The sequence below is a fragment of the Rhinatrema bivittatum genome, chromosome 2, assembly GCF_901001135.1.
Source record: "Rhinatrema bivittatum chromosome 2, aRhiBiv1.1, whole genome shotgun sequence".
NCBI lineage: Eukaryota > Metazoa > Chordata > Amphibia > Gymnophiona > Rhinatrematidae > Rhinatrema > Rhinatrema bivittatum.
Genome location: NC_042616.1, coordinates 536074856 through 536146944, shown reverse-complemented (window position 1 = coordinate 536146944; position 72089 = coordinate 536074856).

Sequence of the window (72089 nt, the reverse complement as noted above, 5' to 3'; positions counted from 1 at the left end):
AACACGATTCGACTGCTGGAGGTCGTTCCGGACCCCCGCTGGACTTCTGGCAAGTCTTGTGGGGGTCAGGAGGCCCCCCCAAGCTGGCCAAAAGTTCCTGGGGGTCCAGCGGGGGTCCGTGAGTGATTTCCTGCCGCGAATCGTTTTCCGTACGGATAATGGCGCCGGCCATACGCGTATGGCCGGCGCCATTTTCCGTATGGAAAATGGCGCCGGCAGGAGATCGACTGCAGGAGGTCGTTCAGCGAGGGTTCCTGACCCCCGCTGAACGACCTCCTGCAGTCGATCTCCTGCCGGCGCCATTTTCCGTACGGAAAACGATTCGCAGCAGGAAATCGCTCACGGACCCCTGCTGGACCCCCAGGAACTTTTGGCCAGCTTGGGGGGGGCCTCCTGACCCCCACAAGACTTGCCAAAAGTCCAGCGGGGGTCCGGAACGACCTCCAGCAGTCGAATCGTGTTGGTCTATGGCCACCGCCATTTTGCGGCGGCCATTTTGCAAAATGGCGCCGGCTGAAGACGACGCGATTCAATAGCAGGAGGCCGTTTCGGACCGCCACTCTACCCCAGGGTAATTTAAGGCATTTGGGGGGGGGATTTAATTTAAAGGGTCGGGGGTGGGTTTTAGGGGGTTTTAGTGTGCCGGTTTTCCTGCCCTCCCCCTTCCCCCGATTTAGCTATGGACCGCCGCTGGACCCCAGGGTAATTTAAAGCATTTGGGGGGGGTTCGGGAGGGTGGGGGATTTAATTTAAAGGGTCGGGGGTGGGTTTTAGGGGGTTTTAGTGTGCCGGCTCACGATTTTAACGATTTTCACGATACTTTACACACCCAAACGGCAACAATACGATTCCCTCCCCCTCCCAGCCGAAATCAATCGTTAAGACGATCGAGGACACGATTCACATCTCTACAAAATTATAGGGTCATTTTCCAACTTGTGTTATGGTGTTTTCGCATGCGAAAAGCCCTATAATCCATGGTGTGATGCTAATCTTTAAAAGGTGAGGGATTGGGGTGGAGACAGGGGTGGGAATTTTGTAAAAGTGGGCTGGCTTTGCAAAGTGCGAAGCCATAAGGCATGATATCGCACAGTTTTAATGCCAAAAATAACTACAACTTTTTCATTAGCATTAAGCTATGCGATGTAAAGTAATATACCCATAATGCAAATTGCAATTTTTGTACAAATTCTCTTTTGGGCATTTTTAGGCTGGGGAAGGAGGGGGGGGGGAGAGAAAGAAAGAGCCTCTGGGGTTGACACTTAGTAAGCAGCTATATGTATGCTACCATAGGAGGCCCACCTTGTAACTCGTGGTGAGGTTTAGGTAGTAGTGTTGGGGTTAGGGGCCACTTTGACATGCAATGTTCTCTCAACCCAGCTTGTTGTTACCCAGGTAGAGCATCCATCAAGCTGGGTTGAGAGAACATTGTACAAATCTCATTGTTGTGTGAGTTTCCACACTCCAAAAGACATCAAATTTTCACAAGAGTGCACTGTTCTGTTCGTATATCTCACTCTGCATTTCAAAGTGGCCCTATCCCCTACGCTGCTACCTAAACCTCACCTCGAGTTACTAGGTGGATCTCCTATAGTAGCATAAATAGCTAACCACTACACAGACTTCATAGATTCATTCTCTCTCTTTCTCTTCTACTTTGAAATGGTGGAACCTTTAAGTAAGGTACATAACCCTGAGACTCTCTACTGATCATTTAATCCAACTCCCTGTTTCCTGTATTTTAACCAATTTGCAATCCTCAAAAGTACAATGCTTCCCATCCCATTACTTTTTAGTTTTATTAGAAGACTCTCATGATGGACTTTTTCAAATGCCTTCTGAAAATCCAAATACACTACATCTTCTGGCTCACCTTTATCTACATATTAATTAATCCCTTCAAAAATTGTAGCAGATTTGTGAAGCAAGATTTTCCAGTCCTTTTTCTTCTTTTCCCACCCCTTGTCCTCTCATCTTCTCCTTCTCTTCCCATCTCTGAGATCTCCTCCCTAGGCTAACATTTGAGATCTATTTTCCTCATGCAAGAAAAACAAAACAAATTCTACAGAAACAAACAAGGTTGGAAAATAATTTTTATACTACAATATAATAGATGGAAATAGTTGGCAATGTGCTTCAGAATTTAATAATTCCTACCACTGGAAACCAAGGGGTTGTGCCTTAGATAATCCTACTTACTGTTCTTGATTTTCTTGATGGGGTGATGTGGAGGGGAGGGATTAACAGCCCCAAATGTTGCGGTCTCTACCGCTTCCCTCTGCTTAGGGCTCAAACCTGCCTACCTCCGCTTCAGGAATCACCGCATTCCGCCCGCTCTGGACCCCGGGGGCTTCTCTCACTCCACGTGGCGGCCGCCATTACGTGCCTGCTTCTCGTCAGTCTCTCGCACGTGCGAGGACGCCCGTCTTGAGCGCTCAACTCCCGGAAGCATGGCCCCGCCTGTGCTGCTGACGTCACGCCCAAGCCCCGATTTAACCGGCGCTCAAACTCTCTCTCATTGCCTTGCAACGAGGTTCAGAACTCCATAGTTGTTCTTAGTTGCGTTCCTGGTGATCTCCACGTTTCCTGCTTCTGACTCCGGTTTGCTTCCGACTCCACTTCAGCCTGCTGCCTGCCTCTGACTCTGGTTTGCTTCCGACTCCGCTTCAGCCTGCTGCCTGCCTCTGACTCCGGTTTGCTTCTGACTTCCGCTTCAGCCTGCTGTCTGCCTCTGACCCCGGTTTGCCTCTGACTCCGCTTATGCCTGCTTCCTGCCTCCGACTCCAGTCTGCCTCTGACTCCGCTTCAGCCTGCAGCCAGCCTCTGACCCCAGCCTGCTTCTGCTTCAGCCTACAGCCTGCTTCAGCCTCCGGTTTACTACCGACTCCGCTTCAGCCTACAGCCTGCTTCAGCCTCCGGTTTGCTACTGACTCCACTTCAGCCTACAGCCTGCTTCAGCCTCCGGTTTGCTACAGACTCCGCTGCCGCCCACTGCCCTGCCTTCAGCTGGCCCTCGGCCCTGTACAACCGGTCCCCTGCTTCCCGGGTACCTTGGACTTCCTATCCTTCCTGTTTGCTCTGGTCCCGGTCTAAGCCTATCTCAGCCCCAGGACTTTCTGCCTCTATTCCAAGTCCCGAGGTCCCAGTGCCCTACGGGCTCCTCCCGGGGGGTTCCTGATTCCCGGGTGAACACCTCCTGCTTGTGGCTCTGCCCCCTGGCCTACCCTGCCACCCTAGGTAGGCCAGCCCAAGGGTCCACTATCTCACCAGCAGTGTCCAAATGCAACACCAAATACCTAAATCCATCACTGAAAAAAAGTATAAACAATTTATCCGAGCACCAAAGTGTCTCTGGTCAGTGTGACATTTTCACCTTAGTGTCTGAAAATGTTCTACACTTTAGATTGTATTTTCATGTGTGTTCCAATAATATGATTACTATAGATACCAGTTTATATAATCAGATAACCACCATTTTGTAGCAAAACTATATGAAACCTGGTCAGTGAGGGGCAGAAAATGCTGTTTCAATCTACTTCATGGGAAATTAGGTGAACAATCAAGTTCACCTAATTAGCTATGTGCTGTACTTTCTATCTTAGGAAACTTTGCAAGATGGAAAATCCATGCAAGATGGAAATATGGAAATGAAAGAAAAAAACTCATGATGGCAAGAGAAGAACATAAATTATAGAGAGAGACACTTTAATACATGAAGCAATGAGGAAGCGGGTTATTTGTTTGTGCCTATGGCAATTATGCTGGTTTCTAGACAGACCAATGTACAAATAAGTTTATTCTAAATGAGGGACGTGCAACCCCATTTTTTGTGCCAGTACATTTTTTCATTTTGGGGCTTTGTTTTTTTTTTCCGTTTGTTAAATGCTTTTTTTCTGTTTGTTCAATTTTTTATTTTGTGAGTTTTTGTTTTATTTTTCCATTTATTAATTTTTTTTGTTCAGTATGGTTCGTTTGCTAAACCAATAAAAACATTAAACAAAGGAAGAAATCCAAAACAAAAAAATGAACCAAAATTAAAGGGCCTCTGTGAGCCAAATATCTGGCTTGGGGCCTGCCCAGAGTCAGCCTAGCACTGTGTCCTACCCATCACTGCAGATTGTCTGGAGCTGACTTGGTGCCATCTACCCAACACCAGGCTTGCTGCAAGACAGCCCGATGCTGAGGTCTACTGGTGCTGGGGCCTGCCCAGAGTTGACGTGCCTTAAGCTGGCCTAGAGCAGGGGCCTGGGGATCACTTTTTCTTCTCCCCCCTTAAAAATGCCTGCGATGAGGAATTTGAACTCCAGCCCCCACTTACTCTCTTCCCAATCCTCCAGAAAGGGTGGGAGTGATTCCCAGTCACTCTCATCCAAGTCTTTGATACTCTGAAAATGGTGCCATCCACCAGGAAGACAACACCAAAGTGACCTCACTTTGGCAACTTCCTCCAGTATGACTGGAATGGTATTTATGAAGATTTAATTTAAAGATAAATACATGTTTTTCTGGCTGCTCAATCAAACTTGCTTTTAAGTTCCATGCTTTAGAAATAACAAGTCAGTAGTTTCATAACATAAAATAACTATGCTTTTGCATTGTAATTGCAGATATTTATTCTTGGAATTCTGGAATTTTGATATCTACATGCTTTAACATTTGAAATCTGATGTGCATCCTGAAACACATATAAAAATTATATGGCAAGCATCTTATTATCATTTCTAACACTTCAATCACCTCTATATAAATTATTGCTGAATATATATATATATATATATATATATATATATATATATATATATATATATATATATATATATAGCTTTTAATCTGATTAGAAGCTTTGAAAGGAAAGAAATGATGGAAGAGTCTGCAGTTCCCTGTATCCTGGCATCAAGGCTTTTATGAGAAAACATAAAAAGCAATGAGAAGACAGGAACTTCTAAACATTAAATTGTTTCTTTACAAGAATTATTGAGTGGGTGATTTCCTGTACACACATAACTTAAAATGTGGACAGGTCATTGAATTTGAAATGTTTTCCTAAATATACAAATGCACTAGACTGTAAAAGACAAAAATTCCAGATCTGACAATGCTGAAATATATATCAATGTCCCCTTTTCTGTCCTTGCTACCCACTCAGAACTCAACTGTAAATGTTCTGACCTTCTCATGAAAGTTAATGTTATCATCTCATACTGTCTATGACCTGTTAAGAGTATTTGAACTGCTGCCATGGCCCATGTATCTGATCTTATCTATGTGGTGAATAAACAATACTGTTTTACTTCATTTCTGAAAGGAAAAAAATACTTAAGAGACCATTCAACCCGGGACAAAGCATTAAAGAAAAGAGCCCATGAGTGTTTGGGGTAGAATTTGGAGAAGGGAAAAAGAAAATAGAAGATAATCATTAAAACTCAGTTTGAGTTTGCAAAAAGTTAGCAATGGCTTGAATTAGGGATGTCTCAGTCATATGCTTTCTTTGGTGGGGGGCCAACAAAATTATTCATTCATTTGTGTCATCCATATTCCTTTAAAATAATTGCATCTTATTTTGGTCTCTAAAAATGGATTTTCTATCAGTTTAGTAATGCTTACTGGCAATTAGCCATGTAGTCTTATTATAGTTAGAGAGACCTCATATAAAGTGGCGGGCTTTAACTGAGATAGCCCCGCTGAGCCACTGTGTTAAATGTGCGGTCATTTAGTATCTGAAGGACCGTCACTATATTGTAATCATTAGTCTCTCTAAAGGTTGCTTCACATTTTTAACGACAAACTATGTCAGTTTAAAGGCAGTGAAATTTTAAACTTATCGTAGCAAAGTTTGCAGCTGGGTATCACGCTGGCGTTGGCCCGACACGGCTCGTGTTTCTGTGAACCTTCTTCAGGGGCCGCGCTATGCCAATTGATTCCCGGGACTGCCAACAGGTTCTGCTACTGGGCTGCAGCTATTGTTGGCAGTCCCGGGAATCAATTGGCATAGCGCGGCCCCTGAAGAAGGTTCACAGAAACACGAGCCGTGTCGGGCCAACGCCAGCGTGATACCCCAGCTGCAAACTTTGCTACGATAAGTTTAAAATTTCACTGCCTTTAAACTGACATAGTTTGTCGTTAAAAATGTGAAGCAACCTTTAGAGAGACCAATAATTACAATATAGTGACGGTCCTTCAGATACTAAATGACCGCATATTTAACACAGTGGCTCAGCGGGGCTATCTCAGTTAAAGCCCGCCACTTTATATGAGGTCTCTCTAACTATAATAAGACTACATGGCAACGGCATTACTCTACATTGATATGATGGTATTTTGAAAATATAATTAAGAATTCATCATCCATATACAGTTTTTCATTATATACTGGCAATTAGCAGCATCAGAGGACAAAGCATTCCAAGATTCCAAGATGGGGTTAAGTGGCATCAAGAGAAACAGGAATAGCCTAAGGCACTAAGAGAAGGCCAAAGAAGCACCAAGAGTGGCAGGAACACCTCAAGGCACTGAGGGAGAGAGTCAAAGAAGCACAAGGAGTGACATAAAGAGCCAAGGCACTATCAGATGAGCTAAGGGCACTAACATCAGCGGCATAAATAATACCCCAAGGCACCAAAAAGGGGAAAAAGGTATTAACAGCAGTGGCATGCATACCTCCAGGCACCAGAAGACATGCAAAACAGTACTAACAGTGCAGTGGCATGAACAGCCCTAGCAACTACGAGATGGGGAAAACAGCACAAACAGTGGCATATTTGTGCTGTTTTTCTATTCTCATAGTTCCTAGAGAATTGCAGGAACTCCTCAAGGCACTGACAGAGGTTGAAAGCAGACCCCAAAGCACCATGAGCAGGGAACATAAGAACACAAGATATGCCATACTGGGTCAGACCAAGGGTCCTTCAAGCCCAGTATCCTTTTTCCAACAGTGGCAAATCCAAGTCACAAGTACCTGGCAAGAACCCAAACAATAGATAAATTACAAGCTACTATTGCTTATTAATTAATAGCAGTTTATGGATTTTTCCTCTAGGAACTTATTCAAACCTTTTTTATACCCAGTTACACTAACTGCTGTAACCACATCCTCTGGCAATGAATTCCAGAGCTTAACTATTCACTGAGTGATAAAGAATTATCTTTGTTTTAAATGAGCTACTTGCTAACTTCATGAAATACCCCATGGTCCTTCTATTATGTAAGAGAGTAAATAACCAATTTACATTAACTTATTCAAGTCTTTTCATGATTTTGTAGACTTTTATCATATTTCCCCTCAGTCATCTCTTCTTCAAACTGAACAGCCCTAACATTTTTACCCTTTTTTCATAGGGCAGCCATTACATGCCACTTATCATTTTGGTTGCCCCTCTCTGCACTTTCTCAAGTGCAACTATATCCTTTTTGAAATGCGGTGACACAGTATTCAAGGTGCAGTCTCACCATGGAGTGATACAGAGGCATTATGACATCCTCCGTTTTATTTTCCAATCCCTTCCTAATAATTCCCAACATTTTGTTTGCTTTTTTGATCGCCACAGCACACTGCTCGATGATTTCAATGTATTATCCACTATGACACCTAGATATCATTCCTGGATGGTAACTCCTAAGATAGAACTTAACATTGTGTAACTACAACAAGGGTTATTTTTTCCTATACACATCACTATGCACTTGTCCACGTTAAATTTCATCTGCCATTTGGAAGCCCAATCTTCCAGACTCGCAAGGTCCTCCTGCAATTCATCACAATCTGCTTGAGATTTAACTACTCTGCATAATTTTGTGTCATCCACAAATTTGATCACCTATATGGTCGAATCTCTTTCTAGATCATTTATAAATACATTAAAGAGCATCGTCCGATATTTTTTAAATCAGCAAAAATTGTTAAAGAGTGAGATACAATAGAAATTCCCCAGACTTATCATAAAAAAATTGTTAATTTGGATAGTGTCCACTAAAGGGAGTTATTTGGAGGGAGGGTGGGAAAACCGGCACACCAAAACAACCCCTAAACCCACCCCGACCCTTTAAAACGAATCCCTTACCTTCCCCCACCCTCCCAACCCCCCCCCCAAAACTTTTTACATGTACCTGGTGGTCCAGTGGAAGCCCCGGGACCGATCGCCCGCTCTTGGGCCGTCGGCTGCCACTCATAAAAATGGCGCCGATGGCCCGATAAAAAAAACCCCCACCCAAACCTTTAAAAGCGCCCCCTTAGCTTCCCCCACCCTCCCGATCCCCCCAAAACATTTTAAAATTACCTGGTGATCCAGTGGTGGTCCCGGGAGCGATCTCCCGTTCTCGGGCCTTCGGCTGCCACTAATAAAAATGGCACCGATAGCCCTTTGCCTTTACCATGTGACAGGGTATCCATGCCATTGGCCGGCCCCTGTCACATGGTAGGAGCACTGGAAGGCTCAAGCCAGCGAAGCGTACGCTGTGACGTCATGTGCTTCACTGGCTAGAGCGCCCAAATTGACGGGAGCTCAAGCCAGCGAAAGCACATGGACGGGCGTGTGTGACATCACGCACACCCGTCCATGTGCTTTCGCTGGCTTGAGCGCCCGTGCACTACGGGCGTGCGTTCGTCCATCTTCGCTGGCGGGGGCCGCAGGAAGCCACTTTCACCGCCGGCTGCCCCCGCTGGCTGCTCCCTCCAGAGGATGGCAGAGAAGGCTGGAAGGGCTGAAAAAGAAACAAAAAGTAAGTTGGTTACACTTATTCACATATTTTACATGTCGAGTTGCTTCGGGAGGAGGGGATTTTAGGTTTTTAGGTTTTACATATTTTACATGTCGAATCGCTTTGGGAGGAGGGGATTTTAGGTTTTACATATTTTACATGTCCAGTCGCTTCGGGAGGAGGGGATTTTAGGTATTTAGGTTTTCTTTTGGGGGAAAGTTTGCCGTCTACCCTTACCCCTGCCTCTAACGCAGGGGTAGGGGTAGGCGGTAAATTAGCAGGTTAAACGCGCGGCTAAACTGCAGGTTAAAAAGGCGATAGTCGGGGTGCGCATTACTGAATGGGGGGAATAGCTAATCCGATCGTTTACATCTCATATACATGCCACGGGCGGAAAGGGGTACCCGTTGATTTAAAGAAGCGGTAAGGATGGGGTAAAAGGGATAGTGAATCGCAGGTTGGGCTAACGCGGCCAAATTGTGAGTAGAAAGCGGGTTAGAAGCAGGGTAACCGCGGCCGCACTTTACTGTATCGGCCTGTAAGTGAGGCAATTTTCAATTCATTCCATTTGGAAGAAAATAAAAATGCCTAGAAAAGGATTGGTTTCACTGGGAGAGGAATGGTCAGAAGAAAACAGGGGAGGTTGCAATTAATTAAATTTAAGGGTTGGGGTAGGTTTGGTTTTTTTTTTTTTTTTTTTTTAAATTGCCCTTTCTCACCCCCAAAAAACGATAAGTAAACCCACAAAATTTTGTGTGGTTTTATCCTATCCCCCGAAACGCGACAAAATAGGAAATATCATCTCTATTTCCTATTTTGTCACAAACGAATGCACATCCCTAATACAGGTACACTTACAAACATAAACATGTATACATTAGAGGAAAGGCAAAAGAAAATAGATATGGAGGAGACATTTAAATACCTCAGTGGTATTAATGCACAGGAGTTGGTGTCTTTCACCAGGAAGGAGACTCTGGAATGAGCAGTCATTGGATGAGGGTGAAAGGGGGTAGGTTGAGGAGTAATCTAAGGAAGTATTTCTTTACAGAAAGGGTGGTAGATGCATGCAGCAGTCTCCCGGTGGAGCTGGTGGAGACAAGGACAGTATCTTAATGCAAGAAAGCATATGACAAGAACCGGGAATCTCTGAGGAAGTGGTAGGGATTATAGAGCTGGGCAATTGTGTGGATGGGCAGACTAGATAGACTGTATGTTTTTTTTCCTGCCATCATATTTCTTTGTTTTTTAGTTTGGATATGCGGTTTGTTTTAAACAAGTGCACATCCCTACTAATTGTATTCTTTTTATTCCTGTTCATAAACTTCATTTTTAAGAGATGAATCAGTTAGTTCAAAATCATTCATTTTTAGCTGCTCTGCATTTATATCCATCTGAACTCATTTGACTTCTTCTGCATTATCTACCTCAGAAAACTCTATTTTTCCTTGCTTTAACATAATGTTTTGGCTATAACTCATTCCAAACCATGTGCTTTTCAGTTACACAAGATCTAGATTAAAAATAGATCTCCTTGTTAATTGCTAGTGTGATGAAGCAGGGTCTTCACATATGCTGAAGCAGTCTGGAGAGACAGCACAAAGACAGTCTGGAGAGACTGCAGAAGGCATAGGGAGCTGTCATGGTAATGCACAGGGAACACTGTTTTAAGGCAGAAAGAAAGGGTAAAACAGAGATGGTTAGGAGATTGAGAATGAGATTATCAGCCACAGAAAGTTTGCTAGTAATTGAGAGGCACAGCTGAGGCCAGCATATCTTTTAAAATAGGCTAAATCAAACAAAGATAAGGAGAACCAGATAGGGAGCCAGGAGAGAAGGCTCACCTGGACCCAGAAGCAGACATACCAGTAGCCTTTCGTTAGGGCTTGTAAGTCTGCAAAAAGGTATAGTTGGTAGGACCTAATTGGTGCTGGGAAGAAGGGCTAGACTATGGCTAACCAACAATTTATCTTTCTGGGGTGATATTGGAGTCTCGAAACTGAAAACTTTCAAGTGTGAAATGAACAGTGATGTCTGGTATAAAACATGTTTTACTGAAAGTGGCTGGCTCTGACTCAGAGAAGTGTGTCCCAGAAACTGTCAGCAGGTCCTGGAGTACTTAGGCTCTGTAACATTTAGAAACCAGCAGATGGGTTCCATTCTGGATAAGGCAGAGGAGCCAACATATAGGCTCCTCCTTCTACAAAAGGTCCCCCAGTTGATAAAGATTCTAGTGCCCTCCTCCCTGCACCATTGTCTCATCAATGCCTTGAAACTCCAGAGCTCCAGAGTCTGCCTCTGGGGTTTAAGAAATGGAACTGGGTACATTTCTGAGAATGTTACATAGAGAAATCCTAACTATAAAGAAGTAAAGAAAAAGCCCAAGAGGTCTTTGATATTTCATCAGGATTTAAATTGTACAGACTAGATTTGCCTTATGATTAATATCTGACATTTTTTCAACTTTTCTTCATCAGGAGATATTAAGGAGGCAATCTAGATTAGACTAAGTAAAGGATCCCGTATAAACCACTATGATTTAGATGGTGATATGACAGATTTTTTGAAAAAATTTGTGAATTTAACATGTTAGCTTTATATCCCAGTTCCTGTGATAATACATTTTGTTAGTAAATATGAAAATAACATTCAACATGACAACAAAGTGTCCAATTCTCCATTTTGGTCCCACGCTACCATAGGAAAACATAAAGAATAAGAGCCTAAGAGCCTGAATACCATTTTCAAATGAAAAACTATAAACCTTAAAACTCCAGTTTTAACTTGAAATTGCAGAAGAATATCTTGAGAGTTAACATCATAAGAACTGTGAATGTACTATAAATAAGACCCTAAATAGCTTAATAATGTCAAATGCAAAATGTAAAATGACAAATGGTGAGCACATTTGGTTATGCAGCCCAGATTATCTGCATTATTCATAATCAGCACAGCAGCACAGAGCTCTAGTGCCATACTAATAAAAGGAATGGGTAAGGAATGATACCATAAAGCACTGCAATGTTACACCAGACTATACAGCATATACAAGAAAATCCAGTTGCATTGTGCTGTTTTTTTTCTGTAGCATTAGTTGCTACTTGCTCATTTAAATTCAGTTGAGTTATTTAAGTGTGACTTTCATCTCAAGCTTAGGCTTTGACTAGCTCTCCATTTGTATGGTAATTAATATATCATATACAGAAAGGGTATCCACATGCAAACTACTATTTTTGGCATATATTTCTAACGCTGTATGGTACAAAGTATTGTGGAAAAATGGTAGGATTATGGCAAATGTATTCATCTGAAATCATAAGAATATGTTACAGTGAGTGAAATAATCAAGTGTGATGTATCAGCTAGAAGTTATCAGTTACGAAGAAAACCTTACATTAACATTTAGATAGATACATGGGGGAAAAAGAACATCATGGTGCTACAGTTTTGCATCACTTTTTATTTAGCATTTCTCTATCTGCTACATCAGTCGGTATACCTTAACTAGTGCTGCTGTATAGGGGAGTCCAGGGAAATGTTTTGTTTTTATTTTCATTTTCATTTTGTTTTGTTTGTTGGAGGGGTGGTTCCATTTCATTTTTTTGTATTATTTTGTTTAAAAAAAGGCAGTAAGTAGTAGGCAGTCCCACTGCAAAAACCCAGATTCTAAAATGTAAAGGAAAGTCCTGCTGGGCCTTTTCCCCATTCGTCTCACCCAAGCTTACCTAAATCCTAAGCATCTTCACGGGGCTGGACCCTTCTGCCCTGCTGATCCTATAGCACCATTTTGAATAGAGCAGGAACATCTGGAGTTCACTCCTGTTCCTAGAGGATGCTTACAATTGTGAGTACAATGGTGGGTTGGGGGAGGCGGGGGGTGGAATCTGGGTGGACAGAGGAGAAATGTATTTGATTTTCTAGAATCACAATTTTTTTTTTTTTAATATTTTTTATTGAATTTTCAAGGGAAACAATATGCAGTATAACATATTCCAGGAAAAGACAAATTAGCTGATTTCAAAGAATTTATAAGGTCCGTCAAAGCATTTAGAATATACAGTATTTGGATTCTGCATAAGCATTGGTATGCATTAACAACACAATTTCATTGGTAATGGAGGGCCCCAGGGCTGATCACTACTGCCCTTATTAAAAAAAGAAAAGAAACAGAATGTTTTTTATGAAATGTCTTGTTTTTCTTTGAAATGAATGCACATCCCTAGTTTTGTACACATTGGACATGTATAGCTTATCCAGAAGACCCAGATGACAAGAGGAGAAACACAGGCAGGAGAGAATTAATGACAGAGAGAAAACACCTACAATAGATTTAAGGAATTGCAGCATGAAAGAGAAGACAACAAAGGAAGCTGCAAAAAAACACCAGGAGAGAAATACATGAAAGGAGCATCGAAAGATCTTTTGAGGAGGAAGAGAGGAATATCGTTAGGAAAAAAAGGAGATAGAGTAGAAAAAAAGAACAATGCAGGAAGTAAAGGAAGGCACTGAAATGGGAAGTAAAATGAGGAAAAGAAATGAACGACGCAAAAAAGATCTAGCAAAATAATTTGAAAATGAGAGGGAGAGAAGATAAGGAGATGCCAGTATCAAGTTTTCTTCTGTTTTGTTTTGTCATGCATTGCATAAAATTCTTTCCACTCAAGATTATAGGAATTCCTACTTTTAAAGGTTAACAGCACCCACACTAAGGGGGTTATTTTCTAACCCTTTTTGCGTGCAATAGCTAGATCGGGGTGGAGTCGGGGCGGCGTCGGCACCGGAAGAGGAGGAGTTGGGGCGGCGTCAGGGTGGACGCTGCGGAAACTTCACTGGCGGCGATAAGGCAAGACCCCCTTATTGTTGCCAGTAGCACGCCCAATAGCACTACCTTTTACAATGGCGCTATTTGGGTGCAAAAGCCGGCAGCGATAACACCGTGGTGGTGCGATCGCTGCCGGCTTTCGCAGGTCCTCCCCCCACTTCACCCCCTCACCCCCCCGTTACCGCCGAATTCAGAGAGCTCTGCGTCTTCATAAAATCCAGCCCTAAGTTAGAAGGAATGAAAAGAACATAGCACAAGAGCAGAATGAATTCCTTCTCCACTCCTATTTCAGGACTTGCACCAGCATGAAGGGTATGTGCTGCTGGGAAGCTGAGGATCACACGAAGAGAAGGCAGAAAATCACATATCTTAGCCAAATAGGAGTGTCAGAGGGCAGAACTAAATATTCATTTGCTGGGGATAAAGAGATGCCACATGAGAGTCCAGGTCTTTTACCATATAATTAAAAACCGCAACCCAAGCCAAGCTGTGAGAATGAGCAGCAGAGTAGACACAGCCCAGAACCTTTAATCCTCATCACCAGCTCCAAGCAGCACTCTGTTCTTCCACTACTCTCAACTCTAGGAGCCAATGCCTCTCCTCCCAATAAATTCATTCATTTGCTGACATGAGACAGAGAGGATGGATGTCAATCAACAAGAGCACTGGGCCGTCAATCAGGCTGGCAGACCATCCAGTAAACAGGTGGGTTCAGTGTTTTAGTGATACCTGGAGACCTTAAATGTCCATGATGAAGTGACAGCTAGAAAGAATGACAGAGGAGCCAGGAGAAAAAAAGAAGGCATTGCATCCCGTTTACATGAAAACGGAAAAATATCCACTTGCTGCAGCAGAGAGCGCACCATTCCTGTAACCCCTTCAATTTACCTTATTTAATTTCAGCTTTATAGCTAACCTATCAGGGCTGGTCAGCCACTTCAAAGCAGATTACACTAGAGGGTTCCCACAATACAGTGGACCACAGGTAAATTACAGTAAAATTAAAGGGTTAATATATCAGGTGGAGCTCAGATATAGTTCTATAAAATTAAGAGGTTTGGTTCTGGCAAACCCAGTCAGTGTAGCAAGGCTGTCCTTAAGGGTTTTCTCCACTTGGACATCAGCCAAAGGTCTACTGAAGTTGTTGAAGACAGGTTTGTTAGGCAGGTTACACATAATGCTGTGTATAACCAGAGAATACTAAAGTTATATGTTCTGGTCACTCTCCTCTCAGTTTTTTATATGGTAGAGTGATTAAAGCATGCCCTTGTATTGAATCACTAGATAGGCTATGTGAGCTACTAGCAAAGGAAGTGAAAGCAGCAAAAGAGAGACTGATGCCTGGCTGAATATGTTTTTGCCAAGTTTCAACAGTTTTTTTTTTTTTTTTTTTAAAGAGATTTTATTTAATTATATCATGATGCTATTAATTCTTCCATTTGCATCAATTCATTACTTGGACTTTTCCAGCTCTGAGAGAGGATTATGCTGATGTTTGCAGATTTCTTCATCCACTGGGATGACCAGTTCTAAAACAACCAGGCAGAGCCATAACCATGCAATTTGGCATCTGTGGCAAATTGTAAACAATCCTGTACACAACATATAACACTATGAGCTTGAAGAATTAGATAAATGTTTTTAAATTGAATACATAACACCATTATTATTTATAACATATAAGTAGACAGACATGGAAAATAGAAAGATATCATGAGCCACACATTCCCAAAGTTGACATATCGCATTCATTAAACTGAAAATAAAATGCTTGTTCTATCTTTGTTGCTAGACATTATCTAATCCAGTGGTTCTCAACCTTTTTTTGGCCGGGACACACCTGACAGATGGTTCTCACATGCGTGACACACTGAACATGTGACCATCACAGGGCTAAATGTAAACATACACTCTGCATCCACAGGAACCCCCTCAACCCCCAGCAATGAGTGCAGAGCAGATCTAGGGCATTACCCTGTACAACTCACCATACAAAAAAGATATTCTGGTTCTGATGACATCTCAGTAAAAGCAAAACAAACTCCCTTTACTACCAGGCACAATAGCCTTCCTTATGAAAAGACAGTAATTTACCACTAATGCATGTCCTATTGAGAAAATACAACAAATAAGATTGATACAAATGCCTACATGCTAGTAAAATACTTCACCTCGGTCACACACCCAGAACTGACCTTCACCAAGTACAGAAAAACAACAAATTATAAATATGGAGACAGAAACTGTAATGGAAAACCAAAAAAGCTACTCTGCATGCAGTGCGAACCTGGAGAAATGGAAAGAGAAATATAGCATCTAACAGACTCTCAGGATTTGCAATAATGCACACAAACTAACCCGCACAAAGTTACACCTGTATTATGGAACACATTCAACCAGTAACAACGCTATCTAAGAAATATAACTATTAAACCAGGCCCTAAACACTAATACATTTCCTTTTGGGAAAACTATAGAAGAGCCCCACACAGAAATAATTGTAAAGCTATACTAAAAATGTTACAAAACAGCTACTGAACAGAGTAATATTAAACAATTAAAAACTCATAAAAATTATTTAAACATGTCCAAATATCAATAAAATATTTCAAAACAGCAGACTGCATAATACCCAATAATTAAAATGGCAGTCAATCAAGAAAAATAAATTTAAAAAGCCACCTTTACTTACCCTCTCCAGCAACTCTCCTACTCCTTTTCCTTCTAGGCCAATAGCACTCACCAGAAGCAGCAAGGGCTGCTGAAGCTCTGTCCTCACAGTCCTCTTCCTTAGCACCCACAAACAGTCACTCACCCCCCCCCCCTCACATCCCTACCCCCAATTAGACCCCACGACCAGTCTTGGTCTTTCTCATCTTCCTGACCAGTCTCTCTCTCTCACACCGAAACACACACCTCCCTGACCAGTCTCTCTCGCAATCACATACAAATGATCTCTCACCCATTCATACCGGCTTTCACCCAGGCATCCATTCACACCCACAGACACTAGCTCTCACCCACACATCCATTCACAGCCACAGACACAAGCTCTCACCCAGGCATCCATGCACACACAGACACACAATGTCTCACCCATGCATCCATTCACACCCACAGACACAAGCTCTCACTCAGCAACCCATTCACACCCACAAACATAAGCTGTCACCCAGGCACCCATTCAAACTCTCAGACACAAGCTCTCACCCAGGCACCCATTCACACACAGAGACACAAGCTCTCACCAAGGCACTCATTCACACCCACACACACAAACTCTCACAAAAAACCTCTTCCTTCACTGCAGGGATGGGCTCCAGTTCTTCCGCAGCTTTACTCCGCGGGGGGTGGGGGCTTCTTTTTTCGCCGCCATAGGGATGGGCTCCTGTGGTGGCCTCAGTCGGGGTCGGGTTTCCTCTTCGCCACCACGGGGTTGAGCTCCCATGGTGGCCTTGCTTGGTCGGGGTTGGGTTTTCCTCTTCACTGCCATGGGGATGGGCTCCCGTGGCCATCTTGCTTGGTCGTGGTTCTACACTGTCATTCATCCCACCCCACCCCCGAGTTATGCAATGACTGCCTCACCAGCCAATCAAAGGCTTCCTCCCTTCTTCCTACTCCCACTGGCAGGTAGAAGGGAGGAAGCTTCTGAATGGTCTGTGCGGAGGCAGGCAGAATGAAGGAGGCTTCCCATTGGGCAGTGGGGGTAGGAAGAAATGAGGCTTCCAAATGGCCCATGGGGGCTGGAAAAAGGAAGAAGGAAAGTACAACATGGCAGTGGGACACCGGGAAATGCGACACACCTGCTGGTGTTTGGCGACACACTGGTGTGTCGCGACACACCGATTGAGAAGCGCTGGTCTAATCACTTTTGATCCTCCATCTTTTTCATGGTCTCCTGTCCATTTTCTGTTTATTCTTTCTCCTCCTGTGTACTTTATTTCCTCCCTATACCTCTGATATTGTCCTTTTCCGGTCAACTCATTTTTTTCCATTTTTTCTCTCTGCCTCACTATAAACTCATAGCTAGATTTTATCCCTCCTCCCCCTCCAGTGCTCCCTAACCCAACTCTACATATCCCCAACTCTTCCCTCTATTGCCTCTTCTCAGTCCCCCGGACCTCTCATAGGTTTTCTTCCTTTATCATCTTCATCTACATTTGTGCTCATACGTTTACATACCCCAGACAAAATTTTTAAGATGTGTAGCATTTTATGAAAACATGAATTATCAGAAAAAACACATCTGCTATTTTGGAGTTTTCAAATTAAACTAATACCATAACATATTTGAGGATAATTTGCATTCATCAGCCAGGAAGCTGCACATGGGGTGCACTTGAACTTTCCAATATGACAATGATCTGAAAGATATTGCCAAGTTGACTCTTCAGTGACTAAAGCAGGTTCTGGAGTGACCATCAACATCACTGAGTTACTTAGAGAGCACAAGCACGCAGTTCATGCTAGACATTTACAGAATCTGGATGATTTCTTCCAAGAGTAATGGCCAGATTTACCACATGAGAAAATAAAGTGCCTCATTCACAAATATCACAAAAGATTGCAAGCTGCCATTGATGCAAAAAAGGGTAATACACAATATTAAGAACTAAGGGTATGTACATTTTTGAATGGAACTATTTTATTATTTCTCTTATAGCTATGGTTTATTTAATGATTGTGCTATTCTGTGATGCATAATAGTTTAATTTGAAACTCAAAAATAATAGACATGTTTTGTCTGATCATGGCATTTACATGTGATAAACACTATTAAATAACTACATCCAGGTTTAGATGTACGTTTTGGACATGCTGATCCCCTTATTGCATCAGGAGTTATGGATACATGTCCAAAACTTGCATCCAACTATGTGTTAACCTGTGCACTAGCCTGAGTGCATGGTATTGCAGAGAAGCCTGTATGCTAGCCTGAGTGCGCGATATTGCAGAGAAACCCATATTTCAGCAGAAACTGCTTGTGGGTTTTCCTTTGCATCCCAAAAACTTTTCCTGGCAACGTCTTATTTTCAGGTAGACTGTAGCTTACTATTAAAAGAAACAATAATTTTCCATTTCTTGATCAGAGTTTGCACAGTACTGATTGGCTTTTTCAAATCTTTGGATATTTTTTATATCCTTTTCCTGATTTATAAAGTTGAACTACTTTTGCTCACAGATCCTTTGACAGTTCATTTGCTTTCCTCATGCTTTAGTAATCACCAACGAGATAGCTGTGGTGCCCCTTAGTGGATGGCGCTTATAGCCCCAGCCACAATGGTCACAGGCAGGGATGTAATGTCCATAGTGCACAGGCACCACCAACTTTAAGAATGGGTGTGCTGTGCACCACTGACTTTCCATGCTGTCACTTGCTAGATGAAGGGTAAAATGTCTAGAAATTGTCAGGATTTTAACCCTTCAGTCCAGCGCTGTTGCTTAACTGACATCTACATCTCATAACTAGTCTGAAGAAGCTGTGGTTTCTCTCTACAGCCTATGGTGGTGCTACACTATCACTGAGAAATTGCTGCGTGCTGTACCTTACCCTGCTGCCCATTGCCCTGAGTCTACTCCTTCAGCAATGGCACCTCTCCTCCTGCTGCTGTACATAAGAAAAGGCCTATTGGGGCCATCAGCCCCTCTCCTCCTGTCATGCCTGCATTACACAATAAAAGGCTACACGGTGCCACCAGTACCTCTTCTCCCATCCTGCCCATGGTAAACAAGGGCCACAGGCACCTCTCCTTCCAGCTTGCCTGAGGTAAACAAGAAAAGGTCCATCGGGGTTACCTCTCCTGCTGTCCAGCATGGTGGTACAGTAGAAAAGGCCATTGGGGCTGCCGGTACCTCTCCTGCTCATGGAGGAGAGATGCCAGAAGCCCTGATGGGCCTTTGTTGTATACCATGGGTGGGAAGGGAGGGGAGGTGCTGGTGGCACTGATGGGCTTTTTCTTGTGTACCTTGAAAAAACCTATTGATCCATTGGTATTTTCCCTCCCATCCATTACACAACATATAAAGGCCCAACAGGACCATTAACACATTTTCTTTTGTCTGCAGTGAACAATGAAAGACCCAGTAGGGGCCTTAAGACCTCACCCCCCCCCCCCCATGCCTATAGTGAGCAAGAAAAGACCTATCAGGCCATTGACACCTCCTATTCTTCTGTTTGTGGTCCATAAGGAAAGGCCCAGTGGGTTGACAGCATGCTGAAGCTGAAGCCCAAGTGTGGGAGTGTCTGTTAGTGAGAGAGAGCTTGAGTATGACTGTGTGAGAGAGGGAGAGCGCAGCAGTGAGTGGTAGACAGCTTGTGTGTGTGTGAGACAGAGGGTGTGAGTTGTGAGTGTCAATGAGTGAAAGCTTGTGTATTTGAGACTGAGAGAGCATGTATGTGTGAGAGGGTAAGGAAGAGAACACCAGTGAGTGAGAGAAAGCTTGTATGTGGAAGATGAAGGGGATAGTGCCAGTGAGTAAGAGAAAGAGAGCTTGTGTGTGTGTGTGTGAGAGACACTGAGTGCCAGGCAGTTAGTAAGAAGAGAGCTTGTATGTGTATGTGTATGAGAGAGGCAGGGAGAAAGAGCCTGTCTCTTTGAGAGTGAGGGAGAGAGAACCAGTGAGTATGAGAGAGACAATGTGTGTGAGAGGGAGTTTGCATGAGAGTGAACTGTGTGAGAGAGAACAAATTAATGTACATGTCAGGGAGTGTGTGTATATGAGAGAGAGAGAAAGAGCAAGAGAGAGAAAGAGAGAGAGAGGATAAATTATGTATCCTCTTTCTTCCCAAATAATCCAGGACAATCTCAGGATGACTGGAAATCAAAAATTTCCAGATATGGAGAGCGTTGGATATTTTTTAGCCCTATTTTAATAATTTGCTGTATGTGCTGTTTTGAAATATTTTATTGGTTTGGTAAATTTTTAAAATATTAATATGAGTTATAAATTATTGGATGTTATTGTATTCATCAACTGTTTTCAAATATTTATTCTTTTTAAGAGTATGGTTTTAATTTGATGTTGTTTTAAATTTCATGGTTTTATTGTTTATGTGAGGAATGGTGATGTTTCTGTTTTTCAATTCTTGAATGATGTACTGACTCTGACTTGTTGAGGTTTCCATCTGCTCATTTCTATTTATATATTATGATCACTCTTTCTGTATTTGGTAATCATCTACCTATGTTCTGCATTGTTACTGAAGTGAGGTATTCTTCTAGTATATAATTTCTTTGTAGAGTTCTATAGCAGCCTGACTTTCTGGAGTAATATTTGCAGTGTTGCCTTTTCTTAGGTAGGATTTTTACGGTTTGAGTGCTGTCAAGGAGTACTGCTTTGGTTTGGGAGGGTTTACTATATTATAATTTAGTTCACTCATGACTTTCTGATGGGCAAGCCCACACCCAACACATGTCACAATAGGCCTAATATTATATGGGTTTCAAGTGTCTTTTTTGCAAAGTTTTCTAGTTTGCACCACAGCAGTATGTTTAAATGGTGAAGTTGATATTCAAAATGGCACTCAGCCGGATATGTACTACTAATCCAGCTGGGTAGGACCGCTGAATATTTGGCTTCAGCGAAGTTTTTAGCCAACTAAGTCAAGGGCAGGGAATGGGCAGATTGGGGAGGAATCAAGTTAGCTGAATACGTTAACCAGCTAACTCAATGTCCAGAGTTGGCCAATTTATACATCTAACTCTGGTCAAGCCATAGGGCTGTCCTATAGTTATCCAGATATATTGATCCGGTTAACTTAAGATAACAGTTATATTCAGTGGCATGGCTACACCATTGAATATACAGCACTATAAATAAGTACATCTGGCTGATTAGCAGAGCCATGCAGCAGCTGAATATGGGCATCATAATATACGTGTTATGATACTTTTACCCCAGAAGACTGTATTTTCAATCTATTGTAACTGCATAATTTTTAATTGGGTGTGGGGAGGGGTCACGCAAGGCTGTAAGCTTTGCCTAGTGATCCTAATATCCTTGCACTGGTCCTGGGATGGCAGTAGTGAGTAAAGAGGTGTGATATCAAGTAAAAAAGACAAGACGGTGGATGGGGGAGACTGAGTTGGTATTGGGTTGCATGTTTAAAATGAAGAGTTAAATGGAAAGACATACACAAAAACTTTACTCCTTAGGGTCCAAGTGTTCACATTTTTCACAATTGAAAGTTAGCAATCTTAGTCTATCCCCCCCACCAGTCCCTGCTTCCCATTTTCTTCTGCTCTACTCCTTAGTGCATTTCTTTCCCTGCTCTTCCTCTGCCCCAAACCGGCACCTCTAAACTGGTTGGGTTGCAGCTTGAGCACCAGCGGCACTTTTCTCCTACAGCTCCACGGTGAAACATCCTGTTTTTGAACTGAGAGTCTGTTGTGAGCACTCAGTGGCCACAAGCAGTTCTAACATGTTTGACCCATGTGGGGCTCCATAGATACAGAGCCCCACGTTTCCAAAGGGGATGATTCACTGCAGGCTGCAGAGGAGAGGAGGTGCCAGTGTTTAAGTTGCAGCCAGACTGGCTTAGGGGTGCCAGTTGGGGTAGAGGGAGAGAAGGGACAGTGCAGGGGAAGAGGGGAGGAAAGGGAAGTTTGAAGAGCAGGGGAAGAGCTGTTGAATTTTTTTTTTTTTTGTATGGTAGGTTAGTGAGGGCCTGTATCTTGGAGAGTGCATCCTTTTGAGTACCTTTGTGGTGGGAGAGGCCATCTCAGCCCTCACCGCAGGTAACAGATTGCCTTGAGCTAGCTCTCACTGCCGACACCTGTTACTGATAAAGTAAAACTCCGCTACCGCTCCAGGCTGCCAGCAGTCTGAACTGACTTCCCCAGAGTAGCATCATCATTAGTGGCTGGCTTAATGTAGTGTGGATTAGCGTGTCTAAGGGTAAATTCTGCCCCCGGCATTTGTAAATAATATCAGGCTGGAGAGGCAGTTCAGAAGTTAGGTCACATAGCAACAATAAATGTTGTGGTATACCACCAGCTTCAGCAGTCACCCTACGCCCCGGGTCATAGGCTAGCTATAGCTATAGCTCTGATACCAGGAGTGAGTATAATGGAATATATCATGGCTGTTATAGTAAATGACAGTTTATAAATTACTACACAGAAAAATCAGATGCTAAGGAGAAGAGACATAATTGTATAAACTCATGCATATTTGTTCAAAAAAAAGTGTCCATGTTGAACATCATTGAATTTCTCCATGTCCGACTCTAATTTTCATAATTGTTTTGTTGGAATAAAACAATAGGAAATCTGAACCTTATTCAAGAGCATGTAACTAATATTGAAATGTATTTCACTTCATGATTACACAAGGCACAAATGAAGAAGACACATCAAGATTTTATTGACACAAGTATTTTTTTTATATGTAGTATAAGAACCCACTCTGGTTGTCAGTTAGCTAGAAGACTGGGCATCCAGGTTGCATGTAGATTTGCTGGCTGCAAGCTACTTTTTCAATTGGCAATGATAAACCATGTAGTCATTGATGGTTTGAAAGGTGGGAGGTAGGGGGTGGGAGGCAGGAAGTTTCATTGATCAAGTGCTGCTCTCCTGGATATTCTGGATCTGACTTTTTTCACTTTCAGAAACAACATGTGGTATTAACATGAGTAAATGGGGAAAACATGCAAAACACAGAAGAGGAAAAACACAGCACTCCAAAGGCTATAACAAAAAAGTTGGTTAAACAACACGATTCACAGAGCAGTGGTCAAAGTGGACCACTCTAATGAAGAAAAAGTGACCAACAGGGCTCCAGAAGGATTGGTATTTGCCGTGGTAATAATCAATGAGGTAGATATTCAAAACATAGGCAGCTATCTAACAGGGTCATTTATCATTTCGCAATAGGGCCTTAAAGTGCATGTTAATGCCCTAACACATGCGATAAATAGCGCAAATCAAATTCCACACTAAGTATTCCAGTGTGAGAAGTTTGGGTGGAGTTAATGGAAATGAGGGTCCTTAGCATCCGATGTGATACAGCAGTGCATGCTTTAGCACCGGAAATAACTACACATATTTTTAGTGCATGGGGGAGGGGAGAGAGAGAGAGAGAGAGTCAGTCTGACACTCTATATATATGTCCCACTTTAGAAAGGCACAATTGGGATGGGTTTCGGGAAAGTAGGGGGAGGTGTGCCGTATTACAGAAACATTCTGAGGTATTCATAGTAAAATTGACATCACTAACAATTTGAAGTCATTATAATCACAGAAAATCCTCCCACATCACACCCACTCTCAAAGACCTCCACTGGCTGCCCATCACACAAAGAATCCAGTATAAAACCCTCACCCTTCTTCACAAAAAAATAAACAACAACAGAATGGTCTGGCTAAACAACAACATCCAACCATATTTCACACAAAGAAATCTCAGATCCACCAACTCAGGTCTCCTCTCCATCCCAACTCTTAAAAATGCTCACCTCAATACAACACGCAAACGAGCCATTACAATAGCTGGCCCTACCCTCTGGAACTCCCTCCCCCCACAGCTCAGAAACGAACCCTCACCGCAAGTCTTTAAAAAACAGCTCAAAACATGGCTGTTCTTGAAAGCATTCCCTCCTGAACCCCAACATCCTATAATAAACGCTCTTGAAAGCCTTACCGCATAACTTCTACTCTGCATGAACACATAACCCCTCCCCCCTTCTCTATCCTCCCTTTTCCCTGTCCCCCACCCTTCTCGTAACCTCCCTCTTCCCTGTCCCCCACCCTACTCATAACCAAGTCATATTGTACATATTGTATATAGGCTATTTGCCATTTCTATATACCCACTAATATTTAATTCTAACTTTATTCATATGTTACAATGTTCCTTATATTTATTGTTTAATCAACTGTTCTCTTGTTACAATGTAAAATAGGGCAGCTCCGGCTCTATTCAACCTGTTTTCTGGAAACCGATGTGATATCTCGATCGAATGTCGGTATACAAAAGAAATAAATAAATAAATAAATAAATAAATAATGGATAAAAAGTATACTAGAAGAGTTATCATTAATCAGCATGCGAAGTGAAAAATAGCACAGAGGCGATAAATTTATTGCACCTTGCAGAAATTGCCTGTGCGATGCGGGAGCAGGGTAATTAGCCTACCATCCCCTTTTTTCTACTGCAGGCACTATTTCCACTATATTTATAGCATTTTGATAAATCTAAGGGTAGGTTAGCCGGAGATTTCTACAATGTTCTCTCGCCCTAGCTTGATGGTCTCTATAACAGGATACCATCAAGTTAGGGCGAGATAACATAGTAGAAATCTCATCTTTGCGAGACTTTCCTCATGTCAAATGATGTCAGATCTTCACTGAGGTGTACTGTGATGTTTGTATGTCTCTCTTTGCATCTAAAACTGGTCCCTGAACCCTAACCCACCACCAACACCTCACTTTGAGCTATTAGCTAGCCCTCCTATAGTGATATAAATAGTTGAATACTGTGCAGGTTTCCCTAGAGGCTCTCTCTCTCTCTCCTCCCCCTTTCCCTTTCCCTTTCCCTTTCCCTTTCCTTTTCCCTCTCACCCAGAAATTGACAAAATATGATTTCAATCTTCTTTAATGCAAATTGTGTTACAGCCATTTCAGGCATATCACACAGCTTAATGCCAGGAAAAAAAGTGGAGTTATTTCTGGCATTAAAACCATGCAATAACATGTGTTATGCTATTGCACAGTGTAAAATTGCCCCTTATTTTAATTTATCCTACCTAAACCCCTCCCCAATCCACCCCTTCTAAAAATTTGCATTCATGCCATGCGGTAACACAATTTTTGCATGCATTATGGTATTAACGCATGTGTTAATGTCTTATCAAGTACATTAATGCCATAATGCATTTCGATGAATGACCCTGTTAGATGGGATGTTCAGCTTCATGGCTATGCAGCTGAATATTCCCAGATAAGTCACTTACTTACAGGCCGATACAGTAAGGAGCGGTAGGGGGAGCTGCGTTAGTGCCGGGCGCACCCGCGGTTGCCAAACGCACAGTCCAGCTCACCTACCACTCGATACTGTATGTAAATAGCTTGCAAATGCAAGCTGCGTCTAAGAAGCGTCTGTGAAGCGTTAGGCCCGCGCAACCCATTTTACTGTATAGAGCGCTATACAGTATCCTGGGTGCGCTGGCCTAACGCTTCACGGACACATTGGTATCTGTCATTTCAAATGACATTTGAAATGACAGGTACCAGGAAATGGACGGTTCTTCTACGCTCGGGATTGCAGTCCTCTCTCCTCTCCTCCCGAAGCAAGCAACGAAAGCGGAAAAAATGAAAAAAAAAAAAAAGTAGCCAGAGAGAGAGGGGAGAGAGGATGGGCAATCCTACACTCGGGATTGCCAGTCCTCTCTCCCCTCCTCCCGAAGCAAGGCGCGAAAAGCAGCCTTGCTCCGGGAGGAGGGGAGAGAGAACTGGCAGTGTAAAGCAACGAAGCGACTTACTTTTTTTGCAGCCCCCCTCTGGAGACGGACATCGGCGAAGATGGACCCCTTGCCTCCAGCTGCCCATGAAGATGGATGCTTGCACAGGCGAAAGCGGCCCCTGTGCATGCAATTGGGCCGCTCAAGATGTGACGTCACGACGTTTGGCGTCACGGCATGTGACGTCACGTCTTGAGCGGCCAATTGCACGCACAGGGGCTGCTTTCACCCGTGCGATGCGTCCATCTTCTCGAGCAGCTGGAGGCAGGGGAGCAGCGGTCCCTCATCGCCGATGTCCATTTCCAGAGGGGGCCTGCAAAAAAAGTAAGTCGCTTCGTTGCTTTACACTGCCAGTCCTCTCTCCCCTCCTCCCGAAAAGCAAGGCTGCTTTTCGCGCCTTGCTTTGGGAGGAGGGGAGAGAGGACTGGCAATCCCGAGCGTAGGAGAATCGTCCACTTCGTTGCTACTTTTTTTTTTTTGGCTTTTTTGGCTTTTTTGATTTTTTAGATTTTTTCCGCTTTCGTTGCTTCTGGAGGAGGGGGGAGAGGACTGGGGCTGCCCCGGAGACCAGCACCCATGGACGCGGCCAGGGCAGGTGAGCGGGGGCTGGGGGAAAGTTTGTTGCCTACCCTTACCCCTGCCTCTAACGCAGGGGTAAGGGTAGGCGGTAAGTTAGCAGGTTAAACGCACAGCAAAACGGCAGGGTAAAAAAGCGATAGTCGGGGCGCACGTTACTGTATGGTAGGGAATAGCTAATTCGATCGTTTACATGTAATATACATGCCGCTGGTGGAAGGGGTTACCCGGTGATTTAAGGACATGGTAAGAGTAGGTTAAAGGGGATTGTGTATCACAGGAAGGGCTAAGGCGGCCAAAAAGTGGGTAGAAAGCGGGTTAGGAGCAGGGTAACCGCGGCCGCACTTTACTGTATTGACCTGTTAGCCAGGTAAGCCTTATCTATCTAAGTTTAGATATGCTATTGAACAGGTTCTATTTAGATGGATTATTTATTTGGCTAAGGCTGGATAATGCTACTTAGCTGAATATGTTATCTAGCTAAGTAGTGCAGTTTCATTACACCCATTGCAATGCTGACCCACACATTATCTAGTTAAAATCTTAGCCAGATTAGTGACGTTTCCATCTAAGTGGCAGCCAGTGAATATAACCGGATATTCAGCAGCAGCTACTGCTTGGCCAGAAAAGTCCTATTTCTCCAGCTAAGCAGCTTTTGAATATTGACCTTAAAATCTTTACAACATAAGAAGTGCGATGCTACATCATGCAATATTTTATCATCCATAAGAGAGATGCTGATGGGTTGGCAGCTAGACTGTGGAGGCAAGACATTGGGGAAAATATGCTAAGAGAAATAGAACATAGGGGCTTTCTGGGCTTCTGTTGCTTTATACTCTTGGTGCACCTGGCAGTGAGGGTTACCCTAGGGCTGGGGCCCAAAGACCATGGGAATCTATACCTGAAGGACCTGATAAAGAAGTGCAAGAAAATAACTGATAATTTCCATCAAAGGGTACAGGGTGGGCAGCTTCTTTGTGATAAGCAGGAAGAGTTTGAGATGCCTCATAAGTATCTGATTCAGTATGTTAGCACCCTCTGGAATTCCACCGATATGATACTGCAGAGATTAGTAGAGCAGCAGTTACCCCTTTATGAACTGTCTCTGCAAACAGAGACAGGTGAAGATCACTCCCCGAGGTATAATGATTGGGAGTGATGAGAGAGCTGATAGAAATCCTGAAGCCCTTCAAGGATGACAACAATTATTTGAATTCCATAAATGCCACACTGGGTGGGGTCATACCTACTAGGGATGTGCATTCGTCTAGGACGAATTAGACAATTTCAACAAAATTGTCTAATTCGTCCTGTTTTGGCCACCCTGAAAAACGAAGGGGATTTCCCCGAAATTTCGGGAAATTTCATTTTTCGGGGTTAGCGCGCACTAATTCCCCGTTAGTGCGCGCTAACCCCGAAATTTAGGGCGGCCGAAAAAAAAAAAAGACCCGAACCGCAGGAAACCGAAATTTCCCACGGCAGGCTGATAACAAAGGCCGAACCGAAAGGCTCGGCTGAAGCACATCTCTAATACCTATAGCAAATAATCTGGAGGAAAAATTAGAGGGTTTCTGGGAGAAAGAGGAAATGGAAGCAGAGGTGTTCTAGTTTGTGGACTCCTTGCGCAGCAAGTGAAATTGAAACCTCTGCCACATCTGGTCTAGCACTCCAGTCCCAGCAGCTCGCATTCATGAAGGAGATGCTTGCAGTTCGAGCATCTGAATAGGTGTGCCAGAGACAGAGGCACAGTCTGTGCGTAGCAAAGGAAAGCGTGGTCACCCCAGAGAATAGTGCAAGCATGAGCAGCACTATGTCAACTAGGGTTTCTTCCCTCGCCTCAATATGCCAAAACCGCATTGCCCACAAAGAAGCATTTCTTCTGACAAAGGCCATAGCTAAAGCAGCTGGCAAGAGAGACTATCGGCCCAACCCAACAAAGGATACCCCAGCATAATTTCTGTGAAACTTTATCTTATAGAGCCCATCGAAAACATGGACTCAGATGCACTGGCATATTGGGCACACAGGTCTGCAGTCTGTCCAGACTTAAACAAGGTGGCCAGCACTATCTTTTCCACTGATCAATCAGTGCGCTTAGTGAACATGAACATAAGAACATAAGAAATTGCCATGCTTGGTCAGACCAAGGGTCCATCAAGCTCAGCATCCTGTTTCCAACAGAGGCCAAACCAGGTCACAAGAACCTGGCAATTACCCAAACACTAAGAAGATCCCATGCTACTGATGCAATTAATAGCAGTGGCTATTCCCTAAGTAAAATTGATTAATAGCCATTAATGGACTTCTCCTCCAAGAACTTATCCAAACCTTTTTTGAACCCAGCTACACTAACTGCACTAACCACATCCTTTGGCAACAAATTTCAGAGCTTTATTGTGCATTGAGTGAAAAAGAATTTTCTCCGATTAGTCTTAAATGTGCTACTTGCTAACTTCATGGAATGCCTCCTAGTCCTTCTATTATTTGAAAGTGAAAATAAACGAGTCACATCTACTTGTTCAAGACCTCTCATGATCTTAAAGACCTCTATCATATCCCCCCTCAGCCGTCTCTTCTCCAAGCTGAACAGTCGTAATCTCTTCAGCCTATCCTCATAGGGAAGCTGTTCCATCCCCTTTATCATTTTGGTTGCCCTTCTCTGTACCTTCTCCATCACAACTATATCTTTTTTGAGATGCGGCGACCAGAATTGTACACAATATTCAAGGTGTGGTCTCACCATGGAGCGATATAGAGGCATTATGGCATTTTCCGTTCTATTAACCATTCCCTTCCTAATAATTCCTAACATTCTATTTGCTTTTTTGACTGCTGCAGCACACTGAGCTGACGATTTTAAAGTATTATCCACTATGATGCCTAGATCTTTTTCCTAGGTGGTAGCTCCTAATATGGAACCTAACATCGTGTAACTACAGCAACGGTTATTTTTCCATATATGCAACACCTTGCACTTGTCCACATTAAATTTCATCTGCCATTTGGATGCCGAATCTTCAAGTCTTGCAAGGTCCTCCTGCAATGTATCACAGTCTGCTTGTGATTTAACTACTCTAAAAATTTTTGTATCATCTGCAAATTTGATAACCTCACTCGTTGTATTCCTTTCCAGATCATTTATATATATATTGAAAAGCACCGGTCCAAGTACAGATCCCTGAGGCACTCCACTGTTTACCCTTTTCCACTGAGAAAATTGACCATTTAATCCTACTCTCTGTTTCCTGTCTTTTAACCAGCTTGTAATCCACGAAAGGACATCGCCTCCTATCCCATGACTTTTTAGTTTACGTAGAAGCCTCTCATGAGGAACTTTGTCAAACGCCTTCTGAAAATCCAAATACACTACATCTACCGGTTCACCTTTATCCACATGTTTATTAACCCCTTCAAAAAAATGAAGCAGATTTGTTAGGCAAGACTTCCCTTGGGTAAATCCATGTTGACTATGTTCCATTAAATCATGTCTTTCTATATGCTTTACAATTTTGTTCTTGAGAATAGTTTCCACTATTTTTCCCGGCACTGAAGTCAGGCTCACTGGTCTATAGTTACCTGGATCGCCCCTGGAGCCTTTTTTAAATATTGGGGTTCAATTGGCCACCCTCTAGTCTTCAGGTACAATGGATGATTTTAATGATAGGTTACAAATTTTAACTAATAGATCAGAAATTTCATTTTTGAGTTCCTTCAGAACCCTAGGATGCATACCATCCGGTCCAGGTGATTTGCTACTCTTTAATTTGTCAATCTGGCCTACTACATCTTCCAGGTTCACAGTGATTTCGTTCAGTTCATCTGACTCATCACCCCTGAAAACCATCTCCGGAACTGGTATCTCCCCAACATCCTCATTTGTAAACACGGAGGCAAAGAATTCATTTAGACTTTCTGCAATGGCCTTATCTTCCCTAAGAGCCCCTTTAACCCCTCTGTCATCTAATGGTCCAACCGACTCCCTCACAGGTTTCTTGCTTTGGATATATTTTAAAAAGGTTTTATTATGAGTTTTTGCCTCTATGGCCAATTTCATTTCAAATTCTCTCTTCGCCTGTCTTATCAATGTTTTACACTTAGCTTGACAATGCTTATGTTTTATCCTATTTTCTTCAGATGGATCCTTCTTCCAGTTTTTGAAGGATGTTTTTTTGGCTAAAATAGCCTCTTTCACCTCACCTTTTTTCCTTCCTTCCACCTTTCTCATCTCAATGGCAGGGGACATAGTGAGCCCTCATTGTTTGAAGTTGGGGCAAGATTTCTTAGAAAAGTTGGTATTTTAAAAATCAAACTGCCTTTGCTAGGCTTTCCAGAATTTCCATTTGAGTGGCAAGACAACTAAAAGCACATAGGAGTACTTTCTACTGCTCTGCCTATCTGCCATATATACAACCTTAGAAATCTTGATGCCGGTCTGCCTACCTGCTTTGCCCCAGATATGCCATCCTGGGCTTATGCTGTGAAATATATATCACTTTGGGAGTCTTGCTTTCACTCTGCCTACCCACGTGACCCAAATATACTACCCTAGGTTTATTTTTGCCAGTCTCCCTACCTGCCATGCCCTGATATAACAACGTAAGGGTGATGCTACCACTCTGCCTATCTTCCATTCCCCATAGAGGTTCTTCTTCTGCTCTACCTACCGGCCATGCCCTAGATATTCCCTCTTTGTGGTTTTGCCCCAACATGTCTTCCTGCCATGCCATGGCTCAGATATACCACCTTAATGGCCTTGCTGCTGTCTTGCTCACATGCCATGACCCAGATTCTATATACCAGCTGAGTGGTCTTGATGCCACATGCCTACCTGACATGACTGATATATACCACCTTAGAGGAGTCACTACCCCTCTGCCTATTTGTCATGGCCCAGATATATCACTTTAGGGGTCTTGTTGCTGCTTTGCCTACCTGCCATGCCCCAGATATACCACATTAGGTGTGATGCTGCCACTCTGCCTACCTGCTCTTCCTTTGTGCTGATTGAAATGGACCTCACTCTGTGTCTTGGGGCGTTATTAACCTTTGTGATGTTTTCATTGAAACTCACTCTATGCCTTGTGGGTTTTCATGACTTTGTGCTCCTTGCAATTCCTCACACTATGTCTTGGAATCAGCAGTCATTGCCATGTATTAGCTCTCCAATTATGATAGTATCCAAATAACAGATGGAACCATAATTGATTTAATTATCTATTTATAGTTTCACTGTACTGGCCATGTGTACTTTAACTCATTCATTCCTGCATTGCTTGATCCTTACTTTTTGAAAGAAGTCTGTGTTACTGGTAGGATCAACCAGATAGCCATGTACACTCTACTCCACCTATCAAGCTTCCTTTCAAATCCACTTCAATTATGGTACTCTCTGACTCAAACAAATGACTGTGACCTATGAAATGAATGAACAAACCAAAATTACATTTTTGACACTGCACATCCCAATGATTTATTATATCCACCATTTTCCTAATGATTTTGTGTAGTCACTCAGAGTCATCACCATCAAAAAGAAATTCTGGTGTGAGTATGACCCCAACATTCTCTCCAGTAAAGACAGAGGCAAAAAAAAAAAAAAAGCATTCCGTTTTTTGGCTATTTCCTTTCCTTTCCTGGTGGCCCAACTGACTCCTTCACAGGTTTTTTGCTTTAAATGTACTTGAAAATGTTTTTACTTGTTTTTACCTCTTAGGCAAACTTCTTTTTAAATTCTCTTTTGCCTACTTTATAACATTTTTACATCTAATTTGCCATTTCTTATGCTCATCCCTTTTGTTCTCATTTATCTTTATCCTTATTAAGATGTATGTAATGCTTATACACCAAAGACTAAGCAATATACAATAATAACATACAAAAAAAAACAATGTGGGCCTGTTTTCCATTTTTTGAAAAATGCTTTTTGGTTTTAATTGCCTCTTTTACCTTACTATTAAACTGTTCTGGCAGTCTTTGGTTTAACTTTGTCCTTTTTTAATGCACGGATTGGAATACAATTTGTCTAGGATGGCAATGTTAAAAAGTGACCATGCTTCCTGTAGATTTTTAACCGTATGAATTGCTCCTTTTTATTTTTTTTTTCTAACAAATTTCCTCATTTTATCATTGTCTCCCTTTTTATATTTAAATGCTACCTCAGTTGTTTTTCTTAGCATTAACCCTCCAGGAGTGATGCGCAGAGGTAAAATTTTCATTTAAGTTTGCTTATTCATTATGTAGGTTGCCTCCTTTACTTTAAGTTCCTTTCAAGTAAAAAAGTATTGTTTATTTGTTTCATTCGTTTTTAATTTTCCATGAAAGTCAGAGGGAAGAAATGTAGTCTGTTTTGAGCTCCAAAATAGAAGTTTTTTTAATCCATTCTAATGAAACTTGCATTTAAACATCCTCAGAAGGAGGAAGAGAACTACAAGCCAACAAGACTATGGCAAAGTGACAACAAAATTGGTATGAATAGCCTAAGGCACTGTAAAGGGGTAAAGGACACCAGCAGTGGTGTAAGTTTTCCCAAGGCATTTCTGATAAAATCAGAAGTGAGACTGGGAAGAACACTCTAAGGCTTCAAAAGAGAGCACCAACAACAGTGCTATGAACCCCTGAAGTTGTCAGGAGACGGGGCAAAGTGGCCCAAAGAAAGGCAAGAACTGCCTAAGGCTCAACGATAGGGGAACAAAGCAGCAAAGGTGGCAGGAAAAACCCCAAAGCACTGATGGAGAGGCAAAGCAACACAAATAATGGCATAAAAACCTCATAAAACAACTGGAGATACAAAGCAGACACCCACGGTGGCAAGAACATTATATGGTAAGGAATCTGAGTAATGGCAGCAGGGCTAAATGTCAGAAAATTCCCCAAGGGGTTGCATAATGGATATAGCAGCAAGGCAGAGTGACAGCAAAACCGAACCCACAAGGTATAAACTCTGGGGCATGGCGGCAAGATTCCAGAGGTGGTAGAGCAAGCCTTACAGCCATACCTCAGACTCTCCAACCTGGGATCTTGCTATCACTCTGCATCAAGGCAAAGGGACAGTAAGACCCCAAGTTATAGAGTCCAGGATATGGCTATAAGGCTGATTGGTAGCAAAACTCCCAAGGTGGTACATCATGGCTTTGGCAGCAAGGAGGAGTGGAAGCAAGTGCCCCCCCCCCCCCCAAGTATAGCATCAACAACAGGGAAGCTAAGCATCATGACAGTAAGACCCTCAATCCTCTGCCATGTCTTCCTCTCCCCTTTGCTCCCTGCGGAATGATGGATTTAGACGTGGCTGCTGGGGTTTTTGATAAGAACATAAGAACATAAGAAAATGCCATACTGGGTCAGACCAAGGGTCCATCAAGCCCAGCATCCTGTTTCCAACAGTGGCCAATCCAGGCCACAAGAAACTGGCAAGTACCCAAGAACTAAATCTATTCCATGTTACCATTGCCATTACCATTACCTGCCATTAAGTGAACTTAATAGCAGGTAATGGACTTCTCCTCCAAGAACATATCTAATCCTTTTTTAAACACAGCTATACTAACTGCACTAACCACGTCCTCTGGCAACAAATTCCAGAGTTTAATTGTGCATTGAGTAAAAAAGAACTTTCTCCGATTAGTTTTAAATGTGCCCCATGCTAACTTCATGGATTGCCCCCTAGTCTTTCTACTATCCGAAAGAGTAAATAACCGATTCACATCTACCCGTTCTAGACCTTTCATGATTTTAAACACCTCTATCATATCCCCCCTCAGTCGTCTCTTCTCCAAGCTGAAAAGTCCTAACCTCTTTAGTCTTTCCTCATACGGGAGTTGTTCCATTCCTCTTATCATTTTGGTAGCCCTTCTCTGTACCTTCTCCATCACAATTATATCTTTTTTGAGATGCGGCGACCAGAATTGTACACAGTATTCAAGGTGTGGTCTCACCATGGAGCAATACAGAGGCATTATGACATTTTCCGTTTTATTCACCATTCCCTTTCTAATAATTCCCAACATTCTGTTTGCTTTTTTGACTGCCGCAGCACACTGAACCGACAATTTCAAAGTGTTATCCACTATGACACCTAGATCTCTTTCTTGGGTTGTAGCACCTAATATGGAACCCAACATTGTGTAATTATTGCATGGGTTATTTTTCCCTATATGCATTACCTTGCACTTATCCACATTAAATTTAATCTGCCATTTGGATGCCCAATTTTCCAGTCTCACAAGGTCTTCCTGCAATTTATCACAATCTGCTTGTGATTTAACTACTCTGAATAGCAAAACAGAACCCACAAGGTCCCAATGCTCTCCTACTGTTGCGGTCTCCACCGCTTCCCCCCTAATTCCATATTCAGGGCTCACCTTCTATGCCGGGAACGCCGCTCCCGCGGCTCTGCTGGGTCTATGGGGCGTCCACCATTGTTGGGCCGTCTCTCTGCTGCCCCGCGTGCGCGCAAGGATGCGCGTTATGGACGCACGCTCACCGGAAGTCTGGCTCCGCCTGAGTTAACCATGCCACGCCCCAAGCCTGATTTAACCAGCGTTCATCGGGTTTCTCATTGCCTTGCAATGATGGTCGCTACTGCTTGTAGTTCTTAGTTGCATCTCTGCTGTACTGCTTCCTGCCACCGACCTCTGCTCGCTCCTGACTTCGCTTCTGCCTGCCGCCAGCCTCTGACCTCAGCGTGTACCCGACTCCACCTTTGCCTGCAGCCTGCCATCGACTTCAGCTTGTGCCCGACTCTGCTCCTGTTTGCTGCCAGCCTCCGACCCCGGTCTGTTCACAGGACTGTTTCTATAGGCTGCCAGTTTGACTTGGGTTTCTTCTCCTGCTACTCTCTGCCAAGTCTGAGTCTCTACACGCTGCTGGCTCCGGTCCTGCCTTGTGCCGGTCATACTCCACGAGGTTACACAGACTCCATTCCAGTTACCTGTCTGTCCTGCCCTCGCTGGGCCTACCTGCTCCCTGCCACTGGACTCTGTGACTTAACCCTTTCCAGGCCTTTCCTAGAGACTGAGACCTTACTCCTGAGTCCCAAGGTTCTGGGACCCTACGGGCTCCTCCTGGGGGGTTCCCGGTTCCCGGGTGAAGACCTGTACCTGTGTCTCTTAAGTCCCAAGGTTCTGGGACCCTATGGGCTCCTCCTGGGGGGTTCCTGGTTCCCGGGTGAAGATCTGTTCCTGAGACTCCGCCTCCCGAGCTACTCTACCCAGGGTGGTTCGGCTCAAGGGTCTACACCAGGACTGCAGCTTCCCAGACTGCAACACCTACACACACAGAATATACTTTACTGATGCTGTACCACTCACCAGTACCACTCTAATTCTGACTGAGTTTCCATCTGTCACATACACTCAGTCAAGCTGACAGACTGAGTTCACTTCAGTGCTTAGCAAGTACAGTGCTAACTTGCCAAGCAGAGAGGGCAATGCACAGTTTCATTCCTAGTTGTGTGCACTTTGAGATAGATCTTTAAAACATACGCGATCGCGTACTTTTGTTGGCGCACCAGGCACAAACAAAAGTACGCTGGATTTTATAAGCCGCGCGTATCCTATAAAATCCGGGATCGGCGCACACAAGGCTGCCGATTTTGGGCGCGTCTAGAATGATGCGCCGGCCCGGGTGCGTCTAGAATGATGGCGCCGGCCCGGGTGCGTGGTCGAGGCCTCCGGACCAGCCCCCGGGTTGGATGGTGGCGCACCAGCAGTCCGCTGGCGCACGTTGATTTATGTCTGCTTTGGGCAGGCGTAAATCACGAAATAAAGGTGGGGGGGTTTAGATAGGGCTGGAGGGGTGGGTTAGGCAGGGGAAGGGATGGGAAGGGGAGGGCAGGTGAAAAGAAAGTTCCCTCCGAGGCCGCTTCGATTTCGGAGCGGCCTCGGAGGGAACGGAGGCAGGCTGCGCGGCTCGGCGCGCGCAGGCTGCCCAAAATCGGCAGCCTTGCATGCGCCGATCCCGGATTTTATAGGATACGCGCGGCTTCACGCGTATCTTATAAAATCCAGCGTACTTTTGTTGGCGCCTGGTGCGCCAACAAAAGTACGCGATCGCGTATGTTTTAAAGATCTACCTCTGTGTGCACATAAACCTTGCAATTCATGCAGCAAGGAGATTTATGAACATCCCACTTCAGGGGCAGTTCTAGAATGAGGCAGGGTGAGGCGGCCGCTACAGGCAGCAGAATTTTGAGGTGGCAAATAATGCCTCTCTCAAAACACTGCTGTGGCATCTGCTTCACACTGCCTGCCCCTGCCTCTCTGGCATTTCCGTTGAAAAACCAGAAATTGGATTTTCATGTCCTGCTCTGCCTGCCAATTGGGTAATCACCTGGGGCACCAGCCAATAAGGTGCTAATTGTCTCGCTAAGAATCAGATAACGAAAGAGGGATCAGGGTGTGGGGCCACCCGGCAGAGTCCAACCTGCCGGCAGCTGTAGAAGAAAGGAGCTTGCAGGGCTGCCAGCAGTGTCCAAACCACCGGTGCTGAAGTTGGGAGGAGGCCACAGGGCCGCTGGTAGAGGTCAAACTGCCTGCGGCTGAAGAAGACAGGAAGCAGCAGGGCCACTGCTGGAGTCCAACCAGCCGGTGGATGAAGATGGCAGGAGGCCACAGGGCCACCAGGCATGGTGCAACTGAAGTTAATTAAATAAGAGATCATCGAGGAGGCCAGGAAGTATGTGTGAGAGCTTGTGTGTATGTGTGTGTGGTGTGTGTGTATGTGTGTGTGGTGTGTGTGTGTGGGGGGGGGCGCGACAGCATGTGAGAGCTTGTGTGTGTAGGGTGAGAGCATGTGAGAACTTTTGTGTGTGTGTGGGAAAGAGCAAGTAACAGCTTGTGATGGGGAAGAGCATATGAGAGCTTGTGTGTATGTGTAGGAGAGCATTGGGACCTTGTGTGTGGGAGAGCATGTGAGAGTGAGAGCTTACCCGTGTGTATGGGAGAACATGTGATAGTACAAGCATGTGTGTGTGGGAGAGCATGATAGAGTGAGAACGTGTGTATGTGTTAGAAATCATGGGTGAGTGAGAGCTTGAATGTGTATGAGATATCTTGTAAGAAAGAGTTAGTGTGTATTGCGGGAGGGAGGGAAGAAGAAAAGAAAGATAGAAGAGTGAAGAATCAGAAAGAGAAGAGAAACCCTGATAAAGGAATTAGAAGACCAACAAAGGGAAAGTGGAAAAAAGAGACTGGACCAACTGATTGGAAAATAAGATCAGACAAGAAAATCTCCAGAAGGGCTTTATCCGACTATCAAAGTCGCCAGCCGGCGCAGGCTTTTTCTTTGTGGGGAAGAAGGATGGTACCCTACATCCATGTATCGATTACCGAGGTCTAAAAGAAATCACGATCAAGTACCATTACCCCTTGCCATTAATCTCAGAGCTGTTTGACCTACTGCAAGGGGCCAAGATATTTTCAAAGCTTGACTTGAAGGGGGCCTACAACCTCATTTGCATTTGAAGCAGCGATGAGTGGAGAACAGCCTTCAATACGTGAGACAGCCACTTTGAGTATCTTGTAATGCCATTCAGGTTGTGCAATGCACCCACCATTTTCCAAAATATGATGAACGACATCTTGCGGGATCTGCTGTATAAGAACGTGGTAGTCTACCTGGACGATTACTCATCTCCCAGGATTTGGACACTCAATTTGCAGATGTCAAACAAGTACTCCACCGTCTTCTTGAATACTGGCTGTACATCAAACTCTCTAAGTGTGAATTTCACAAAGACTCAGTGCCTTTTCTAGGCTACATCGTGTCAAAAGAAGGCTTCCAAATGAACCCTCACAAGCTTGAAAGTATCAAGAATTGGTCCCGACCTACCAGCTTGAAGGCTTTAAGGAGATTCCTGGGGTTCACCAACTATTATCGAAGCTTCATAAAGAACTACTCTTCTTTAACTGTACCCTTAACTGCGATGACCTGCAAGGGTAGTCTAGAGTGAAGGGTGCCAACATTTCAAAATGGTCAGCAGAGGCCATTTCCGCATTCAAGAAATTGAAGACTGCTTTTTCTATGGAACCGTGCTTGCAGCATCCAGACTCCAACAAGCCCTTTATCGTCGAAGTTGATGCTTCAGATGTGGGTGTAGGGGCTGTGTTAAGCCAAACAAGAGACTCAAAAGCCTTATGTCCCTGTTCATTCTTCTCACAAAGATTTTCTCCTGCCGAGAAAAACTATGGGATCGGCGATAAAGAGCTCTTGGCAATAAAGCTTGCATTTGAGGAATGGCGGCCTTGGCTCGAAGGCGCTCAACATCAAATAACCGTATTCACGGATCATAAAAATCTAGAGTATCTCCGCCACGCACAATGCTTGAATTACAGACAAGCCAGATGGTCCCTTTTTTTTAATAGGTTTGACTTCGTGCTCAAGTTTCGCCCTTGAGATAGAAACACCAGAGCAGATACTCTGTCACACTCTTTTCACTCGGAGGATGTACCTGATGAGTCACAGCACATTATTGATCCGAAGAACATCCTCTTCGCGTCTACCCAGTCTGTGCCCTCTGGTAAAACCATCGTTCCAAAAAGACTCAGGAAGAAAGTGCTCTTTTGGGCGCACAATTCCAAGCTGGCTGGCCATCCTGGCCAACGCCGTACCCTGCTCAAAATACAGGAGCTATATTGGTGGCCTACTATGAAAGAGGATACCTATTCCTACGTGGCATCCTGCACCAACTGTGCTAAGAACAAACCTGCTTCTGGACAACCGTGGGGTCAGATGCAACCACTACCAGTTCCGGATCGGCCCTGGTCACACATCACTACTGACTTTGTAGTCAATTTACCTACTTCCAGAGGAATGCACCATCTGGGTGACTGTGGATCAATTTAGCAAGATGGCACACTTTGTGGCGCTCCCTGGCCTACCCTCAGCCTTGGAGCTTGCTAAGCTCTTCATAAAGCACATATTCTGCCTCCACAGACTACCTTCTCACATCATATCTGACCGTGGGTCCCAATTCACGGCACGATTCTGGAAGGCCTTGTGCAAGTTGTTCGACATCACTCTAGACTACACCTCAGCCTATCATCCGCAGTCGAATGGCCAGATGGAACGGATGAATCGAACATTGAAGCAGTTTATTTGAGCCTATGTCACGTCACGACAGAATAACTGGGCCGAATTGCTTCCATGGGCTGAATTCGCCATCAACTCTCATCCAGCAACATCTACTGGATTATCACCATTTGAAGTGATTTATGGACATTCTCCAACACTGCCACTTCCACTGAAACTCTCTGTGACGTCCCCAGCAGCTCAATCCACTGCTGATGATATCCATAATCTGTGGGTTCAGAAAAAGGACATGCTAATCAAAGCGAGTGACCATGCTAAGAAGTACTACGATGCACATTATTCGCAAGCTCCAGTCTTCAAGCCAGGTGACAAGGTCTGGTTCTCAACCAAGCACCTCAGACTTAAACTACTCTCCTCTTGGTTTGCTCCTCGCTATGTGGGACCATTCTCAGTCTTTCAACGTATTGGCAAAGTCACCTACCGTTTGAAGCTACCACCTGGTCTCAACATCCATAATTCTTTCCACGTTTCACTTCTGAAACCACTCATACTCAGCGAATTTTCTTGCAATCCTCAAGATCCACCTGCCATCAATGCAGAAGATGACTTAAAATTCAAAGTCGAAACGGTCCTGGATGTTCGCAAAAGAGGCAATACTTTTGAATACCTTCTAAAGTGGGAAGGTTTCGGCCCCAAAGAAAACTCTTGGGAGCCTCAGACCAATATTCTGGACAAAGAGATGTTTTGTCAGTTCCACCTCATGCATCCTTCAAAACCCAAGCCTGGTACCAGAAGAGGAAATTGCCCTTTGAAGGGGGGTACTGTTGCGACCGTTGTTCCCGACGTCTCCACTACACCCACCTTACCTCTTTGGTGACTCCCTCTTTGCCTGTTGGAAGTTTGGCTGCCGCGGCGTCATCGTCCCATTCTCCTCCGGGGTCCCCGGACCAGCTAGATGCTGCACACCACCATGTTTCCCAGCCACCTAAGGGCGCACGCACGGCGCGGCCCCGACTCAAGTACCAGCATTGGCGCGAACCTCAGGGGCATCTCCCTGAGGTCATCTCCACCGGATACTTAAGGTCTCTGTAAACGCTAACGTATCGAGTTAGCAAGGAGTTGGATATAGGTTTACTCTCCTAGCTACTCTGCCTCTTCGGACTTACCAGGGGTACCCGCTCCTCAGGGGCCTCGCTTTCTCTTTTGCTTTTCAGATCGCAGTCTGGAACCGGTACTCGCTCCTTGAGGGCCTACGTTCCCTGACTTGCTCCTGAATACCACTTCTGCCAGGAAGTCATCACTACCTACATCACCAGTAAGTTACCATCTCTCTCTCAGAGCTTTCCCTGGAACCAGGTACTCGCTCCTCGAGGGCCTAATCCATTCCAGCTCCTGGGCTGTTTCTATGAGACTATTGTGTGAGTGTTACCATCAAGATTCTGCTCCTGAACTCTGCATACCCTGCCTACTCACTATATTCAGTTTCTCTACAGCTCAGTTATCCAGGATCGCTGTTCCAGTATCTGAGGGACTACAGCCCAGCCGGGCACTTGCAGCTCACTACTGCCACCTCTGGTGGCTCAATATACTGTTTAATAAAAGAACTAGTGTGTGTCTGTCTCCATACTCTGAGCCTGACCGGTGGTCCCTCTCGGGATCTTCCCTCCGGGGACGTGGTCATCTGCCACTGGCCCAAGGATCCACCCACAACTACCTTGAACACTAACAGTTACCCTCCACTCAATTTGCTCCTCACTACGTTGGACCATTTCTAATCCTCCAACGTCTTGGCAACATCACTTACAGTCTGAAGCTACCTCCTGGATTAAACATCCACAACGCCTTTCATGTTTCACTTTTGAAACCACTCATTCTCAGTGAGTTCTCTTTCAACTCTCAGGAACCATCTCCCATCAAATCAGAAGATGACCTAGAATACAAGGTTGAAGCCATTCTTGATGTCCAAAGACGAGGCAAAACTTGGGATACCTTTTTTCATGGGAAGGTTTTGGCCCCGAAGAAAATTCTTGGGAGCCTCTGGCAAATATCCTGACAAAGAGATGCTCTATCAGTTCCATCTCTCGTATCCTTGGAAACCAAAACCTTGTACCCACAGAGGAGACCGCCCTTTGAAGGAGGGTACTGTTGCAACCGTTGCTGCCCGATGGCTTCACTCCACCTATCTTTCTTTTTCTGCGACTCCTCCTGCTCCTTGTGGATGACTGGCTGCCACGGCGTCTGCCTGCTGCCCTCTCCGGCGTCCCCGGACTGGCTTGGGCACTGCCTCCCGCCATGCTCCTCAGGTACCTTAGGGCACATGCGCCGCATGGCCCTCATTCTTATTTCCTCTATGGCATGAACCTCAGGGGTGTCCCCCCTGTAATGACGTCACGCTGCCCGGATATTTAAGCCTGTTGTTTATTGCTAGCCTCTGAGCAAGGGGATTTCCTATGGATGGGATTCACTCTCCGTACCCAGCTACTCTGCCTCCAACTTCTATTTTGGACTCTTTGCTGTTAACGGGGTACCCGCTCCTCAGGGGCCTCTCTGCTTCTTTCAGGTCACTATCAGGAACTGGTACTCACTCCTCAAGGCCAGTGTTCCTTGACTCATTGCCTGTGTCCATCTCCTCTTCTACTTGGAAGAATTTGCTACAGACACCATCTGTGAGTACTACTACCATCTACTCCTCAGAGCTGTTTCCCTGGAACCAGGTACTCGCTCCTCGAGGGCCTGCCTCCGTTACATCACTAGTGCCATCTTCTATGGGGAACTGCTGCATGAATACTTGCCAACAAGTCTCTGCGCCCAGGGAACTGGTACTCGCTCCTCGAGGGCCAGCTTTCCCTATCTCGGGGCTTCTCCATACTGGGGACTCTGTGAATGTCTCAGTGTACTCATTTTCTCAGTTCTTCTTCCTACAGCACTGCTACCGGAGAAGCCACTGTTCCAGCACCCTGAGTAACACTAGCCCAGCCGGGCTCCATCTTCTACTCACTACCGCCACCTCTGGTGGCTTCACAAGCTGTCTAATAAAAGATATAATCTGTGTTTGTGTGTCCAGAGCTGAGCCTGACCTATGGCCCCTCACGGGACTTCACCCCGTGGGCGTGGTCAGCTGCCACAGTGCCCAAGGGTCCACCCAAACCCTACAAAACATAACATTAACTGAAATGGAAAAAGCTAGGCTGCAAGGAAATAAGCCTTGAGAAAGTAATGTGAAGAGAAGATAACTGAACCCTGATTATTCAAAATTGCTTGTATTATTTGAAACTTTTTTTTCTATAACGATGTTCATGAAAGTATACATATCACATCGGTTTACATCGAAACAAATTGTGGAGATGGGATACCTTAAAGTCAATAGAGAGAGAGAAAGAATCTGCAGTTAAGGTGATTGGCTATATTGGAACAAATGAGACTGGCTCATGGGAAGTGAGGCAGCACAGACCTAGTCAGGGCAGAGACATGGAGAAAATGTTTTCTTTACCTTGAAAGACTGGTGAACAGTGAGATATGTTTTAAAATATTTATTTATTGACATTTATAAATCAAAGCACACATTATAATACTTTGAAGTGAATCTTAAATGGAAATAACAAAAGAAATAACATAAAGAAAAAATATGTAATCAGCATATTTTGTTATCCATTATGAAATAAGAAGATTGGGAGGAAAGCAAAGAAAAAAGAGATTATAAAGGAAACTGTAAAGAAAAGGCCATAGCATTGAGTAAGACTCCTGCTTAAACTACATACAAGCTACATAGATTAACTAAGGAATTGGCGGAGATATTACAACCTTCCTTGCAACAATAAAAGATCTAAGCTGTTTAGGAAAGAAGAAAATATAGCTAACTGAATGATAAATAACACAACATTTGCAGGGGTAATGAAAAATAAATTAGCACTTATTCCCAGCATCTTCTGTCTCAAAAGAAAAAGATCTCTTCTCCACTCCTGAGTGATCTTCGAAAGGTCAGGGAAAAAATGAATAACCTGCCCATAAAAACTGGAGTTAAGATTACAAAAATATAAATACATTATCCTACTTAGATCCCCTCAGTAACAAAGGAAACAAATAGGGTAGCACGGTCTATAATCTCTTAACCAGATGACTCAATGTGAAATGGTACTGGAGAAGAAAGGTAAGAAAAAGCTTTTCTAATAGAAGGAAGAGAGTCTGAAGGAATTTTTAAAACATTCATAAAGTATCTCCTTAAGGTCATACTAGGGAGTTCCACCAGTACTTTAGGAAATTGCAAGAAACGAATATTCAAACGACATGGAAGAATTCTCCAGGAACTCAACCCTTCTGAAAATAGTGTTCCATTCTTGAACTAATAGAGCCTGACAGTGGTCACCTCGGACAAATCTTGCTGAATTGAAGAAAGTTTAAAATAATCTAACTTAAAAGTAGAAATAGCCAGAACCTGGCCAACTTGCAAAGTCAGATCCCATAGGGAGTCTAAAGTTACCTCTGCAGGCTTCTTAGGAGGGAAGAAATGCTCCGACGATGGTAACAACAGGGAAGTACCATTTTGAAAAGGTACAGGCAAAGAAACTAGAGATGTGAATCGTGTGATCAATCGTCCTAACGATCGATTTTGGCTGGGAGGGGGAGGGAATCGGATCGTCGCCACTTGGGTTTTTTAAATATCGTGAAAATCGTGTAAATTGAAAACCGGCACACTAAAACCCACCCGACCCTTTAAAATAAATCCCCCACCCTTCCGAACCCCCCCCCCCAAATGCCTTAAATTACCTGGGGTCCAGTGGGGGGGAGGGTGGGAAAACCGGCACACTAAAACAACCCTAAAACCCACTCTGACCCTTTAAAATAAATCCCCCACCCTCCCGAACCCCCCCAAAATGCCTTAAATTACCTGGGGTCCAGAGGAAGGGTCCCGGTGTGATCTTTTACTCTCGGACCTCCGGTGCTTGTAGAAATGGCGCCGGCGCTACCTTTGCCTTGTCATATGACAGGTCAAAGGTAGCGCCGGCGCCATTTTGTTTTTTGTCCCCCGAGGTCAGGAGCGTAGGAGATTGCTCCCGGATCCCCGCTGGACCCCCAGGAACTTTTGGCCAGCTTGAGGGGGCCTCCTGACCCCCACAAGACTTGCCAAAAGTCCAGCGGGGGTCCGGGAACGACTTCCTGCATGCGAATCGTTTTTCCGTACGGAAAATGGCGCCGGCCGTAGACAACACGATTCGACTGCAGGAGGTTGTTCCGGACCCCCGCTGGACTTTTGGCAAGTCTTGTGGGGGTCAGGAGGCCCCTCCAAGCTGGCCAAAAGTTCCTGGGGGTCCAGCGGGGGTCCGGGAGTGATCTCCTGCCGCGAATCGTTTTTCCATACGGAAAAACCAAAGGTAGCGCCGGCGCCATTTCTATAAGCACCGGAGGTCCGAGAGTAAAAGATCACACCGGGACCCTTCCTCTGGACCCCAGGTAATTTAAGGCATTTTGGGGGGGGTTCGGGAGGGTGGGGGATTTATTTTAAAGGGTCGGGGTGGGTTTTAGGGTTGTTTTAGTGTGCCGGTTTTCCCGCCCTCCCACTTCCCCCGATTTACGATTTTTTGACGATAAATTGGGGGAATTGTTATTGTATCGCGGCTCTAACGATTTTTGACGATTTAAAATATATCGGACGATATTTTAAATCGTCAAAAAACGATTCACATCCCTAAAAGAAACTGCCCCCATGTTTTCCAAGGAGACTGTAGAGGAAATCAGTGCTGGAGCAATTCCTTGCTCTCCCAAAGATGAAACACCAGATGCAAGACCTATGGCATTCCCCTCCCGTACTGGCAACAGTCTATCTTCGACCCATGCTGTAGTGGCTGTCAAAAAGGAATCACTTCTGGGAACCGGCAGAGAAGCTTGTAGGTGGGGGCTGAGGGAAACCTTTCCCTGGGAGAGATCAGCACTCCTCCATTGACTCTCACATTGGAACCTTCACCACCCGATCCAGGAGCAGGAGATGCAAATGAGGTGATAAGCTGCTGTCCTTTGAGGTAGGTCTCTGGGGGTAGACCCTTCCCTTTGCACTTGGGAATCATGAAAACAGCTGGAAATGAAAAGAGCAACAACACAGGAGCAGCAGAATTCAGCGTCTCAGTCAAGCGGCCATCTTGCTTCCCAAAACCTTTCAGTGAGAGATGTTTTGATCTGTGATAAAACAACTTGAAGCTGTACTAACACTTTTGGGATATTTATTCTATAAACTGACACTATGCTAATGCTTTTCACAGTGTTACAGTGAGGCAAAATTAATACAGTCTGGAAGGGCTATAGAGGTGGCCTGAGTTCCTAGGCAAACTGGTCAAAGCCCTGAATAATTTGCGGTGTTTTGCTTTGGGAGTTGATAGAACTTTGAGAACACACTGGGAAATATTCAATGACTAACATAGAATGAACTGTGAGGATTTTTCCTAAGCTTTTCCAGAACTATGAGCCCAGAATCCCGCAATGGGTTACAGGAGGCAGAAGCTCAGTCTGTGTTCTGGCAGAGATGAACCAACCAGAGGGTGAGGACTTCACAATCATAGAACACAAAGGTAGAACATAAATATTAAATGGAATGGGGGAGGGCCCTGAGCACTGTAGAGCTCTCCACTTTAACTCTCAAGAACAGGAATACCTGGTCCTCGGAATCACCCTGTATTTCCTATTCTTTAGAATAGAATGAAGTCAACATTTGACCTTGAATTCCTTGCATTTGTAACTGATGTAATAACATAGTATGAATAATAATAATACTAATCTATTGTTATAGGGACACCACATAAGCTATCTGCATCCTTCTCAAATGAGACCTTCATACATGCAATGATTTCCCACTTTTTCTGAGAATCAGCATTATAATCATCAGTCTCAGTCTTTCACAATTTTTTTTCAATTTTATATCTGTAGTTAAAACACAAAAAGTCCCACTTATCTTTTTGTAACAGCCTGACACCGATTAGCATTTCAAGGATATTTCTGCATCAGGAGAACTTGTCCAAATTGCTTTCACATCAAAAGAACTATTGTGTCTGTGTCACTGCAGTTCCATATCTCTGGAAAATGGAAACAAGTAATGCCAGTATATAGGTGTGTTCAATTACAATCTTTAATCACGCATTGCATGGCAGCTAATGGAGTATACTACTCACCACAGTTATATTATTTCTAACCAGTCTACTAAATCATTTAATTCTGCAGGTGCCACTGTATCCAAAATGAATATAAAAATTGTTCTCTCTTATTCAGTTGTTGTGCCTGATGGCCACCTCAAATACCTATAGGCACATGATCTATAATCCAGACCAACTCTTCATAAGAGTGATGTTCTTGAATACAATGGTGAATGATGGGTGCCTGGAGTGGATTTTAGATGTCTGTACACAGCTGGGATGTTCAATCAATTATGTTTTTATACTATGCTTGGTCTTACCAACATAAACCTTTTGACACAAAAATCATAGTGGCCGCAGGCTGAATGCCCATCTACTGTGGATTTCACTGCCAACTGTTCTTCCAGATTTCAATGCACCACCTGTTTTCTAACATTCTTGCTGTGTATAAGGTATTGTTGGTCACTCTGAAAAACAAAAATAAATGCATGACTCTGTGCCAATGTTTTTTTTTTCCACTTGTATCACTTGGTTAGTAAATAGAAGGGTGCTCAGCGTTGAACTTTGTATTGATTTAGGTTTATATGCAAGCAATTGCTCCTGCTCTGAATAAAGAGTTCTCAAATATCCTTTGTTAAAAACTGTATATAGATAAGGCCACTCCATATGTAAGGAACACCTGGTTTCCTTATTAGAAAGAATGCACTAAACTGCTGGGGAAGTTCAGAGACATTTAGTAAACAGTGAGTTGGATTTTACTCCCCCATTTGGGAGACTGATAGCCTTAGCCATTTTGACCACAAGGCACTATTGTAGGGTGTGGGATTTTATAGTTTTAGATTTTCTGGAGGCAGGAGCTTTCTGCCTTCTGTCCATTAATTTTTGTAACTTACCAAAGAGAGGACTTATTGGGTTTTTTTTTTTAAAGACAGCCAGAAAGATTGACTTATTTGAAGCTATGTTTATTCTTTTTGTCCAAATTTTGAGATTTTCTCTATGAGAGCCTTGGTACCCCTTCACAGTGGATTGGAGCATGTCTATGCAAAGTTAGATCAAGGGGAAGAAAGACTCTGGCAGTGCTCTATTACTTCTCTAGGGTATAGACCTGTTGGCGACCTGATGCAGTTGTTTGTCTATCAGTTGTTTGTCTATCAGTAACTATCTTTTTATTTTGAGGCAAGGAATTTTTTTCCACCCTTTCTGTCTCTTGTTTATTTTCCCTGTTTTTGGAGACAAAGACAAAGTTTTTCCATTTGGAACTGAGTGCCCTTGGTGGTTCTTGGGAATCAGTTTCCATTTTATTGGGGGTGAGACGTCTTTCACCTAGGAAGAGCCTGAGGAGTGAAGAGAGGGAAGGATTTGAAGATGTTTAAAAACTTTGGCTTAGATTCATCATTCCACTATAAATATAGCAGCGAATGATGAGCTGCGAAGAAAAAGGGAGCGGGAGGGTGATAGTGTGCACCCGGCCACATCGCGGTGGTGCATTTTTGCCTGCATTTTTGACTGCAGTGCGGCGCACACTATTGCCCCCATAGCACCACCATAAACGGTGGTGTTATTTCTGGCGCTACTTCTGGCAATATCTAAAACATTATGGCCTGCAATGTGACCACAAAAAAATGTTTCCTATCTTCGCCCAAACCCCACCCTAACCCCTCTCCTTTCTCTCATTTAAATTTTAACGTTGCAATGTGGTTGCTGTCGCGTGCTTTAGGACATTATCACACACAATAAGGCCCTACTGCACGCAATAAGGCCACATCGCGTTTTAAAGAATGAACCCCTGTGTTTGCTGCTGACTCACATGTGCTGCACTTGAGAGAAGAGTGTCCACTGGTACTGTTGGAAAGAGAGCTAAAATATTCAAGAAGACATCAGGAGAAGATGTGAGGAAATGATGTGGAGGAGAAGATGTGATGAATTTGGGAGCAGAAAGAGACTGAACTATCTTTAACCCAAATAACTGGAACGAGAAGGAGATCATGTATTAAGGAAACATGATTCCACAGAGAATCAGACTTTTCTAGAAGAGAGAAGTCACAAATTTCTTAATCTTTCTTCCTCCTAATTAGTCTTTGAATTTATTTGAAATCTGATTTGAGTGCTGTAAATATTCTTCAGTCATCTACTCAACTGTCAGTAAAGAAGATGGAAACCACATTACTTCTTGGTGTGATTTTTGGATGCAAAAGACTGTTACCTATTATCAATTCTGTTTACTGGGAAGGAAAAGGAGCTTATACAGTATTTAATAGGGATGTGCAGCAGGGACAGATTCTTCCCATTCGGCATTCGTATTTGTGGGGAGCCAAATCCGTTGCATCCATTCTAGGGGGACCCCGATCCATTCATTAGTTACATATGTATTCGTTTCCCAAAAAAACCCCCATCCCAACCCTTTAAATTTAATTAACTACAACCCCCCACCCTCCTGACCCCCCAAGACTTACCAAAAGTCCCTGGTGGTCCAGCGGGGGTCCTGGCACGATTTCCTGCACTTGAGCTGTCGGCTGCCGGCATTCAAAATGGCGCCGATAGCCTTTGCCCTCACTATGTCACAGGGGCTACCGGTGCCATTGGTCAGCCCCTGTCACGTGGTAGGATCAATGGATGGCTGGCGCCATCTTGAGCTCCTATCACGATCTCCTGCACCCGAGTGCAGGAGATCGTGCCAGGATCCCCGCTGGACCACCAGGGACTTTTGGTAAGTCTTGAGGGGGGGTCAGGAGGGGGGGGGTTGTATTCGTGGAGGTTCACTATATGTTTCGTGACCCCACGAATACAATGAATAGGGACATATATGTTGCGGATAGCCAATACGTCGAAAACGAATGCACACCCCTAGTATTTAATGTAAAAGGGTCTTGCAGCTTCCCCTCCAGGGAGCCCTGGAACTCATGAGGCTATCTGTGGAGAATTGTGTACAGATATATGCCTTCACTCATTGAATTGGCCCCAGGATTCAGTCTATGGGAGCCATCCCACCTGGGGGTTAAACATATAACTGGTCATTAATATGTGCTCCTGTTGTCTAAATTCATCAATATTGGAACATAAATATCAGATCCTAAAGAACTCTTCTACTAGCAAATGCTCCTTAAGAGGCTTAAGATATTCTTATCTATACTCTTTCAATATAATATTGTACTAATACCATTCCCCCATCCTGGTAATAAGAATATCAAGAAACAATATTGAGAATTGCAAATTGATATGAAATGTATTAATCCATTTATAAAACAATGCCAATTCTTCCCTATCTGAAGTCCATATGAAAAAAAAATGTATAACAATATTCTCAAACCAATTGGACATATAGATATATTTGTCTTCAAATCTGCCAAAATATAAATTCCCCATATTTGAATCCATGGCAATGCAATGGGCTTGCAAATAAAACTCCTGATTAAATAAAAAATAGTTTTGTTTTAATGGAATCTCAGACAGTTGCATTAAAAATTTGTGAAGACATTCAGTCTCCAAAAACTGCCATTCTTTGATGTTTAAAAATCTGAAAGTATTAGCTTGTACTAAAAAGGACCTACAGACTTTACATTATTGAAAGTTGATGTCTAAAAGTGCCTCATAGGAAGGCAGGTGTGGGCAGAGAGTCTACATTTGCACATTGCTATTTCAAATGTTACCTTGACCTGGTTTACTTTTCTCTGAGCTGCCAGGAAGTCCAGCATTGAAAAGGCACAGTGCTAATTTTCTGAGACAGAGAACGGTGCACTTTGTATCTGAGGAACCAGTATTCTACCTTTCTGGTCAGGAGAGCTACTTATCAATTTAAGAGAAGATAAATTACCAACAACTCCTGACTCCACTCTCTCTACCTTGCTGTGCTGTATCCCTGCAATTGATTTTCTGATTCAGTGCATCATGCTCCCTCTCTGCTACATTCAAATTCAGTCTAAAAACTCATCTCTTTGAAGCTGCTTTTAAATGCTACCCACTCCTCTATAACAAATGTACTTCCCTTGCATTCATTTGTCATGCAAATTTATCTTGACTAGATATTAAGTTCCATGTTCCAAGGACCATCTTTTACGCACTGCGTACGTCTAGTAGCACTCTAGAAATGATAAGTAGTAATAGTAGAATGCAGGCACACATAGAAATATGTTTTGGGGAGGGGCAGGTGATGTTGGACACATGTTTTATCTGGTTTTCAAGACTGCATTTCATCTTGATTTCTACTTTGTTAAACTATTGTCACATATTTTAACTCTGATAAGTGGTTTTCTACATGTGCCTTGCCACTGTTTTCCCCATTATTTCATATGGGGAAAAACAGTGCTTAAATATTTGAATGAGGCTGAGTAGTGACGGAAGTGAGATTGGATGTTTTACAACTTCCTGCCTTTGGATAATTGCTGATGTCATGCTACAAGCTCCATATGCTTCTTTTCCACAATTCTAGATGCTGTTGACATTGGTAGAGTGACTTTGCATATCAGAAAAGGGATAATGAGCCTCATACATTTTATAGTGAAAGAAATACTGCAGTATAAAATAGAAAGTGAGCCTGTGTGTGTGTGTATTGTGTGTGTGTGGGGGGGGGGGGGGGGGGGGGAGTTTGAAAACCTGAAAACATTCATGAAGAAGATTTAGTCAAATTTTTTAAATTGTGTGGCCCTCCTTGGCAGCATTTTACAACTCATGATATGATTATTTTTATTTGTCGGAGCCAGTGAACATGTTTTTTTTGCCAAAAATGTTTTAAACTCCTAAATGGGTTAATCAACCACTTTGTGAACTGAGAAATGTATCTGGTTCTATAAAAAGCATTGCTCAAAATTGAAAATAGTGTACAGAGAGTTCACAGAGCAATAGATGTATTTATTCAATAGCTTCATAATTACCTACTTTGATCCCTCCCCTCCCTGAGTGTCCTGCCCTGATTGCAAGTTTTCCTATATCATCTCATTGACCCCATGATATGTTATCTGATGTTTGATTGGAGAGTCACATTTTGGTGCACTTTAGTTCCTGGTTGTTCTTTTAAAACGCTTAAATGTGAATTTTAAAAGCCAGGTGCACACCGAAATTGGTAGATGGACACTTATCTGGCACTTTCACATGGCCACCCTATTTTCTAAGATGCCAGGATGCACATGCAAGTGCTGATGTGCTTACATCTCCTATTGTCCAAAAAAGGTGCTTGTTTGGGTGGGGCGTGGGCATTCCAGGGTGGTGCCCAGGTCCAGTGCCGCATAACTTTACTTCTGCTATGGAGGAGGTTTAAGTCTTTGTAAAATTATTTTCAGGCATCTATGAAGTGTTTGAGGGGTCTGGGTTAACTGGGGAGAGTGAAGGCTAAAGAATGAGGGGGGGTTTGGAGGACCTAGCTCTAGACTGGTCATGGCATGGACGTGCGCCTGTTATAAAATTCCCTCACTTACGTGGCTCAGACCTGACTTACACTGCTGGGCACACACAAGCTTAAAATTAGGTGCACATATATGCACGCCTAGGCTATTTTATAGCATGCGTGCAAATGTGTGCACATGTTATAAAATTGCCTAGAACATAAGAACATAAGAAAATGCCATACTGGGTCAGACCAAGGGTCCATCAAGCCCAGCATCCTGTTTCCAACAGTGGCCAATCCAGGCCAAAAGGACCTGGCAAGTACCCAAAAACTAAGTCTATTCCATGTTACCGTTGCTAGTAATAGCAGTGGCTATTTTCTAAGTGAACTTAGGTAATGGACTTCTCCTCCAAGAACTTATCCAATCCTTTTTTAAACACAGCTATACTAACTGCACTAACCACATCCTCTGGCAACAAATTCCAGAGTTTAATTGTGCGTTGAGTAAAAAAGAACTTTCTCTGATTAGTTTTAAATGTGCCCCATGCTAACTTCATGGAGTGCCCCCTAGTCTTTCTACTATCCGAAAGAGTAAATAACCGATTCACATCTACCCGTTCTAGACCTCTCATGATTTTAAACACCTCTATCATATCCCCCCTCAGTCGTCTCTTCTCCAAGCTGAAAAGTCCTAACCTCTTTAGTCTTTCCTCATAGGGGAGCTGTTCCATTCCCCTTATCATTTTGGTAGCTCTTCTCTGTACCTTCTCCATCGCAATTATATCCTTTTTGAGATGTGGCGACCACAATTGTACACAGTATTCAAGGTGCGGTCTCACCATGGAGCGATACAGAGGCATTATGACATTTACCATTTTATTCACCATTCCCTTTCTAATAATTCCCAACATTCTTTTTGCTTTTTTGACTGCAGCAGCACACTGAACCGACAATTTCAATGTGTTATCCACTATGACACCTAGATCTCTTTCTTGGGTTGTAGCACCTAATATGGAACCCAACATTGTGTAATTATAGCATGGGTTATTTTTCCCTCTATGCATCACCTTGCACTTATCCACATTAAATTACATCTGCCATTTGGATGCCCAATTTTCCAGTCTCACAAGGTCTTCCTGCAATTTATCACAATCTGCTTGTGATTTAACTACTCTGAACAATTTTGTGTCATCTGCAAATTTGATTATCTCACTCGTCGTATTTCTTTCGAGATCATTTATAAATATATTGAAAAGTAAGGGTCCCAATACAGATCCCTGAGGCACTCCACTGTCCACTCCCTTCCACTGAGAAAATTGTCCATTTAATCCTACTCTCTGTTTCCTGTCTTTTAGCCAGTTTGCAATCCATGAAAGGACGTCGCCACCTTTCCCATGACTTTTTACTTTTCCTAGAAGCCTCTCATGAGGAACTTTGTCAAACGCCTTCTGAAAATCCAAGTATACTATATCTACCGGTTCACCTTTATCCACATGTTTATTAACTCCTTCAAAAAAGTGAAGCAGATTTGTGAGACAAGACTTGCCCTGGGTAAAGCCATGCTGACTTTGTTCCATTAAACCATGTCTTTCTATATGTTCTGTGATTTTGATGTTTAGAACACTTTCCACTATTTTTCCTGGCACTGAAGTCAGGCTAACCGGTCTGTAGTTTCCTGGATCGCCCCGGAGCCCTTTTTAAATATTGGGGTTACATTTGCTATCCTCCAGTCTTCAGGTACAATGGATGATTTTAATGATAAGTTACAAATTTTTACTAATAGGTCTGAAATTTCATTTTTTAGTTCCTTCAGAACTCTGGGGTGTATACCAGCTGGTCCGGGTGATTTACTACTCTTCAGTTTGTCAATCAGGCCTACCACATCTTCTAGATTCACCGTGATTTGATTCAGTCCATCTGAATCATTACCCATGAAAACCTTCTCCATTACGGGTACCTCCCCAACATCCTCTTCAGTAAACACCGAAGCAAATAATTCATTTAATCTTTACGCGATGGCCTTATCTTCTCTAAGTGCCCCTTTAAGTGCCTAGTCTCTGGACACGCATCAAACCACATGTGGATTTATGCATCCTCGTGCCCATTTTAGAGAAGGGTATGTATGTTAAAATGTGCCTTTTTTATCTTATTCTGTGATGCTGTAGTGGCTGTCACTGTCCTGATATGATGTACATATTCTTGCTAGATATAAAGTGCTTGCCACCTATATTGTCCCTCCCAACACAGTCCCTATGGTGAAATATGGACCTTGATGGGCAATTGACCTTGATGTACACTGCACTAATTTCTGAAGCCTTAAATAAATATAAATCTTATGAATAAAAGAATCTATTGCTCTACGAACTCTCTGGATGGTATATACAATTCTGAATGCATGGTTTGGACCTTGTTACTTAACGGTGGATGTATGCTGTTTCACTCCAATTTGTGGATTTTTGCTTTCTGTATAAAACATGACACACCAACAAGGTCTGGCCAGCCAAAATATCCTTTATTAAGTAATGCGTTCTAACTCATTCATCCTTTTTCTAGGTTTCAGCTATTTTCCTTCTTGTCTGTGAAAGCAACAGATTACAGTTCAGTAGTTTAGTGCAATAGCTCCTAAGCAGTACTGTATATTTTGTAAATTATATGCTCCGTCATATCATGATATACATATTTTTGTAATATACATTTCCAGTTATTTACAGTTGTATTTCAACATCAATATAAATTCTACATTAATTTTATAAAAGTTCTTATTCAAATATACTTTGTAAATTGTGTAAGATAGTTTCTAAATTATATGACACCATTTCAGCCATCTTTATCTTTTAAATTCTTTAAGCTTGATAAGTAATTCCATTACCAATTGTTAAGCAGTAGAGACATATTTTATTCCTTCTCCTTTTTCCAGGCATGCATACTGCTCAGTGCTATCAATCTACCAGTTTATTTGCCTGTGGAGATGTAGATGAATTGAAAGACTAGATGATTTGGGGAAAAAATTATGTGTACTGAAAATCTACTGTAGGAAAAAAGAAGAGATGGTATATGAATGGAAATATATATCAGCAGCAATGAACTGTATTTATACCTACTGTTAAAATGGATGCAAGACTATTTGGGTAGATGGTGCTGAATGGGTTGGAATGGCAGGACTGGTTTGTTGTTCTGAAGAATAAATTGTACTGGTGAGATAGACTAATAGAGATGACGTGATTTCACTACAGTTGATGTGGATTGCTCCTGGAACTTGGTTGCTGTGTATGCTGAATCTAGCATGCACTTACTGCTGTTGTGCAATGGCTGGAATTCTTTACCTTCAAGGAGTCAATGATTACTGCTTCCATAGAGATCCCAGCCTCTACTAGCCATGTGCGGGAACTGAATCCAAGACTTAAACTCACATCTCTCACATGTCAGTGTTGAACAGCACTGTTATTGGGCCACTGAGCAAACACAAAGATTTCTACTTTGTTTACTATATTTAATGCCCAGTACAACTTTATAGGATAGAGAGTTGGTCAGGGGTGTACTTTGGCTGGGATAAGGATTTACATGCATAATTTTAAGTTTCAAAAAGTATGCACACAATTCCAATGGAAAAAGTACCTGCACAAATAGCAGGTGCAAGTCTGTGCAGGTATTTTTTTCTGATTCAGCTTTTAAAGGGAATTTTGAAAAGTGACATAAAGTCTGCAGACCTTGCTCTTGCCATAGGGTTGGTAACTAAAACGAGCACACACACACCCACATGTGTATGTGGATGCGAGCTCAGATAAGTTGGAATTTTAAATTGTCTGTTCAAGTACGCACATATAATATAAAATATGCTTAGCATGTGTATATATACTCCTAATTTTAAGCTGATGTTGCAGAAATGGACCTTGGACCAAGGTAAAGTTGGCACTATATACAGGGAGGAGCCCTGCAGGTCCTTATCATCAGCAGGTAGAGCTGGCTGGAGCAGAGACTACCCTTTGGTAAAAAAAAGAGTATTAAAAAATTGTATAAATAAATAAATAAATAAACAGGAACTTTACCACTACCAGCCCATGTTCCCCTTAGGTTGAGCCCTCGGGTGCCGGGGATGGCTGGATTTAGGCAAGGGCCTCAGTGCAGGGGTGAATCCATGGTTGAAGCGATGGTTGGCCAGCAAGAAGGAGACAGGGGCAGTCCAAGCAGAGGTGAGGACCAGCAACAGATAGCAAGATGAAAAGGAGGCCGAGATCGGGGAAGGAGGTGTTCAGGAAGATGAGAAGCAAGCCAAGGTAGGGGCAGGCAGCATTCAGGAAGACGAAAGTAAACCAAGGTCACAAGCAGGCAGAAATCCATGATGGTCAAAGAGAGGTCCGAAGTCAAGTCGAGGAGTCAATCTGAAGGAAGGAAGGCAGGATCAGCACAGTGAGAATGCACCGAAGGAAGTCGAGGGACCATGAGACAGGGCTGCAGGAACTCTGAAGATACAGGAACACAAAAGCAAGGCACAGGAACTGAATCACAATCAGGAACCAAGACCAATGTGACAAAGAGCTACTCCAGGGAGTCTGACCTATTGCCTAGGAGTCTGAGGCAGAGCAGAACAGGCCTTATGTAGTGGAAGGCCTGTGACATCATCTCAAGATGCCATGGGGGATTTCCCACTACGGCCCCTTTAAATGTGCACAAGCTGTGCATGCACGCACGCACCTGCCTAAGTACACCCTGTTCAGCTGAGCGGCAGCCCTAGTGCACTGCATCAGGCCTTCATGGCCGCTGGCTGTGTCCCCTTCCAGGAGGTGTTGGTGGTCCTCCTGCAGCCTGAGGGGAAAGGTAAGAGCGATTGGTCATGGGACGGACCTGCAATCAGCAAAATGTAACAGTTGTTACGCAAGGAAAATGTTATTTGTGTATCTTTCCTTAAGATTTGTCGGCTTTTACATGCGCAAGTGAGCACATTTTAAAAATGCGCATGTTAGGGAAATAATCAGTTTGACCACTTAGTCCACTAGTTTTCCCAGCCTGTCTCTAGTCATCAAGCTCCTCCTGGTTCTCCAGCCTGCGCTCTCCCGAGTTTTGCCAGATCCCTCAGCCAGTCAGTTTTTCGCTATTAGAACATAAGAACATAAGAAATTGCCCTGCTGGGTCAGACCAAGGGTCCATCAAGCCCAGCATCCTGTTTCCAACAGAGGCCAAACCAGGCCACAAGAACCTGGCAATTACCCAGTTACAAGTTTTATTCTGATTTACACCAGAAAAAAAGCAATAGGAAATGTGTGCAGGTAACAGCTCAAATCGCACTGCATTTGCTGATTATAAAATTGGGATTTATAGGCGTAAATGTTGGCCCCACCACAGAATACCCTGACCTGCCCCAAATCCACCCTATTTTTTTTGTGAATTCTGTTGCTGATGCACACACATTTACATGTGTAATTTTCCAGTTTTAAAATAAGAGTTGCTTGCAATCGGCCCATATACACTTGTATATGGGCTTTTTAACACAAGCAACTTTTTAAAAATTCATCCCATAGTCTTAAAATTGCTCTCATAGTTCTCAAGTATCAAGAAAAATGCTTTGAAATTTAATCAGTGCTATAAATGTTTTACAGGTAATATATTAAATTCAATTATTATTATTATTATTATTAATAATAATAATAATAATAATATCATTGTGAATAATAATAGAAATGATATGTTCACTTATTACATTTTGATTGAGATTTAACTATATGTTCTTGTTTGTAAGTCATTTCCAACTTATGTCTAGTGAGAAAAATTGGACCACATATCATATAAACAAAGAAGTAATCAACACAGTCAGCCTGCCAATTAGTACCTATCCAATGTGATGCTACAAATCCTGTTTCTACTTTGTTCTTCTCTTTTCATTCTCCTGTCACTAATTGTGTCTGTCCCATGTTTGTTTAAATTCTGTCACTGTTTTGGCTCCTACCACTTTCATTGCAAGTTTTTTCCAGATGCTAAACCCTCTCAATGAAGTTGTATTTTCTTACAGTTGCTCTAAGTTTCCAACTTCTAACACCCTATAGCAATCCCTTTTCCTTGAGTTTCTCATTCTGTAGAAAATTCAGCCTTTATTTATTTATTTATTTGAAAATTATATATAAACCACACTATCTAAAAGGTTTTAGGCAGTGTACAGAAATAAAACATACATATTATGTATAATTTGTTAGCCATAATATAGACTAATTTATTGCTGACATTGTTATATTTCTGCTATATTTCCTCTATTGTTGCATGTTTTGAAATCTCTATTTAATCTAGCTAGTGTTTTTAGTCTCCTGGGTAGTGTGTGTTGAAATAACTGTATTTGTAATTTATAGAACAAAGGGCTGGTATCTACAGGAGCTGTTTGTTCCCTCCCATCCTGCCCCACACCCAGCCATCCCTAGGATTTTTTCTTTTTAAATAGTTCTTCTAAAGACTTGGTTAAGTAAATATTAAAATTAAAGCGCCGATCTAACAACTTGTATAATAGTCACTAATAGCAGAATGGCTTTTATTCAGTGTAACATTTGTGGTGCTTATGTCCCAAGTCCTACAATTTGGAGACTTAAGGGTTGTCCAATTTGTTTTCAGCTGGTTGCAATGAGAAAGCAGGTGATGCATTTGAAAGAGGAATTGTTCAGATTTCAAAAACCTTCCCTATCTTGATGCAAACAGAATATCTTCCCTGGCTTCCCCAGAAGATTCAGAATCCCAAGAATAAATGGTTTACTGTGGGATCCAGTCGAAGAAGACCTGTGACTATAAGACACCCAATCTCCCCAACTGGACATCATCCTGAATACCCACCATCACACAGAAGTCAGATATCCAAGATTCAGAATCCCAGGAACAACTGAATTACAGTCTGCTCTGGCAGAATTAGGCTTGTGATGAAGATACACCCACTCTCTCAACTGTTACCCTTATATAATGCTTTTTTTACAACGGAAAAAGAAAAAGAAGCCCCAGCAACAGAACATGAAGTGATATCTGAAAGGGAACTAATCTCCCAATGCACTTAGAAATCCTTCAACAAGGTCAAATGTCATAAAAGAAAGCTGCTTCTTCTGGGAGACTTGTAAATCAGAGTAGCCAATTTAGGAACTCAATTTCATGGGGTTACAATGGTTAAATGCATTCCAGGATGCTCAACTAATAGAAATGCAAACTAGGTGGTCAATGCAAATTATCTTATAAATGGGCTCTGACCGACGGCCTGCAAATGCGCAGTAGAGAGCAGCTCTACCGCGCATGCGTGGGCGAGCACGTCGGTTAGAGTGTAATGTGCCCGAAAAAACAAATGGCACTGGGAGGAGCAGGAGAGACAGCGGCGAGGAGCAGGAGCAGCGGCGGCGGCAGTGAGGAGCAGGAGCGGGAGGAGCAGTAGCGGTGGCGGTGTGCACAAGGGAAGGAGGGACACCCCCCGGAGATCTTCCATCTGTCGGTTGTGGCTGAGCTGAAAGGGGAGGGGATTGAGAGAGGGGGAGTGACTGAGGGGAGGGAGGAGAGAGTGAGGTGGGGAAAGGGAGGAGAGGGTGAGGGGAGGGGAGGGGAGGGGGAGGGAGGAGAGAGTGAGCTGAGGGGAGGGGGAGGGAGGAGAGGGGGAGGGGAGGGGGAGGGAGGAGAGAATGAGGTGAGGGAGTTGGGAGAGAGGAGGGGGAAGGTGAGAGGGAGGGAAACTAGAGGGGGGAGGTGAGAGGGAGGGAGGGAGAATGAGGGGTAGGGAGTGGGAAGGAAATGGACCAAATTTTTTTTTTTAAATGTAGCCCGTTGTTATGGGCTTAATGACTAGTTATAGAAGAAAGTAAGAATGCTGATATCAATGCTATCATCCATCTGGGAACCAATGACCACACTATAAACGGTGTCCACAAGGTACAGGAAGATTTCCAAAATCTAGGAGATTTTGGAAATCTTTTCAGAAGTACCTTTTCAGAAGTACTATCTGTTCATGGAAAGGGAAAGGAAAAGTTATGCCATATAGATAATTTCAATGTCTGGCTAAAAACCTGGTGTAAGGCAAATGGTTTTGGATACATTACATGGCTGTGTATGGAACAATAAAAGACTATATGGTAAGGATGGCCTACATTTGTCTGTGGTAGCCGATCCAGTGAACTGTGTAACAGTGACGACAAGGAGAATCGGATGATAGCAAGCCCTTTATTAAAATGCCCTAATAAAGGGCTTGCTATCATCCGATTCTCCTTGTCGTCACTGCTACATTTGTCTGTGGCAGGAAAGAGGTTACTAAGTGAAAAATTCAGATCATATATTATCAGAAATTTAAGCTAGGGAGTGAGGGTGGCAGGAGCTGGCCAGTGAAATTGGAATGTCACCCCCAAGCAATATAGGAAGTGGGAAGAGAAAGTAACAAAATCAATCAATTCAAAAAATGGAAAAGGCAACTAGGAAGAGCAGCTGGAAAGCTATGACCATAAATGCTCATAGTTTGAGCAATAAAATCCCTGACCTGCAGGCCCTAATAGTAGAGGCAGAATTGGACATTGTTGCTGTTACAGAGACATGATGAGTCTCATGTTTGGGATGTGGCTATCCCGACTATAACTTACTAAGGAAGGACAGAGAGGACAGAAAAGGAGGAGTATCTCTTTATGTCAAAAACAATAACCAAGCAACTGAATTGCAAAGGACGCGGGGTAAAGAAGAAGCATTATAGACCATCCTAAAAAGAGAAGATGGTGCTTCCATTTTTACTTGTGTGATCTACAGACCTCCAACCCAAATAGATGAACTGGACAGAGACCTGATCAAGGACATCCATAAGGTGGGAAAGAAGGGAGAAGTGTTGCTTGTTGGACATTTTAATCTGCTGGATGTAGATTGGAACATCTCTTCTGCGGAATCTATAAAACGTAGAGAGACAGTGTATTCCCTTCAAGGTGCTCTGCTCAAACAAATGGTAATGGAAACCATGAAGGAGAATGTGATCCTCAATCTAGTGCTCACTAATGGGGAAAATGTCTCTGATGTTCAGGTAGGAGCTCACCTGAGCACTAGTGATCATCAGATGTTATTGTTTGATATCGCAAATAGGATACAGAGAAGTCACAAAAAACCCCAAGTTTTGAATTTCACAAATAAAGACTTTGTCAAAATGGGGATGTATCTGGAAGAAGAACTGGAAGTCCGGGAGAAAATGTCTGAGGTGGAACAACAGTGGGCCAAATTAAAAGGAGCTATTACAAAGGCAGCAAATCTATAAGTTAGGAAAGTAGAGTAAGAGGAAAAAGAAACCAATCTGGTTCTCTAAGAAGGTGACTGAAAAAATTAAGGCAAAAAGAATAGCATTCAAGAAGTATAAAAGATCGCAAAAAAAAGGAACACAAGGAAAAATATCTGTTAAAAGGAGGGAGACAAAGAAAGAAATCAGGAAAGCAAAAAGTCAAGCGGAAAAAAGAATTACCAAAGAGGTAAAGAGAGGAAAATTATTTTTCAGATATATCAGAGAAAGAATGGAGGCCCAAAGTAGTATAGTGAAATTGAAAGGTACTGTTACGATCCTGCTCACAGAGCCCATCCCGCTAGCAGGCCCTCCACCTACCACTCCACTCCGATACTGCCGGCACAGCTGTCAGAGGCCCTGCTCCCCGGCCCGATGACTTTGTGGCCCTAGAACCGCAGCCGGGACCCTGTTCCTTGCAGCCCTGGTACCACCGCCATCTTTTTTCTTCTTTGCGACCCCAAGCCGCCATCAGGATCCCCTCTTCATAGCTAGGAAGCCACCACAGATGTCATCTTTGAGCGGCAGGAAGCCACCGCCACTGCCGCTGACTCCACTCCCAAGCGGCAGGGAGCTGACTTCTTCCTCTCTTCATGGCAGGAAGCCACCTCCAGCCTGGCTCTCCCACGTGGCAGGACACCGCTGTAGACCTCTGCTTCTCCGGACTCCTCTAAGCATGGGCATGCGCTTCTTCAAGTTATTTAAAGGGAAAGCAGTGGGAAAAACCCACTGGCCCCAACGATGATGTCATCAGTCTTCACCCCAGTCCAGCCCTACAAAAGGGCTCAGCTTCACTTTCTTGGGGCCTTTGTATCGGATTCCATGGTCATCCATGTTCCTCTTCTCCGGTCAAGGTCTTCCATGGTCTGCTTCTGTTTAGATGGCTCCGTGTTCCATGTTCTTCATGTTCCTGGTCTCCTCTGATCTTCCTGGTCTCGTCCCTCATTGGAGCTCCTTTGTTGCTTGTTCTAGGAGCTCTGATGTTCCTCGTCTGGAAGTCCTGATGTTCCAAGTCCTGATATTCCTGTTCCAGAAGTCCTGATGTTCCTCATCCAGAAGTTCCTGATGTTCCATGCTCCATGTTCCAGACATCCCTGATGTTCCGTGTTCCAGTCCTGATCCTGATGTCCTTGCCGCCGTCTCTTCATCTTGCTTCCTGGTTCCTTGCTTGTCCACTCTTCCAGGCATGCCACCATCATGGTCTGTGACCAGCCCATGGGGGGCTGGGTAGGGCACATGGCCTATCTTTATTTCTGCAGTGCAAGTCTCTGGAAGGCCCTTGTTTTTAATGCCGAGGTCTGTTCCTGAAATCCAAGTTCTGAGTCTTGAATCCTGAGTCTTGAATTCTGTCCCGGTCTTTGGAGTACCTTGTGCCTTCTTCTGTCCATGTCTAAGACTCTTCCAGAACCTGCTCCACTTCATCGTGGTCTGTGACCATCCACAGGTGGCTGTGTAGGGCGTGCCTCAGTGCAGGCCTCTCCTGAATCTTTGTCATGTTCCCAGTTTCAAGTTCCACTGCTTCGCCTTGTGTCTGCTTCACTTCTGGCATGGTTTGTGACCAACCATGGGCGGCTGTGTAGGGAACGCTGTGATGCAGTACTCACCCAGTACTAACACCTGAATCCTGAATCCTCTTCTGAGTCTTCCAAGTATCCTGAGTCTTCCAAATATCCCGAGTCTTCCAAGTGCCTTGAGTCCTTGTCCAAGTCTTCCAAGTTCCACGTTACCTCGTCAGAGTCCTCCAAGTATCCTGAGTCTTTGTCTGAGTCTTCCAAATATCCTGAGTCTCCTGTTCCAAGTTCCATGTCTCATCTTGTTCCTGCCCTCAGCCTCCGTCTGGCCTCATGCACTCATTGTTCCCAAGCAACGGGTCCGGAAGGGCTACTGAGTGACTGGAGGGCTGCTCCTGAGACCAGCATTGCGTTGCTGGGTTTCACTGGTATGTGTAAGTCTAGTGGAGGGCTGAGCCTGTATTCTTCCAGTTCCTGACGTTCCTTGCCTTGGTTCCAATCCAGCCTCGTTCCTGCCCCACCCCTGCTTGCACACACTCACCTCCGATGGTGTGTCTTGGGGTTCCTCCCTGAGCCGCCTCATGGCCCAAGGGCTCACAATCTCCCAGGAGCAGATGACCATGTCTCAGCGTCCTCAAAAGGTTTCGAAGACCTCACAGTCGTAACAGTGACAAGGAGTACTGCATGGAAAGAGATGAAGAATTGGCAGAAATATTAAATACTTCAGGACGGTGTTTATTAAAGAAGACCCTGGGAAAGCACAGGTGCTGGTAGACAAGACTCTAGATGGAGATGGGGAGGATAAAACTCTATTTACAGAAGAGAATGTATAGGAAGAGCTAGGAAAACTGAAAGTGAACAAGGCCATGTGGTTGGTTGAGGTTCATTACAGGATTCTGAGGAAGCTCAGAGATATGCTGGTGCGTCCACTGCATGACCTGTTCAATAGATCACTGAAATTTGATGGTGCCAAGTGATTGGAAAAGGGCATTGGCAGTTCCGCTTCACAAGAGTGGAAGCAGAAAGGAGGCTGGAAACTACAGGCCAGTTAGCCTCAACTTGGTGGTGGAAAAATTAATGGAGACTCTGCTGAAGGAAAGGCTTGTGAACTGTCTACAGTCAGGAGGATTGCTGGACCCAAGGTAGCATGGATTCACCAGGGGAAGGTCCTGTCAGATAAATCTAATTGATTTTTTTGATTAGGTGACTAATGAATTGGATTGAGGAAGAGTGCTTGATATGACCTACTTGGATTTCATCAAAGCTTTTGATTCGGTCCCACATAGGAGGCTTGTGAATAAAATTAAAAGCTTGGGAGTGAGCACCAAGGTGGTGGTGTGGATTACAAACTGGTTGAGGGATAGATGACAATGTGTAATGATAAATGGAACCTACTCTAAAGAGACAACAGTGTGAAGTGGAGTGCCATAAAGATTGGTGTTGGGACCAGTTCTGTCCCATATCTTTGTGAGCGACATTGAGGAAGGGATAGAAGGTAAAGATTGTCTATTTGCGGATGATCCTAAGATCTGCAACAAAGTGGACACACCAGAAGGAGTAAAGAAAATGAAATGTGATTTAAGGAAGCTTGAACAGAGGCCAAACATATGGCAACTGAGACTGAATGCCAGGAAGTTCAGAGTCATGCATCTGGAGGACAGCAATCCAAAATATCTGTATGTGATGGGGGATGAAATACTGTTGTACATGGACCAAGAGAGGGATCTTGGGGTGATAGTGTCTAGTGATTTGAAGACAGTGAAGTAATGAGAACAAGGCAATAGCTTAAGGCCAGAAGAATGCTGGGCTGCATAGAGAGAAGAAGAACCAGTAAGAAAAAGTAGGTGATGATCCCTTATAAGGTCCATGGTGAAGCCTCACCTGGAATACTGTATTTAGTTCTGGAGAGTACATCACAAAAGGGATAGAGACAGGATGGAGGCGGTCCAGAGAAGGGTGACCAAAATGATGGAGGGGGGGGGGGGGGGTCCTCATCAAATGACTTATGAGGAGAAGTTGAAGGACCTAATTATTTATACCCTGGAAGAGAGGAGGTGCAGGGGAGATATCATGCAGACCTTCAGATACCTGAAAGGTTTAATGATGCACAATCGACAAACCTTTTCCTTTGGAAATAAATCAGTTAAACTAGGGGTCACAAAATGAAACTCCAGGGAGTACGACTCAGAACCAATGTCAGGAAATATTTCTTCATGGATGCCTGGAATGCCCTTCTGGAGGAGGTGATGAAGACAAAAGCAGTTAAAGAATTCAAAAGAGCATTGGATAAACTCTGTGGATGCCTAAAGGCAAGAGGATGGAAATGAAGAAAATAGTGTATGGGGTAACTTGCTGGTGCGGTGGTTACTGCCATTAACCAATAAGCTTTCATACTTTTGATGAAACTTCATCATTGCTCTCTGCTTCAAAGACAGGGGCCAAAGTGGAAAAGGGGAATTGGATTCAGATAGCAACCAAAAAGACCCTGACTTTTACAGTCTGGGGAAATAAATAAGCATAGGGGTAAATTCCTGTTGTGGCTGTTACTACCCTTAAACAATGAGCCCGATACCTTTGATGCAACTCTAAAGGCAAGAGTATCTGGGAATTGGACTCAGGCAGGAACCAACAGCCCTGACTTTTACGGTCTAGGGAACTGATAAGTATGGGGGTGATTTGCATGGCAGATGTTTATTTATTTATTTATTTATTATTTTTACTATACCGGCTTTCATGACATGGATCACATCAAACCGGTTTACATTTAACAAAGTGTGCAAGATAAGAGATAACTCAAACAACTGTAACAAGAGCATTGTAAGGAGAGTGACAGTTACAATAAAACAGGGAAATAAATAACTGGAGTTGGAGGTGAGAATAGGGGGATTTAACTGACAGCAACTGATTTACAAGGTAACACGATTGAGTCTGATTAAATTTGTATAATATTTGTATAGTATTTGTAAAATTTGATAAAATGAGATTTGTATAGTGATGATAATGATAACAATGTGAAGGTGATGACAGCGAATGATGAAGTTTGTTATTTAAATCCATTTTTGATAGTGTGATTGAGATGTTGGGTGTAGGTCTCAGTCCGGGATTGGAAAGGATTTTTTAATGTTATGATTCTGCTCGTGGCTAGGGCCACTAGCAGCCTCTCACCTCTCTGTCGCCTGCTTGTCTGCTCTCCTGTGCTTCGCGGTGGTCGGAGCCACCGTCACTCCTCTTGCTGCAGTCAGAGCCGCCGCCATTCCGCCTACGCGGCTTAGAGGCCGCTGACGTCATCTTCTTCCTGCAGCGGGCATGGCTGCTGCTGCCACCATCCTTTCCTGTGCAGCAGGGCCGCTGCATGCCTTGAAGCCCATGCAGCTGGAGCCGCTGTCTGGTTCCTCCTCTGCGGCAGGATGCCGCCTCCGACGTTGGGCCCTGCTCTGCGGCCTTGTGCCGCCTCTAGCCTCCTTCTTCACGGCATGGACGCCACTCTCCAGGGTCCTGCCCCTAAGCGTGAGGCTGTGCTTCTCTCTGGTTCTTAAAGGGCCCGCAGTGGGAGTAGCCACGTGGCCCCTCCTGATGATGTCATCATGGGTGTTTCTTTTCAGCCCTATAAAGAGGGCCTTTCGTCAGTTCTTTGTTGCCTTTGCAGAGAGCGAGTCCTCCCCTGGACTTCTCTACATTATTAGCTTCTTCAAGGCATTCCATTCTTTATGGGATTTCCCTCATCGCCTTCTTCTGTGTTCCTGGTCTCTCGTCGGATCCCGTGTCTCCATCTCCTCAGTTCCTGATGTCGTTGCCTTGATGTTCCTGATGTTACAGATGTCCTGTTCACCAGATGTTATGATGCCCATATGTTCTGTCTTTCAGCGCCTCCTTGATACTCTTGTTCGAGTGTCCTGGGGGTCCGAAGTCCAGATGGCCTGATGTTCCAGCTGTCCAGTTCTCCTGATGTCCTGACCAGATGTTCCATGTCCAGATGTCCTGATGTTCCATGTCCTGAGGTAGTGCATTGCCTTCTTCAGTCAGCAACGCTAGCCTCCGGAAGACCCTTGTTTTTAACGCCTAGTTCCAAGTATCCTGAGCCTTGAATCCTGAGCCTTGAATCCTGTCCTGGTCTTTGGAGTCCCTGGTGTCTGCTCCATCTATGCCTAAAGACTTTTCCAGAGTCTGCTTCGCCTTTGGCATGGTCTGCGACCTGCCTTGGGTGGCTGTGTAGGGCACGCGGTGAGGCAGCGCTCACTCAGTACTTTCTCCATAATCCTGAACCTTGCCTGAAACCTCCAAGCAACCTGAGTCTATATCCATATCTTCTGAGTTTCCTGAGTCCTTGTCTGAGTCTTGAGTATCCTGAGTCTTCGTCTGAGTCTTATTGTTCCTGACCTCAGCCTCTGGCCATCCTGTCGTATCTGCCGTACCAAGCGGCAGGTCCGAAAGGGCTATCAAGTGGCCGGAGGGCTACCCCAGAGACCAACATTGCATTGTTGGGTCTCTTTGATGCATTCAGGTTCAGCAGAGGTCAGGGCTCCTTGTTTTTAGCCTGTCCGCCCGTGCTTGGACACGCCTTGCCTGCCTCGGTGCTTCCTCGGAGCTCCTCTGCAGTCACGCCGTGGTCCAAGGGCACACTGACCTCCCCAGAATTGGGACCGCTCCCTAGCGCTCTTGTAACAGCAGATAGTTCCATAAGCTTGCTGGGCAGACTGGATGAACATTTGGTCCTTTTCTGCTGTCATTTCTGTTTCTATTTTTATATATAGAGCCAGTTACAGTAGCTTATTGAAATCTACTATATAAATATTGGAATGATTGCATTATATCTTCCTTTTCTCATTTTTGTTCTTAACATTACATCTTTAGCACTCTAAATAATCCATATTTTGTAGCTTTTAGCTGGATAACTTGTGAATTATTTGGTTAAATGCTGACTGTTGAATATTTCTGCCATTTATCTGGCTAAATTTTAGTGGAGTAACATAGGGGCATTCTGGGACATTCCTGGTCACAGTCAAGTTAGCTGGATAACTTATCTGGCCAACGCTGGCCATAGAATAGTCATAAAGATAGCTGGATATACTTATGCAGATACATTTAAGATAGCGAGATATTTTCAATGGTGCAGCAGCACCACTGAATATCCTGCCAAATTTAGACAGATAAGTTTATACTGCTAACTTTGCTGGCTGGACAGCAAAGTGCCTCCATTTACGGCGTAATTTTGAAATGGCCTGCATAAGAAAGCTGGCAAATATGTAGATAATGTACATCAATTTTCAAAGTGAACTTACACACATATATTCACTTTGAACAATTCCCTACCAAAAGTACCAGCACACAATTACATCTGCTAATTTGTGTGCAGAAATATTTTGGGAAACCTGTCCTCAATTCGGCCCCATGGAATGTCTCTGCTTAATCTGGTAAACTTACATGTGAGTTCCCCTGAGCTAGAGAGTAGTCATTCTACACTCTTGAAATGCTGTTCGGCGTCAGATTGTCCAGTCATATATACCCGCTCCACCTACAAGATGACTGCGATTTTGGAAGATAATATAAAAATGAATTTTTGAATGATTTTTAAATGCAAAAGGAGAAACTGATAAAAACAAGAGACCTATGATGACTGTTTCCTTGTAGTACACACACTGTTGAGGTATAAACGTTTGAAGTCTCTTGCTACATAAAATATATATTTGATTGGAGTGATGATCCTTAATACATGGTCTTGCTTTAATTATTAGATATTCAGGACCTATTGGCAATGTAGCTCGAGGCCGGCATTCTTGTACCTTGTTATTCTTAGCTGATGAGCACTACTCTTTTTTTTTGTTTCAATATATTTATTGGTATTATTATTATTAAACAAAGGTAATGACATACAAAATGTACACAGCCATAAAAAGGAGATATTAAATGTTGTGCATTCACATTCACTGCACCAATGAAAGTAAATAATAAGCAAGAAACATCACCTTTGTAACAATTATAGAAGAGAAATGAGAGAAGAGGGGATAAAGAAAGAGAGTTAGAAAGGAAGAGGAACAGAAGAAAAGGCTGCATTACCCCGGTAAAGCATCAGATGAGAAAGGGCTCAAACAATCAGGAAAGAGAGAGAAAAGTAAGGAGAAGGAGAGCAGAGAGAGGTAGGAAAGAGAAGAAGAGAAGAGAGAAAAAAAATGAAAGTCACAAGGGTTGGCTAATCCTTAATCACAGCTACAGATTTACCAGAGTTCGCCAGAATGGCACTATGTATCAAGAGAAAACCATTCATTCTATTGCTGTGAGAGCAAGTAGTGATTGAGAGGCTTCCACACCCTACTCCAGGACGTCAGTCTATTGTATTTAATTGCTGCCCTTGTTCATATTTGCTATATAAACAGACAGAATTCCACCAAAGATGTTCCGACAGCATTTCACTATGCTTCCAGTTGGATAAAATATTATGTATGGCCACTGTTAACAGGAAGTCTAATAGTTTGCAGGAAGGGACCGACAACTTAAGTGATGGGTCGGCTCTCTTAAGGATAATTATAGAAAAAGTTATGGGTTGTGAAAGACCCATTATCGAGGAGATAGAGTCCCATACATGCCTCCAAAAAGAGAGGACAAGAGGACAGTAAAAAAGTATGTGGGATAGGGTGCCATTGCTTGCTTGACAACACCAACACAAAGGAGAGGCAAGCAAGCCTGCACGGTGTAACTTCCATGGGGTCCAAACAGCTCTGTGCATCACGAAGAAGGCTGTTTGTGTAAGACTGGAAGAAAGTGAAATGCGAGTAGACACCTTCCATTGTGTGATGGAGTGCAGCGCTGCCGGGGGCAGGAATGGATAAGATACCATAAGGCAGCTAGTAATACTAGAGCCCGCCAGCAGGTGGAGCAGGTGAGGGTGGAAACTACGGGTCCCAGGTTCCTAGAGCCACCACCTGACCTGTAGGGAGAGCCTGGAGGCAAGCAGGTGGCAGACTCTGACACTAATGAGTCACACAGGTGAGCCTGGGGAGCTAGAGGAAGAGGGCGTGCCTAGGTAGCGGCAGTGGCCAGAAAAAGCCAGTGCCAGGAAGCAAAGAGAAGGAAAATGGAGGTAGGTTCCGGGGGGAGAGGAATCCTCCAGCTGTCTCAGGGGCACAGCCTAGCCTGAAAAGGGAAACAGAGAACCTGTACCCTAAGGAAAGTTAGGGCAGGTGTGTTTGCGGGTGGACGGGAGAGCCAGGGGGCTCAAACAGTGCCTTTGCTCCAGCACCTGTGTTAAGGGGTTAGACTGCTGGAGAGCGGGGGCAGGGTCATTTGTTCAGCTCCTGAGGGGACGGAGCCAATGTAACAGATTCAGCTACTCTCATTTATAAAAATGCTTTGAGGAACCTCTCTCTCTCTCTGTGTTATCTTTGGGGGTTGGGGGACTGCTTCAACCCCACGCCACACAAAGAGAACCCAGAGGCCCAGCAAAACCAGGGCCGGCGGAGACCTGAACCCAGGGAGTCCTGTGAGACTGAGAGACTCCAGGGATATCCAGGACTCGCGAGGGGCCTGAACCGGAGGCAGCGGAGCGGCACCCAGGGCAGCACGGGCGGTGAGCCTTCACATATGGTGGCAGCAGTGGGATCCAACGGAACTCGCCGTACAGAGGAGCCTTACGGAGGAGAAAGACAAACCAGGGCATTTACTGACCTGGGGAAGGTAAAAGTACCTCGAAAGCCCGAGAATAGGATTGCCAGCATGGTGGGGGGAAGAGGCTAAGCCACAGCAGGGGCTGTAGTTTAGAAAAAAAAAAAAAAATTTTTTTTTTTTTTGGTTCTCTCCCCTTTGTCTTACTTGGTTTGCTACCAAATGAATAGCAGCTGGTAAACCCCTAGAGCTACGGGATAAGGGGGCGGGCTACCCCAGATAAGGAGCCAGAGGGGTCAAGTGTTGAACGGCCGCACTTGGGTCCAGTCTTCTTGTTTTCTGGCAGAGCGGGTGTCAGAAGAGGTACTGAAGGGGGATAATCGAATCACACGAGGATACAGCCCGGACGAGTGCCCAACTTACAGACGAGGTTGCTGAGCCTGACCAGACTGCTGAGAGGACCGGACGGGATTAGGGGGAGCAGACCAGGCTGGGGATTAGCCGTGGAGAGCTCTGGATGCCTGTTGTGTCTAGGTTCCGGTAAGCGTACCTGGGGCTAGCTATACCGTCGGAAGGAGAGGGGGCTCCGGGTACTGTGGTGTGTGGTGGTGCCAAGGAGACGCCCAGGGGTTATGCAATCGATGGCGGGGATGTATACTGCAGAAATGCTGGTGTAACTTGTTCTTCTGGTAAGGGTATAAGCAGAGCCTGGGGGCTGGCAGATTTGGTGAAGCAGTCTGCACTCGGATCCCCTTTTTCCTTTCGTTACCAGGTACCCAACGACCACGAGGGTGTACGAAGAAACCCTGGCAAGCAGCGAGAGGCACCACTTAGAGAGGCTGCAGATGCTGGCCATGTTGGGAGAAGGAGGCCTGAGAACGATGGAAAAGCCAAAAGAAATGGACACCTGTGATTCACAGAACAGAAGCTATCACAACCCACTGTGGAAAAAGAGATGGGACTGTGTACCTTCAGTTAAGAAATCACTGGGACTGTTTCAACAGGTTGTAGATTGTGATGTTGAAATTGGTGATTTTATAGGCAGCCAGGGGGGCTGGAATAAGGAGCAGTGTCCTTGTGACAAAGGGATATACAGGGAACTGCAAAAGGTTTATGAGGGGGAATATTGTGTGTCAAGTGGTTTTATAGGCAGCCAGGGGGGCTGGAATAAGAAGCAGGGTCCTCAGGAGAAAGGGATATACGAGGAACTGCAGGAGACTGGCACAGCAGGGGCCAAGAAGGCTAGATCCCCAGGGGGTGGGACTGAACCCACCAACCAGCGGCCAAAGATAGAAATGGCCGGGAAGGGTCCTAAAAAGGAGAAAGAGGAATGCTTATGGGGCCCGCAGCCAGACCATGTTAAGGAAGACTGCCCGTGTGAAGAAGTACCCAGAGAGGGGCAGGAGATTAAGGGGGCAAAGTTAGGGTCTGGCACAGGAAGTGTCGTACATAGAGGAGCCCGAGGGACACCCCAAAGAAAGGGAAAAAAAGGTAAAAACCAGGGGGGCAGTACCTCTTGCCAGATTTGTGGAGAAGACAGCCATGTAGGGGAGACTTGTCCCAAAGACCCACTAGAAATGCTATACTAGAAATGCTATACAGAGAGTGGGTTGGGGAAGGGACAGCTCCTGAGGGGTCTCCTGAGGCAACCCCGACGTTTGTACCCAGGTTGAGAATAGGGGTGGTTTTAAGGCGGAACAGTCGAGGGGTGTTTTGCACGGTTTTAGT